At 42.3% G+C, this 72,089-nt stretch overlaps 2 protein-coding genes across 8 annotated transcripts in view; both read right to left on the bottom strand.

Moving 5' to 3' along the window:
* Positions 1–12,978, bottom strand: part of slc22a7a (solute carrier family 22 member 7a) — a 13,303-nt gene extending 325 nt beyond the window's left edge. Inside the window, exons 1-10 of the mRNA XM_029776608.1 lie at positions 12,333–12,978; positions 9,728–9,831; positions 9,062–9,216; positions 8,388–8,556; positions 6,302–6,425; positions 4,243–4,352; positions 3,456–3,670; positions 1,441–1,549; positions 211–414; positions 1–3 (exon numbers count right to left, since the gene is read on the bottom strand). The exon at positions 1–3 is cut by the window's left edge and continues 325 nt beyond it. Coding sequence (XP_029632468.1) covers positions 1–3; positions 211–414; positions 1,441–1,549; positions 3,456–3,670; positions 4,243–4,352; positions 6,302–6,425; positions 8,388–8,556; positions 9,062–9,216; positions 9,728–9,831; positions 12,333–12,707 — 1,568 coding nt within the window. The 5' untranslated portion in view covers positions 12,708–12,978. The remainder of the gene's footprint in view (positions 4–210; positions 415–1,440; positions 1,550–3,455; positions 3,671–4,242; positions 4,353–6,301; positions 6,426–8,387; positions 8,557–9,061; positions 9,217–9,727; positions 9,832–12,332) is intronic.
* Positions 12,979–19,711: 6,733 nt separating this feature from the next.
* Positions 19,712–69,169, bottom strand: ttbk1a (tau tubulin kinase 1a). 7 transcript variants are annotated; one of them, XM_029776601.1, is made up of 16 exons: positions 68,968–69,169; positions 63,709–63,867; positions 62,383–62,530; positions 59,657–59,730; positions 57,113–57,265; positions 56,412–56,516; positions 49,295–49,360; positions 48,919–49,011; positions 48,290–48,415; positions 47,725–47,879; positions 45,292–45,502; positions 44,725–44,906; positions 44,036–44,370; positions 43,508–43,671; positions 21,551–23,037; positions 19,712–21,224 (listed from the first exon to the last, which is right to left on the bottom strand). In XM_029776601.1, exons 2-16 carry the CDS (start codon positions 63,814–63,816, stop codon positions 20,768–20,770), a joined length of 3,864 nt encoding a protein of 1,287 aa, XP_029632461.1. In that variant the 5' UTR covers positions 63,817–63,867; positions 68,968–69,169; the 3' UTR covers positions 19,712–20,767. The 7 variants fall into 7 exon arrangements, with proteins under 7 accessions (XP_029632461.1, XP_029632463.1, XP_029632464.1 ...); XM_029776603.1 differs by having other exon boundaries at positions 57,113–57,256; XM_029776604.1 differs by having other exon boundaries at positions 57,113–57,253.
* Between the last annotated feature and the right edge of the window lie 2,920 nt (positions 69,170–72,089).

Below are 72,089 nucleotides of genomic sequence, written 5' to 3'. Positions count from 1 at the left end.
TGCCTACCAAGAAAAGGGAAAACAATTAGGCACCTGACTTCGTCATATTAACATCATTATTTTTACAGTAGCTAATAAATTGAGCAGCAATCGTTGCCAACTATCGTCTAGCAAGTTTGACAAGAATCTGTCACACTTTTCAATTGTTTAACCCAGCCTGTATTTATGGACTGAAAACGAGAGCTTTTTGTGCAGTGTGTTTGACAGTACCTTCCCTCTACGTCGAGGATGCTTTCCGGAAGACACACATTCAGGGTCTCGGGCAGCAGGAAGACCACACAGCCGCTGCCAATGGCGGTGGCGGCGAAGATAAGTGGGGGCGTGAACACCCAATAGTTCTCCAGCAGCATGACCATGGGGACCAGTGAGCCCCCCATTCGCCCCATGAATGAGGTGTAACCTAAACCACACTGTCTGTAGGAGGAGGGGAGTGCAAAAGTCGTGTTACCACAGTCTAACCTGGGGTCTCATTAAGAAAAGTTGCCTAGTTTCTTACTTAAATTTCACAGTCAACTCTTAAAATGTGAGGAAACAAATGTATCCATAGTGGACAATGTAGACTCTGTGAAGCAGAATTGGGAAACGCAGAAGATTAAGAATGACAAAAGTTTGAGAATGACCAATCTGTCTGATTGGAAAGAAAGTACCATAAATTCCGGACTATAAGCCGCAACTTTTTTCCCAGCTTTGAACCTCGCGGCTTAAACAATGACGCGGCTAATATATGGATTTTTCCCGCTTTTCTTTTTTTTTTCTCCAAAAAAACACATTCTGTGACGTGCTCAGTTTTTTGGCGGCATGAAGCTTTCATTAGACCAATGAAATTGCCGAACGGGTTAAGGTCAAACAACTTTTTTGTTTACTGTTTAGATTAAATCGAGCTCTCTCAAACTTCCCATCATTCTGATTACGGTAGTCATTTTGTCACCCTCATCATGGCAAAGACACGGACAAATGCATATGATGCAGCTTTCAAGTTGAAGGCGATTGATCTGGCTGTTGGAAAAGGAAATAGAGCTGCTGCACGGGAGCTTGGTCTTTATGAGTCGATGATAAGACGTTGGAAACAGCTGCGTGAGGAATTGACTCAGTGCAAAAAGACAACTAAAGCTTACTGCAAATTTTTTGTTACAAGCCGTGTTTCGTTAAAGCCTATTTATTTTTGTTACAAGCCGTGTTTCGTTAAAGCCCATTTATTTTTGTTACAAGCCGTGTTTCGTTAAAGCCTGTGTAAAGTTCATTTGTTTCAATGTACCGGTAGGCACCTGCGGCTTATAGACATGTGCGGCTTATTTATGTTCAAAATAATACATATTTTTAATTCAGTGGGTGCGGCTTATATTCAGGTGCGCTTAATAGCCCGGAAATTACGGTAAGGTGATTCAGTAGTAGTGTGCATATGCATGTAAGTTATTGCGCTAGTTTCACAGTCGCACTTACCTGAGAACGGTGGGATAGAGCTCTGCTGTGTAGAGAAAAGCTGTAGTGAAAGCAGCTTCTGAGAAACCCTTCCCCACCACAGCTATGCAAGTGCGAACCAGGGCATTTTCTGGATGAAGAAACAAGAAGGATAGGATAAGAACAGGGGCGTCATGATCCCAAAATTTGAGGGGCCACAAAGTATGTGAGAATGGTTGAGGGGTGTAAGTTGGGAGAATTTTGCATTTTTCAAACACCTGAAACAGCTTTTTCCAGCAATCATTATGCTTAATTCTATGTACAAAAATATGTATATTTTTCTATATATCTAAGCATACCTCTTTTTTAAAGAAACTAAATATGCTTCTCAGCATCTCTGAAAAAGTTGAGAGGCACACCGCGATGCGGTATGGAGCTTGATTTGGCCTAAGCATACCTCCGGAGGCTCCGCAAATTGCATCATATCCTCCATATGAAGCCTTCGACCACATTTACGGATCAAGCTTAAATTGGCTTTGACTTGATTGATAGCCTGAAATAACTTCTTGATAACTAGTTATGAGGGATGTCCATATAGTTTTGTATATAGTGTATCTGGGTTAGCTAAAGCCAACTTTACAAAATTGCTAGGTGGCTAGTAGTATTACATTTTAGTAAATTTTAATAAATCACTCACTCAAAATGTACCAAGTATAATCTATTAAACGTATAAATATTATTTACATATTAATGTTTAAAAAAATTATAAAAAATGTGACTAGGGGAACAACTATTCAGAGACTTTCAAAATGTAGATAACCTCTCTCAAAAACAATTATACAGAGCAGGCCTGACACAAAATGTAGAAATAGTAGCTTACTTTGACAACAATTCAGTGAATGCAACAAGTATTAGATAGAGAAGATACAAAACAGACAATTTTAAAAAGTACACAATTTCCCAATAAGATTTGTAGGACAAATTATTCATATTTCACACTGTCACGTTAGTGTTTGCATTTAGCCTACAAAATGACATGGAGTTTCTGGAAGCATGACCCCATCCTTTAAAGTAGCACAGAACAAGTAGAACGCACAAAGTAGGTTTCTACACATCTCCCACTCTTTGGCCTGCGTCCACTCCGGATGCACACCACTCCCTCTCTTGTGCCCTTCAAACTTCACCAGAGAGTGGCCTGCTTTCAAATTATGAGTAACAACTCTGTCCACACCCCTCTGTGCCACACTGTTGGCTCCCCCTTCCCTACCACTATAGCCATCACAAAGTGAATGCACAATGGGCATTTTAAACGCCTTCAGGGACCAGTGCCTGCAGTTTATGGGAAGGGGGCTTTGCAGGTTCCCTCATACAATGTATGCATTTATGATGGCAATGTTGAGCATCCCCCAAAACACATACTTCCACCATTTCTGCCTGTGCGTCCAACATTCTATTAGCTCTTCAGTTGGTCAAGATGGTCACCTCAGCCCACTTTCTTGTTGTAATCCATTAAAGCTCTGGAACAGATATGTTTATTCTGCCTGAACTTGGACACTAGTTTGAGGATGTCCTTCCCTGAGCTGTTTGTGGACAGAGAATCTCTTTTGACCCTCCACCGACACGCCATTACATTATCTGCAGACCATTTTACACTCTGACCTCTCTGGAGCTTTCCCTTCATAATGGCCTTGGGGAAGTTCTTATGATTGGGCCTTACTATGCCACAACAGTCAGTACGGTGGATGCCCATGAGTGCTCCCTATGGGCATGACGCCTCTGGATAAAAGTCCCAGGATAAGAGAAAAGCAACTGTGATATGCATATATCAAGTAGAAGAGCAACTGAGTTTTAAACCATTGCATTGATATTCAATGTCACTGTTTAGTATTTTGTGAGTTGTTTAAATATGGCAGAAATGCTTCAATACAGGACCTGAAACCCAAGATGAGTGTGCATAGGGTGTTTTTAATAACCTAATATGAGGGCCATGTTGATTTGTCACAAAAGCCTCAAACTACTGCATCATACAGGAAGAGGAAGTGAGGTCATAGCTCTACCTGTGGGGATAGCGGTATTGAGAGCTATCAGCGCTCCCGTGATGATGAGAGACCACGCCTGGCCATTTCTTCGGCCAATGCGATCCAAGGCGAAGTAGGTGCCCACTTTGGCTGGGACTTCAATTGCGCCGTAGACAAAATGAGTGAGGTACATGTTCAGACCAAACCCTGTAATCTTAAAGCTGATCCCATAGTATGCGAACGACACAGCAAACCTTTTGGGAGGTAAATATAGGTAAAAATATTACTTGCAGTTTCAGTGAGTGCTCTACATATATTATAATCAGTAACTGTGGAAACTTAAAATATGAGTAAGTGAAAGAAAGTATGCAAGGGAAACATTTTATGGGGCAGAATGTTTTAATAAAAACGTGTTGAAAGTGGAATCATGGAGATTGCAGCCCTAAACTGGACACAAACGTTCATGCATGCGCACACACACACACACACACACACACACACACACACACACACACACACACACACACACACACACACACACACACACACACACACACACACACACCTATTTCTCTTCACAGCAGTAAGTCCACTCTCGCCCTAGCTTAGGGGCAGGCAGACTCTCTATATGTCTCCAATCAAAGTTATGGGTGGAGTTGTGGAATCATAGACCTTTCAGGTCTAAATTGGAGACAATCACACTCATGCATAAACACACACACATTTCTTCCAAAAAACTCCACTCTCCCTAGCTTAGGGACAGGCAGCTTCTCTAATTGTCTGTCTCTCATCGAAAAGGTCAAGGGTGAACCATTTTTTCTCATACCAGAATATTCCTGAGCAAATAGTGATTTTCCTGAGCTTGGGTGTCTTGACCAGATCCAAGTAGGAATAGTCCTTATTGGCAACCTCAGAAACAGTTACCTTCCTCAAAGTCTAAGATAAGAACGAATTAGAATGTAAAGTTAAGAGGTTAATGTTCGGATTTATTTTATTAGTCAAGTTTCAGTAGAATCATTTTGGTCTGTAATGTTGATGACATTTTATTCTATAATGCTCAATAGGTAAAAAGCAGAGCTTTTCAAAACATATTTTAAAATACAATTGGACAAAATGTAAAACCTCCAAGAGAATTGTATTTTGTACAAAAGTTTTCATTCAAATGTTAGATGAATTTCAGTATTTATCCATTTGTTCTCAAACACATGTATTTTAAGACATGAAAAAATGATGGTGTTTCGTTTACATTTCATTCAATTATGTATTTACTGTGCCTTCAGAAAGTATTCATACTTATCCCACATTTTGTTGTGTAACAGCCTGAATTTAAAATTGATTATATTTATATTTTTTCTCACCCATCTACACACAATGCTCCATGATGACAAAGTGAAAATATGTTTTTATACATTTTAGAAAATGTATTGAAAATTAAATACAGAAATATCTAATTTACATAAGTATTCATACCCCGGAGTCAATACTTTGTAGAAGCACCTTTGGCAGTGATTACAGCTGGATTGAGAGCTTTCCACACCAGGATTGTGGATTGACATTTTTTATAAAAAAATGGTTTATTCAAGCTCTGTCAAGTTGGTTGCTGATCATTGCTAGACAACCATTTTCAGGTCTTGCCATATATTTTATAGTAGATATAAGTCAAAACTAACTCGGCCACTCAGAAACATTCACTGTCTTCTTGGTAAGCAACTCCAGTGAGATTTGGCCTTGTGTTTTCGGTTATTATCCAGCTGAAATGTGAATTCATCTCTCAGTGTCTGGTGGAAAACACACTGAACCAGGTTTTCCTCTAGGATTGTGTCTGTGCTTAGCTCTATTCCGTTTATTTTTTATCCTGAAAAACTCCCCAGTCCTCAACAATTACAAGCATACCAATAAGATGATGCAGCCACCACTATGCTTGAAAATATGGAGAGTGGTAGTCAGTAATGTGTTGTTTTGGATTTGCCCCAAACATGACACTTTCAGGACAAAAAGTTAATTACTTTGCCAGATTTTTTTCCAGCATTACTTTAGTGCCTTGTTGCAAACAAGATGCATGTTTTGGAATATTTTGTATTCTGTACAGGCTTCCTTCTTTACACTACAATGTTGATGATCCATCCTCAGTTTTCTCCTATCACAGCCATTAAACTCTGTGACTGTTTTAAAGTCCCCATTGGCCTCATATTGAAATCCCTTAGTGGTTTCCTTCCTCTCTGCTCAAGGGGATATTTAATGTCTGTTTTAAAAAAAAATGTTTTTACCCATCTACAACAGGTGTCCTTCTTTGTGATGCATTGGAAAACCTCCCTGATCTTTGTGGTTGAATCTGTGTTTCACTGCTAAACTGAGGGACCTTACAATTATTTGTATGTGTGGGGTACAGAGATGAGGTAATCATTCAAAAATAATGTTAAACACTTATTGCAAACAGAGTGTGTCCATGCAACTTATTATGTGACTTGTTAAGCACATTTTTACTCCTGAACTTGTTTAGGATTGCCATAACAAAAGGGTTGAATGTTGAAGGGTTGAAGCTCTCAAGAATTATGATATTTTAATATTAATATTTTTTAATTCAGGCTGTAACACAAAAAAATGTGGAAAAAGTCAAGGGGTGTGAATAGTTTCTGAAGGCAATGTATTTACATGTATTTTTTGATAGCACCCATGGCTGGGGTCAATTTAAATTCCAGGCATTTCAGGAAGTGTACTGAAATTTCAATTACAAATCCAATTCCCTTCAATGCTTTTCAATTAGAAAAATGTGGAATTGGAATTCAGAATTGATTGGAATTTAAATGGACCCCTACCCTGATAGCAGAACATTATTAAATTGAGAAGTAAGAGTCCCTAGTGGGCACCTGGGTTGGTTGACTCACCTCAATGTCTAGTTTTGCAGTGTAGCCATACTTCCCATTCATTTTTGCACACTGCACCAAATACTTCTTTGCCTCCTTCACTTTGCCATTGGCCAGTAGCCATCTGGCAGACTCTGGTATCCACCTAAATGAAGAAGAAGAAAAAATCTGGACATCATATTTGTCATTATCCACTGCTGTAACAGGATAATATCTTGGGCACAACATCTGAGATTCATACCATTAGCACATTGATTCATTAATAACCTTTAATAATAATAATACAACTTTAATCCTTCATCAATCACTGTACTGTTATTCATTTTGTTTCATTCGTAACTCTACATTAGATGTACTGCATAACGCTAACAGGTGGGAACACATCATGCGTGCATCTTCTTTTCCATTGGCAACTTTCAAATGTAGGTAGTTCTGTCCTTGAGCTGTTCTTGTCTATTGATGTTCTGTATTATGTTAAATTTGAGAAAATGTATAAAACTAAAACTGAAATATCACATTTACATAAGTATTCAGACCCTTTACTCAGTACTTTGTTGAAGCACCTGTGGCAGTGATTACAGCCTTAAGTCTTATTGGGTATGATGCTACAAGCTTGGCACACCTGTATTTGGGGAGTTTCTCCCATTCTTCTCTGCAGAACCTTTCAAGCTCTGTCAGGTTGGATGGGGAGCGTTGCTGCACAGCTATTTTCAGGTCTCTCCAGAGATGTTCGATCGGGTTTGGGTTCTGGCTGGGCCACTCAATGAGATTTAGAAACTTGACCCGACGCCACTCCTGCATTGTCCTGGCTGTGTGCTAAGGGTCGTTGTCCTGTTGGAAGGTGAACCTTCGCCCCAGTCTGAGGTCCTGAGCATTCTGGAGCAGGTTTTCGTCAAGGATCTCTCTGTACTTTGCTCCTTTCATCTTTCCCTCAACCTGACTGGTCTCCTAGTCCCTGCCGCTGAAAAATATCCCCACAGCATGATGCTGCCACCACCATGCTTCACCATAGGGATGATGCCAGGTTTCCTATAGACGTGACAAATAGTTAAATCTTGGTTTCATCAGACCAGAGAATTTTGTTTATGATTGTCTGAGAGTCCTTTAGGTGCCTTTTACATCTAGCCACTCTACATTGAAGGCCTGATTAGTGGAGTGTTGCAGAGATGGTTGTCCTTCTGGAAAGTTCTCTCATCTCCACAGAGGAACTCTGGAGCTCTGTCAGAGTGACCATCGGGTTCTTGGTCACCTCCCTGACCAAGGCCTTTCTCCCCCGATTGCTCTGTTTGGCCGGGCAGCCAGCTCTAGGAAGAGTCTTGGCGGTTCCAAACTTCTTCCATTTAAGAATGATGGAGGCCACTGTGTTCTTGGGGACCTTCAACCCTGCAGACATTTTTTGTACCCTTCCCCAGATCTGTGCCTCAACACAATCCTGTCTCAGAGCTCTACGGACAATTCCTTCGACCTCATGGCTTGGTTTTTGCTCTGACATGCACTGCCAACTGTGGGATCTTATATAGACAGGTGTGCCTTTCCAAATAATGTCCAATCAATTGAATTTACCACAGGTGGACTCCCAAGTTGTATAAACATATTTCAGTTTGTTGTTTGTAATACATTTGCAAAAATGTTTACAAATCTGTGTTCGCTTTGTCATTATGGGGTATTGTGTGTAGATTGATGAGAAAAAAATATTGAATCAATTTTAGAATAAGGCTGTAATGTAACAAAGTGTGGAACAGGGAAAGGGGGAAGAATACTTTTCGAATGCACTGTATGTCATGGCTATGATGTTATTGACTATGGGCTATTCAGGTCTTGCTCCAAAACCACTTCTATAGTATCACAGCAAAAATCTGTAAGACACTGTCCTTTCTTTTTTTAAATATTCTGTTTAATGGGATTTTGTGACATTTCAAGTGTAAAGATGGACAGATTACTCAATTAATTTCCTTCCCACATTTGTCAGAAATATACTGTCCTTTACAGGGTTGGACTTCATTCCATTTCAATTCAGGAAGTACACTGAAATTCGAGTTTACTTCCAGAATTGACTGAATTGAAATGGCATTGCCCCCAACCTGGAGTTTTTCTAGCCCCATCTTACCACCAGGAGATGATGGCCACGATGCAGGGGGACGTCACCACCAGCATGAGATATCTCCAGTCTCGTATGAAGTATGCCAGTAGGGCCAGGAGCATATTGCCCACACTCCAGCCCAGGCTGATGATGGTCCCTGTGAAGGTGCGATGCTTAATGTCCGTCCACTCTATACCTGGAGGGAAAAACACAACTGCAACTTACTACTGTGTACAGTAAATAGCATTTATGGGATAGGTAAAAAAAAAAATGTTGTCAGGGTAGTCCTTTAGGACTGAATTTGGGCCCATTGCTTTAAAACGACTGTCTGGGATCTGGGAGTCTGTTCAATGGCCATTTCAATTCTTGACGAAGCCTCAAACGGTCTTTCACTATCACAACCCAAAATATAAGGTCTTATACCTTTATTGTTCTCAAACAAGAATGTAAACAAACCATGTCTAGCTTTGTTTAAAACTATCATGTGGATGTCATGGACTGTAAGTCCTTGCATCTGGAGTGCTGTCTATACATTTGAGAGGGGTTACATTTCCCAGTGGATGTTCAGTCCTTGCATCCATAGCTCTGTCTATTAATTCGAGTGTGGCTGCATTGTTGTTGTTTGAACTGCAGAGTGCCCCTTTAATCAACACATATCATGTTATAGGAAACCCAGTGGGGGTTAAAGATCATGATAGTACTCAGGGCAAGAGTGGTAATGGTCATTCCCGTCAGTGCGACTCCACAGAGGGTCCTGGTCACGGCAAACATGACGTAAGAGACAGAGAAGGCGGACATGGTTCCGAACACGGCACTGGCCACGAAGGACACTAGGATCATGGGCTTCCGACCAAATCTGCAGCAGGAGAGAAAGGGGAAAGATTCAGAGGTTCCTTCAGCGGTCTTTACTGACTGAATGTCTGCCACAAAATACAGAAGTACAGCGCTTTCTCTCCCCAAAAATTGTTTTAACCACCAGCCCTAACCCTGACCTTAATCCAAACGTTAACCTGACTAACTTGGTCATCGATTCTGACGATATAGCAAATTCTGTCATTTGTAGCATCTAGTCAGTAAGGACATTCTCTTTTATTGTGACCATTAGTCTGCAGCTAATGTATGACTGTCTACTTCTATCGAGACCGAGTTAAGAAAGAAATGCCAATTTTCTTGTTGAGAAAAGACAACACAGTTTTGAAACACGGTCAAGCCTATGTTTTGTAAATTATGTTTGTATGCAAGATGCTGTGGTCAAGTGGTAACATGCATGTACTGTAAATGTTGAATTTGGGAACATTAATATTGTTAAATATTTGTCACAGTTATTACCATAGAACAATTAGATTGTAATAGGATAAATAACATACTTATCTGAGAGATATCCAAATATAACTGCACCGATTGTGACTCCAACAAAAAAGAAAGTAGCGACGGCCTGGTTTAATTTCTTATTGTCACACACCAAATCCCACTGTGAAAATAAATAAATAAACAGGTTCATAAATCAGAATTAACCCCCAGTTCCACCAGTTTTCCCACAAGCATCCCAAGGTGTCATAAAACAGCAAACAAGGCCTTTCACACTACAATGTGAGCCAGCACCGTTTGGTTTGGGTCAGCCAAGTAGGGTAAAGACATAGGCTGCAGTGTGACCGTATAACCGCCACGCTGGCAGTCACGAGTCATGGCCGCATAAAATTCTACGTGGCAGTTGAGTCACGGTAATCTCCTCTTATGCACTCTGGACATGCTTTGGTAGTACCCGACTCACCAATGACCATCAAGTCCTAATGGCCTTGTACTCAGCGCTCTGTTGTTCCTCTAACCACACTGACATCAATGCAAATGAAATAGAAAATCACATCAAACACTTATCAGCAAAACAGGATCATGCTTTTAAAACTCGCCTCAGTGTGATGATCAATTTAAAGAAAGAAGTTCAACAGTAGGTTGAACCTGAGTGTAAAACATGGTTGTTGTGGATGTTGTTTCAAAGTCTAACATAACGAAATGGACAGCACTTTCTAAGGTGATGATTCATTCAAAACACCCATACGAATATTAGAGCTTATGCAATCGCATAGGCTTATGAGCTCAAGCCCGAAGAAAAACCCCTGAATACATACAGTTGAAGTTGGAAGTTTACATACACCTTAGCCAAATACATATAAACTCAGTTTTTCACAATTCCTGATATTTAATCCTAGTAAAAATTCCCTATTTTAGGTTTTAGGTACACCTCCAATTGACTCAAATTATGTCAATTAGTCTATCAGAAGCTTCTAAGGCCATGACATAATTTTCTGGAATTTCCCAAGCTGTTTAAAGGCACAGTCAACTTAGTGTATGTAAACTTCTGACCCACTGGAATTGTGATACGGTGAATTATAAGTGAAATAATCTGTCTGTAAACAACAATTGTTGGAAAAATTACTTGTTTCATGTACAAAGTAATGTCCTAACCGACTTGCCAAAACCATAGTTTGTTAACAAGAAATTTGTGCAGTGGTTGAAAAACGAGTTTTAATGACTCCAACCTGAGTGTATATAAACTTCCGACTTCAACTGTTGCATATTACAGATGGCATAAAAACGTATTTACTAAAGAAGTATTTTTGGTCATTCCCAGCTGCACATGATGATGGAGCACACGATGACTGGGAGTGTGACAAAGTCATTGGTCACACGTTATTTGGATAGTCAACAACAGATCTGTTGATGCTCAATCTATCACCCTATCAACTGCATCTCTGCTGATATGCAACAGCTTGCTCACGTGAAGGCTTTGGTTAGGGCTACAATTTAGGATTAGGGTGAAGGGGGATACCTAGTCAGTTGTACAACTGAATGCGTTCAACTGAAATGTGTCTTCCGCATTTAACCCACCCCCTCTGAATCAGAGAGGTGCGGGGCGCTGCCTTAATCGACATCCACGTCATCGGCCCCCGGGGAAGGTTAGTGAATAGTTAGTTGAATAATTATTGTTGAGAGTTAATGGAACACCTATAACCTATATACAAACCATCCATTGCAACATTACAAACACTTCATTACCACAAACCACCACATCATCATACAATTCATTGAAGATGGGTAAAGCCATAACAAATGGAAACCAATGGAATGGATAAGAAGACCATTAAAAAATATATATTTTACCAGGTAAATTGACTGTGAACACATTCTCATTTACAGCAATGAGCTGGGGAATAGTTACAGGGGATGAATGAGCCAATTGTAAACTGGGGATGATTAGGTGGCCATGATGGTATGAGAGCCAGATAGGGAATTTAGCCAGGACACCAGGGTTAACATCCCTACTCTTACTAGAAGTGGCATGGGATCTTTTAGTGACCACAGAGAGTCAGGACACCCGTTTAACATCCCAGCCGAAAGACGGCACCCTACCATTGCCCTGGGGAATTGGGATATTTTTTTAGACCAGAGGAAAGGGTGCCTCCTACGGGGCTTCCAACACCACTTCCAGCAGCATCTGGTCTCCCATCCAGGGACTGACCAGGACCAACCCTGTGTAGCTTCAGAAACAAGCCAGGAGTGGGATGCAGGATGGTATGCTGCTGGCCTACTGTACACTGTGTTACATATGCTGTGGTTATGAATCTGATAGGCCATCTCTTGGTAAAATATGCATGTATAAAAAATTACAATGACAGTGCTATTTATAGCTGCACAAGCTAACCACCGTTCTATCAAATATTCAGTTGGAGTTACTGTAGTTATGGAAACAAATGATATTGGGGAAGTTTTACAGTTTGATCATTTTTTTCTTCTTCTGATTGACAGAAACCACAAACAGGTTAACAATTAACATGAACTGCATGTTCATGAAGCATACATTAGACATCTATAAGCACATTAACATGACATTACATCTACATAAGGCATCAAACCTTAAAATGTGTTCTGGAGGTAGGAGCTTAGACGGCTTGCTAGTGTTAATAATGACCTTACCTGGGTGGCAGTGGTGGATGTGAACTGGGAGCGGTCGTACACCCAGCCGTCCTGGCACGGCACCGACATGGACACATTGGTGTAGTTGGAGTGGCCAAGGTCAATGGTCACCAGAGTGGCAAAGGCCCTGCAGGAGCTGAAGGAGCCGTCGGCTTCACGAGGGACCCTGAGGGCCAACGTCATGGGATCGGCCAGGGTTTGGGATCCATCTCCAGGGATCCCGAGGGCGCAGTGGTGCGGAGGCACACCCGAGATGAAGTTGTGCAGGAGAAAGTGGAGGGGGAGGATGACCCTGGGCAAGCAGAGCAAGTGGAGCACCAGAAACTGAAACTTGGAGAAGCCACCTACTTCGTCCAGCACCTCCTCGAACCTCATCCCGAGAGCGTATGAGTATGCGTGTGTGTAAAGTCAGACAACACAGGCCTCCTTTTTCCTTCTTCCCTCTCTGTCTTCTCTCCCCCAGGAATAGGAGTCTCTCAATGTGGAGTTCCCAGCAGAGGGAGAGAGGGTCTTATTCCGTGTAAGTGTGCAAATTGAGGCATACCATAGGCCTTGCTTCTGATTCCCACACTGTCTGTGGATAATCCCAATATAGTACACTACTCATCGTAGTATTTCGTAGCGCTAGCTTCTGTCGTACGCCTGTTGAACTGTGAGACACACAAACACTCCTTTGTGTAAAATGGTATCCGTGAAATAGTACTCACAGGGATCCTCTTCACCAGAACTTCTCACCTGACCAACCCGCGAAAAAGCTGATCTAATACATTAGCTCTGGCAAGAGCTCCTTCCTGAAATCCTTCCGGAAATCCATCGTAATAGTGCTGGTTGTATAAGATGGGAACTAATGACCAGATAGAAGTAATAATGAAGATGATCCCTGTCTAACTCTTGAGCATATGTTGGCTTCCATCTATGATTTAGAAAATGTGATTTTATACTGAACAAATGCAACATAAATGCAACAATTTCAACGATTTTACTGAGTTACGGTTCATATAAGGAAATCAGTCAATTGAAATAAATTCATTAGGCCCTAATCTATGGATTTCACATGACTGGGCAGGGGCACCCATCCACGGGAGCCAGGCCCAGCCAATCAGAATGAGTTTTATTACAGACAAAAATCCTCCTCAGCTTCATCAGCTGTCTGGATGGCTGGTCTCAGACGATCCCGCAGGTGAAGAAGCCAGATGTGGAGGTCCTACACTTGGTTACACATGGTATGCGGTTGTGAGGCCGGTTGGACTTACTGCCAAATTCTCTAAAATGACTTTGGAAGCAGCTTATGGTAGAGAAATGTACATTCAATTCTCAGGCAACAGTTCTGGTGGACAATCCTGCAGTCAGCATATCAATTACACGCTCCTTCAAAACTTGAGACATCTGTGGCATTGTAACACAACTTAACATTTCAGAGTGGCCTTTAATTGTCCCCAGCATAAGGTGCACCTATGTAATGATTTTGCTGTTTAATCAGCTTCTTGATATGCCACACCTGTCAGGTGGATTGATTATCTTGGAAAAGGAGAAATGCTTACTAGCAGGGTGGTAAGCAAATATGTGCAAAACATTTGAGATGGGTGTAATGGTCATGTGGATTGTGAACTGTGAATATATTGTTTATTTAAGCAATAAGGCACGAGGGGGTGTGGTAATATGGCCAATATACCATGGCTAAGGGTGGTTCTTAAGCCCGACGCAACGGATACAGCCTTTAGCCATGGAATATTGGCCATATACCACCGACCACTGAAGTGCCTTATTGCTATTATAAACAGATTACCAACGTGATTAGGGCAGTAAAAATAAATGTTTTGTCATACCCGTGGTATACAGTCTGATATACCATGGCTTCCAGCCAACCAGCATTCAGGGCTCAAACCAACCAGTTTATAATATATGTAACGTTCGTCGTGAGGAATGGACCAAGGCGCAGCGGATTGAGTGCTCATAATGAACTTAATGTGAACACTTATTAACAAACAAAAACAACAAAACGATGAACGCCGAAAAAACAGTCTTGAAGGCAACATACAGCAAAACAAGAACAACCTCCCACAAACTACAACCACATACCTATTTATAGGACTCTCAATCAGAGGCAACTAGAAAACACCTGCCTCCAATTGAGAGTCCACACCCCAATTACCTACACATAGAAATAGACTAAACTAGATAGAACATATAAATACATAAACTTAGAACAGTGACCAAAAACCCCGGAACACATAAATCAACTACCCCTCTACATAGACACACACCCCGAACCACATAAACCAAATACCCCCTGCCACATCCTGACCAAACTACAATAACAAATAACCCCTATACTGGTCAGGACGTGACAATATATGATAATGTATGTGTGCACTTGTATTTTGTTTGACCAGATGAAGATCATCTTGATCAAAACATTGTCTTTTAAGGTGGTATTTAGGTGCATATTCAGTGTGCAGGCCTTTCTGTTCTTTTCATGTACTTCATGTACCAGCAACTGTTTTTTTCAGATTTGCCTATAACCACAAGCATTTCTAGATACTGTACGATGGCTTCCGCCATTACTCACACTAAGACTGAAACTCATCTAGATTGCTTCTTTTTTAAACTTTAACGTAAAATCTTGTTACGATCTCACTATTCACTCTCCTTGATCTTTATCATTCTTTGTTGTCTCCAAGCTCAGTCAGGGCTGCCGGAAAATGTGTGAGGCGACATTTGCCACAACACTTGTAACGATCGTCTGACAGAGGGGACCAAGATGCAGCGTGGTAAGTGCTCATATTAACTTTAATGACACTTTAAATAAAACAAGAAAACGAAAGCCAACAGTTCTGCCAGGTGAACAAACAAGACAGAAAAAACAACTACCCACAAAACCCCAAAGGAAAACAGGCTGCCTAAGTATGGCTCCCAATCAGCGACAACGATGTACAGCTGTCCCTGATTGAGAGCCATACCAGGCCAAAACAAAGAAATACAAAGCATAGAAAAAAGGACATAGAATGCCCACCCTAGTCACACCCTCTCTATGGCCAGGGCGTGACAACACTTTACACCACTTTTGATTTAGTTTAATAAAATATATTGACGCAAAGCATTAAAAAGAGGGGCAAATTGCTGTTTTTTAACCGATTTGCCTCATGATTTGTCAACTCAGGCAAAAATGATCTGTCCTTCACATGGGAGTGCTGCTGCAGGGTCTTTGCATGTCTTGACCAATCTGATTCACGGAAATCGTGGGCCGGGCACAACGCACAAAGCCACTTTCCTACAGTATTTATTTAGCAAGCGTGGGTGATTTGAGGAGTTAGTGAAGTAACTTTGGTCAACGCTGAGTTCATCTCGGGATAACTGGTCACTCGAAAGAGGCGCACACTTTTTAGTCAGATAAACTTCTATGGCAAGGAATCCTTCAGAATTGACCTGCTCCAGGGCCAGACTAACTCGTGGCTAACTCCACCACAGGAGGTTGTTGGCACCTTAATTGAGGAGGATGGGCACTTGGTAATGGCTGGAGTGAAAAGGTATCAACAGCATCAAACACACGATTTCCATGGGTTTTGTGCCATTCCATTCGCTCTGTTCCAGAAACTATTATGAGCCGTCCTCCCCTCAGCTGCCGCCACTGAACTCCACTTACCCTGAATGAAATGACCGTGCTGCGAGTTGAGGACCGATAGATACACACGGCGAGGCATGGCTTAACGTGACCACCCCTTGGGTGGATCTGCTTGGTTGGTCATTTTTAAACATACTTCCATGTAGTCGGGGGCTCCCAAGTGGCGCAGCGGTCTAAGGCCTCACTACAGACCCGGGTTCGATCCCAGGCTGGTGTCACAGCCGGCCGTGACCGGGAAACCCATGAGGCGGCACACAATTGGCTCAGCATTGTCTGGGTTAGAGGAGGGTTTGGCCGGCCGGGATTTCCTTGTCCCATTGTGCTCTAGCGACTCCTTGTGGTGGGCCGGGCGCCTGCAAGCTGACCCCGGTCGCAAGTTACACAGTGTTTCCTCCGACACATTGGTGCAGCTGGCTTCCGGGTTAAGCGAGCAGTGTGTCAACAAGCAGTGAGGCTTGGCAGTGTTGTGTTTCGGAGGGCGCATGGCTCTCGACCTTTACCTGTCCCGAGGCTATAGGGGAGTTGCAGCGATGGGGTCAAGACTGTAACTACCAAATGGATATCACGAAATTGGGGAGAAAAAGGGGTAAAAGTACAAAATAAAATAAAATATTTCTTCCATGTAGTGTTAATAAACAAACTACATCATACCTAAAAACAAGTTCATTCTAAGTGTAAAAATGTACAGTTGAAGTCGGAAGATTACATACTGTCACGTCCTTACCAGTAAAAGGGATTGTTTGTTATTGTAGTTTGGTCAGGGCGTGGCAGGGGGTGTTTGTTTAGTGTGTTTCAGGGTTTTTGGTTATGTTCTATGCTTTCTATTTCAATGTGGTTTTTCTAGTTTTTCTATTTCTATGTTAGTTTTGTCAATGACCTCTAATCAGAGGCAGCTGTTTGTTGTTATCTCTGATTGGAGGCCATATTTAGTTCTGTGTGTTTTCACTTGTGTTTGTGGGTGGTTGTTTCCGTGTATAGTCTGAGCACCTTACAGGACTGTTTTCGTCGTTTGTTTTTGTATGAGTTGTTTTTTCCTTCTAATAAAAAGAAGATGAGCAATATAACCGCTGCATATTGGTCCGATGATTTCTCCTCCTCAGACGACGAAGTTTATGACACATACACTTAGGTTGTAGTCATTAAAACCTGTTTGTCAACCACTCCACAAATTTCTTGTTAACAAACTACAGTTTTGGCAAGTCGGCTCGGACATCTACTTTGTGCATGACACAAGTCATTTTTCCAACAATTGTTAACAGACAGATTATTTCACTTACAATTCACTGTATCACAATTCCAGTGGGTCAGTTACACTAATACACTAAGTTGACTGTGCCTTTAAACAGCTTGGAAAATTCCAGAAAATGATGTCATGGCTTTAGAAGCTTCTGATAGGCTAATTGACATCATTTGAATCAATTGGAGGTGTACCTGTGGATGTATTTCAAGGCCTACCTTCAAACTCAGTGCCTCTTTGCTTGACATCATGGGAAAATCAAAAGAAATTAGCCAAGACCTCAGAAAAAAAATTGTAGATCTCCACAAGTGTGGTTCATCCTTGGGAGCAATTTCCAAACGCCTGAAGGTACCACGTTCATCTGTACAAACAATAGTATGCAAGTATAAACACCATGGGACCACGCAGCTGTCATACCGCTCAGGAAGGAGACACGTTCTGTCTCCTAGAGATGAAAGTACTTTGGTGCGAAAAGTGCAAATCAATCCCAAAACAACAACAAAGGATCTTGTGAAGAAGCTGGAGGAAACAGGTACAAAAGTATCTATATCCACAGTAAAACGAGTCCTATATCGTCATAACCTGAAAGGCCGCTCAGCAAGGAAGAAGCCACTGCTCCAAAACCGGCATAAAAAAGCCAGACTAAGGTTTGCAACTGCACATGGGAACAAAGATCGTACTTTTTGGAGAACTGTCCTCTGGTCTGATGAAACAAAAATAGAACTGTTTGGCCATAATGACCATCGTTATGTTTGGAGGAAAAAGGGGGAGAATTGCAAGTCGAAGAACACCATCCCAACCGTGAAGCACGGGGGTTTGCAGCATCATGTTGTGTTCATTCATTCAAGTCCTGTATTCCAGTATTTAGATATTCATTGACGTAAATCATCACATAACCTCTCTCTGCTCTCACTTGGTACGTTTACATACACTCAGATTAATATAATAGTTTGATTAATACCTTTACATGCTTTGCAAGATCAAGGATTTCCCTAATAATCCTGTTTACATGGAACCATCCAAAATCAGGCTACTTGATGGGACTTTGATGAATGCCGAAAAATGCCAATCAAATAACCACAGTGACCATGTTATTTTTGGGAAACCCGTTTGATTCTGAGTTCAGACGATTGCTCAGTTCAGACGATTGCTCAGTTTGGCCCGGTGGCCAGTTCTAGAAAGAGTCTTGGTGGTTCCAAACTTACAATTAGGAATGATGGAGGCCACTGTGTTCTTGGGGACCTTCAATGCTGCAGAAATGTTTTGGTACCCTTCCCCAGATCTGTGCCTTTTGTATGTGAAAACTATTTTTAAGATGCATACTTTCAGTTTTTCTGAACTCACTTCACTTGTGCTAAAGAGGGAGGCTTGCACTGCTGGTGCTAGCACACGTGCAGATCAAATACACCGCTGGAACGCCGATTAAGGTGTTTACATGTCCTAATCATTTGAAAGATTGCAAAATAAATCCAGGTGTTTTAATACGCGTATGCTTACTTCGATGATGACCTTACGCTGGTTAAGATAGACATGTCAACACCTTAATCGGCCTAATGTCATACTGTGGATGTAAACATACTCACTATTCTACCACGCCTTACCTCATATTCATTTTGGATTTAATCAGTTTTTATTGAACTTTTTACAATACGTCAACGTAACCTCAGGGAGACATCTCCCAGCCTCGTGGTAGGGAGGGAGAGGCATATGCCATCTCACATGCTTGCACTGAATAAGTGGGGGCGGGGAGAAAGGGAAAGGGAGGCCTTCCTTCTACTGGATATCTCTCAGGACTCATAGGTTCAGCTTTCAGTGCATATATAACAGAATTTAAAGGGCAACTCCAAGAGACCATTAGTCTCAGCACAGTACTACACTGCAATGCACTGCAATGAAACACTCCTATGCGCATAACTTGCATTATTTATGTAATCTATTGCCTCCTGTTGGGATGGATCAAAGATTAATGTAATAGCATTAATAGTATTCAAATGTGGGTTATGTACTTGCTCAGGAATATTCTGATATGGAAAAAAATAAACATTTTCACCCCTGGCCTTAACGATTGTAGACAGACAATTAGAGAAGCTGCCTGACCCTAAACTAAGGAGAGACTGGACTTAACACTGTGAGGAGAAATGTGTGTGTGTGTGTGTGTGCCTGTGTGAAATATTCAACAGCATGTCGTTTTTGTACACGTCTGTACTGTAACTTTACCTCTTGTAAATAAAATGACCTAAATATGTGAAAACACTTCAAAAATGTGTCGGAGTCAATTCACCCTGATAAGAAACCTTTCAGACCTATTCAGTTGCCCAGGACAGTTCAGTTCCAGTCCTGGAGGACCGAAACACTTCTGCTTTTTGTTTCAACCTGGTACTTTATTGCCCTCACCTGGTGTCACCTGGTGTTTACCTGGTGAATCAGTCTCTGATTAGAATAAGAGGATGAAAACAAGAAGCAGTCCTTTCTAGGGGCGATGGTTATATCTGACAGACAGTGTAGAAAGGAAACAGGAGCTAGTCAAGCCACATGACCATGATTTTACTTTAGCTCAGTGCCCTGCAAATGTAGGTCATTTACCCAATACAAACACAAAACATGGGTTCCAATGATCCACCATTCATTTCATTGTCAGAACATTAAAAGGCGGTATCTATCGCTCAAAGTTAACCTTATTTTTCTCATGCATAAAAAAACAGGCATATTTGCCAACATTGTTCAACAGCAGAGGAAAGGCAAAATATACAGGTTGTTTTCACAAGATAAAAAATAAAGATGTCTTTTTCAAGAAATTATCCTATTATATACACGTCTTCGGAATGTAAATATAATCAAACACCCCAAAAATAGAATGATATAACGCATGCCCATTGTCACACGCTAAGAAGGAGGCCAGCAATATTACTTCTGCAGTCGCTTAGTATCGGCAGTAATTTACCCCATTATCAAACCTTCCTCTTTTAACACATCTGACCAGCGTTGGGAATGATTTTGGCCTTTGCATTCTATCAGAATTGGTTATCGCGTCAGACCATTGGAAGATTGAGACTTTCGTACATTTCCTTAGCATTATTCAACTTATCAAAAGTGTTTGTGATATCTATACCATGCAATGTAAAGTGAGCCAGATATTGTCGATGATAACTTAGTACATCGGTGTGAGACGTTTCTGTGTTGAGAAAGATTGCAACTTGGCTGGCAAAGGGGTCATGACGACCGACTTTGTTCAAATACATTTCTTGCATATAGGATGCAAAATCCACAAACCTAAAGAAATGTTCAACCTAAGAAACAAAAGGAACATTTATACAATGCACCAGTGAACAGCGTACAGTTCTTTGACTGGAAGCTCATGAAGATTGTTCCGTATGGTTCCTCTTGTAAATGTTGTTGTCGTCATGGTCTAGTTAGTAGAGGTACATGATTTGGATCAGAGAAGGTAATTGAAAGATTAAAAAAAGATGGGAAACCGCGTCAGTCTTAATTTGGGGTCATCCTGGAGCTTTTTGAGGCATTGAGTCACTCTGAGGACAACAGAGAAGTGTATGCGTTTCATCCCAGTGAATCTGTTTACTATCTCGAGGTAGCCATCTTGTCCTCTCTGCTTTGTTTCGCTTTGGCAGGGCCTGTGGATTTGGCTCGGATTCTGGCAGGCATAGCGGTGAACGCCTGGGTAAAGCGGCCCTGTGAGTTGGCCTGTTTCATGGTGGTGGTAGTAGTATTAGCCCTGGGCTGGAGCGGAGGGGCAGTTGTGGGCCGGAGCGGAGGGGCAGTTGTGGGCCGGACAGAGAGGGACTGTCTAGTTGGACGGACACGTTGGGGGGAGGGGCTGTCTGTCCTGCAGTGGGAGGTGCTTAGGCTGCGTCGGGTCATGAAAACGCAGCGCAGTGGCATGCGGGGGCTGCCGCAGGGCTGGGCGGGGACAGGACATGGCCTCGGGCAGGAGGAGGAAGACGAGGAGCCAGTCTGCAGAGGTTTAGACCGCCTCTGGGTTGGGATAGTGCTCAGTCCTATCTTCTGAACTTGGAGCCTGAAATGAGAATAAGTGGAATAAGAGTTAATTCTTCCTCCCGGAAACATTTGATGAGTCATCATTTAAGTGTTTTTACAAAAATCATAACAAAACTTTAAAGAACATGACACCGTTCAACCAATGAAATTAAGTTTAGGTCATAAACGACAGAAATCAGACCGTCTTTGGCAATGGCTAAACTCTCGATATTTGGCACTGTAAAGAAGTGTTTTCATAAATTATAGTAAAACAATCAAGGGTCTTTTCATTTACTGTGGTAACCAATGAGCCATACAATGTTATAATGTTATGTTTGCAAACATGATGTTGTGAAGACTACTTACCCATTACCAAAGGTGGATGCATCTCTACAAATGCCCGATCCTGGCAACGCGAGAGGGGAGGCCACGGCGGCCACCAGCCGCCCCGAGGGCCTCTTGATGGGGGTGACGGGCCTGGGGATTCTGCTGCGCCACTCCGTATGGCTCTGGTCCCCCCCAGCCACTGCCCTGGCCTTCAGACATGAGCTCCTCCTGGCCAGGGACTCGTCTGAGGCGTGGGTGTCTTCCTCCGAGCCGGTGGTGGAGAGCGTCTCGGAGGCCCTCCCATCGCCAGAGGACAACGAGGAGGATGTCCCCGAGGGTAGCCTCATCCAGCGGCCCTGCTGCTTCTGCACCACCAGGCGTGCCAGGTCCAGTTGCCGGGCTCTCTTCCGTAGTCGTGCTCGGGCAGAGAGCGAGGCTGAACGCTCCGAGCCTGTGTCCTCTTCAGACAGTAGAACCGGGATGCGGCTTTTGATCCTCTGCCTGAGTGCGGTATACGGTAATCCAGCGTTGGACTCGGGAACACCTTCGGTAGACAATGCCCCCTTGTTGGGATCTGCAGAGAGAGTTTTGTGTTCCAGAATGGGCGACATGGCTTCTGGGACAGGCTCCAAGGACTTAACAAAAACCAGCGGTGGGCGGTCGTCTGGTTTGGTGCGAGTAACACCCTTCTCCAGGGTCACGTCTGGGATAGAATGGGCTTGGGACTCTCTGGAAAGACGCTGGGATTCCTCACCCTGTTCAACATGTACGGTCTGATCATGGGAGTCTCCTTCCCCTGGTGAGGTCTCCTGGGTAACGGCCGAGAGGTCGCTGCTCTCCTTTGCAGTCTGACCTCTGGAAGACATGACGTTAAAGTGGGAAGTCTCGGCGATGTGGACAAAGGTGCGCTCGACTTTGGTGAAGGGTGGAGATGCAGGGGCGATTGGGGTGGATGGCCTCAAGTCCGACCTCAGTGTGAAGGAGAGCTCTGGCTGGCTGCCTGCACCCACCAGAGGCATATCGTTCCTAGGGGTAGAGGCAGACGGCGTCCCGAAGTCAACCTCCAGCAGGACGTGTTCCCCCCCAGTGGATGGAGACTTCCGGGTATCCCCCGGCGAGAACAGAACCAGGGTCTTGGAGCCGTCCTCCAAGTCAGGGTCAGCATCTGCGGCCGAGGCGGGTTCCCGGGGGCCCCTGGGACCATCCTCGGCCATGAGGGTATCAGGGGCCCCATCCTGGCTCCGCTCTGTGCTTTTTTGGCTGGCCTCGCTGTTCGACTCACTCTTGGTCACGTCATCGTCCCGCGGGCCATGGGGCTCCTGGACCTCGTTCTCTGCCGGCAGAGCTGCTGTGAAGGTTCGCCGCTGAGGAAGGGTGCCAGTCAGCATGACGGTGAGGAAGTCGGCCCGCTTGACCTGGAGCTGGGGAAGGATGTGGAAATGCTCCTTCTCGTCCAGCTGGCCCTTGGTCCTGAAGTCTGGACAAGGCTGAGATAAGCCATTGTGCTCAGTCGGAGACATGATCACCTACAAAAAATGATATTAAATAATTACTTTTGCAATTGGAACAAGAGGCATGCTGGAAATATTGTCAAGGCAAAAAATATAAAACAATAAGTATTTTGGAAGATATGGCTCACGTCACATGATGTAAATGAGGACAAAATTGGGAAAACACCCAAGATTATGTAATGTGAACATATCTAATATAACTTCATAAAGAACGAAACGAGGGACAAAATTGTTTCCCCAAACGATTTAATGTTTTTTGGGTTATACACAGGCTTTTAAAGATTGTCTAGATTACATACATTGATAGAAAAGGCACAAAAATGCATTGAAGAGTATTCCCTTTTAGAGAGACACTCCAATATCTTGTGATTTTCAAGTGTTTCCCTTCATAAAGATTTGACATACAGTACTGTAGTATATACACACTAAAACCAACTATCTTGCATGCTACTACAGATTAACTGAGAACTCAGTAGGCAAACTGGTTAAAAGTATGTATTTTCAACCTGTTTTAAAGTTAAAAATACATCATTTCAACCAGTTTTGCCCACTGGGAATTGAACATTTATTGTATGTATGTATGTATGTACGCACGCACGCACGCACACATATACATACATACACAAGTTGTTGATTTACAAAGTTTAAAATACATGCTTTTTACCTGTAAATATTACAAGCAGACTGTACAATTGTATTGTGATACAAAAAATGCTTACACATGTATATACAGTATATCGTACATCTAAAAGACACTCACGGATCACGCTTGACAAATACTGCAGTTATACTCACTACTATTTATTTCTTTCACAATTATATCATACAGTACCTTCTACTATCTCATGAGCCCTCTGTTTCCAAATATGAAGATGAATGCTCACTCATTTACAACGATTTGACAAAAATCTCTCCTGTAGACTGAACAATGTTCTTGTCTTATATTTGACGAGGTTGAAGCACTTCTGACACCATGATATGTACCGTGCAGCAGAGCAGAAGCAAATGGCTCAGCTTCAAAATGTTAATGATCAATTCAGTGATACCCGTACCGTAGTTATTGATGAAAAAACAGGCCCTACCCGGCAGTAACCCAATGTATAATGTCAAGGCCCATCGGGCTCAGGTCGGGTAGCAGAGCTCTAGCCTACATCCCTGAACACAACAGGCGTATTTTATTCAATTTATTCATTTCCTGCACTAATGTGTTATCATTTACACACCCGACATTCATTTGTAACAGGCGTTTTTGTTGTTGAAATGTGTGCCGTTGCCTGGCTATTAAAAGGTACAGGCGGCTATTTGAGACAGCATTTAATTTAATTTTTACAGTACATCTTCATTTTCAGTAAATTTTCCTTAAGGAGATGCATAAAATATTCAAGTCATTTAACACTTAAGACTTATAGACTGAAAACACTTTCAAATTCTAGGCTATCGTTGACAAATATAACTCTGCAATTCAAGATAATAATTGTATACAAGACTACATTGTGCTTTTATTTTAACTCAACTTGTCACGCCCTGACCATAACGAGCCTTTTTATGCTCAATTTTGGTTAGGTCAGGGCGTGATTAGGGAGGGTGTTCTAGCCTAGGTTATTTATTTCTATGTTGGCCTGGTATGGTTCCCAATCAGAGGCAGCTGTTTATCGTTGTCTCTGATTGGGGATCATATTTAGGCAGCCATTTCCCCACTGTGTTTTGTGGGCTCTTGTCTTTGTGTAGTTGCTTGTGAGCACTCCAGACGTCACGGACCGGTCATTCTTAGTTTTTTTGTTGTGTGAGTTTCATTGATTAAACATGTGGAACTCTACGTATGCTGCGCCTTGGTCCGTCTCTCCACACGAACATGACACAACTTGAAAGGCTAAGGGTTAAGGGGCTTTCTGAGCATACAGTGTACTTTACAGTGCAGTGGCTTTGTGTAATGTTATGTGATATGTTAAACAGGCATCACATCTATGGCATTTTCAATCACTCTTAGTCCATGGCTAAAAGGGATTTCTGCCACAATAAACAGTTAAAAATATTTCACAAGACACTTTGCCCATGTCCTGTGGATTTCGCAGCAGATTTCTCAACTTATAATGCTATCCATTTACAATAGGTTGGACACCCAGCCTTGCGGAACAAGTCATTTTTCAGACTATAGGACAGGATATGCAGAACATATGGACGATATGCTCATGTATCAGTGACGTGAACCGAATATGTTTAACTTATCTGAGAAATTAAAATAAGGTGTGAAGCACATAGTTTCGTTAACTGAAAATGCAAGTCCCTCTTCGCTGCAACTTGAAATACATTTTTGATCCGTGAGTATACTCCGAGTCAATATTCACATAACAATAAGGAATTGCACGCGCACAAATTGGGGAAAACAAACATTCTTTCCAATTGACCTCCATTGTAAAAGAGCCAACTTCATCATATATTTTTTTGTTATACAGAAATAACAAAACATGCCAAAAAGCTGCTGTGTTGTTCAATGTAACCAGGTAAAAAAATCCAGATCTATGGTTCGCAATGCTCCCACGTAGGGAAAGAGAGCCTGCGAGAAGAGCTATTTGGCATGGGAAATGTGGAGAGCCAGTGTCCAAGTATGCTACACATAGCTGTGTGTATGGAAGACATTTCCTCACAGGTAAGACAGTTAACTTGTTAAGTATAGTCTGTTTGTAACGCCACTCACTACTTGTACCTGTATAGTCCGTTTGTTTGTGTTGTTGGTCTTGGCTATCTTAATGTTGCGGTTGATAGCTACCTAGCACTCACGTGGCTGCTAACACCGTCATGAAAAGGGTCATGAGGGAAGACCTACAATATAAAGTTTTTCTAAGCAGTGGAAATGCAGGCAATGTTGAAAAGTCATCTTTAGACATATTGTACTTTTCTTAAATGTAGTTTTGTAATTGACTAAAACAAGCAGACAAGAAAAGTGCGTTTGAAAAAGGTCACGTTTTTGCTGTGAGCCAATGGGGTAACCTAGGTAATCACAGGTTGTTTCCCCACAGGCGAGTGGGGCCGGTACGTTCTATCTAATACCGACTGGGACTATCCCTTTACCTGTGGTAATATACAGAACTCACCGAAAAATCACTGGGTTGTTCCACCAATTGGGTGCCGTTTGAGTAGTGTAACTTGGCCAAACAAAACTTTTGATTTCACCTAATTTATAAATGGGTTGACGTGTTTTGCTCGACACCCTCAGGTTTCCAACACAAAACACCAGAAAATTGCCAAAATGAGCAGAACCAGCTCACCTGCTTTCACACTATGATTTGACTTCTAGAATTAAGAATGAATAGTTTCACCATATCAAAATGAGAGTTCGGTTAACAGGGTTGACCTTAAAATGAGGGACAGATGTAAATTAATCACATGAAATATATAATAATCTTTCAGAAATGACTTTGTCAAAGCAACAACGTAACTATAGCATTACAATGATGAAGACTGGATTTTTTTGGGTTAAGTTGGTTAAAATCTTCCTAAACTCTGAAGAACTTGAGGAGGGACCTTTCAAAATTTTGGCACTTTAGCATGTCTTTTGGCACGTTAGCAAGTCTTTATTCATATTATAAAAACAGATTTATTGACTTGTTCATGTTGGCTATATTAAATGGTACTTCATTGAATATAACAGGCTTTTAGAATTCAATATTGGTGCACAATTATTAATATTATTTTATTTTACCCCCAATTGGTAGTTACAGTCTTGTCCCATCGCTGCAACTCCACTACGGACTTGGGAGAGGCGAAGGTCAAGAGCCATGCGTCCTCCGAAACAAGACCTTGCCAAGCCACACTGCTCGCTTAACCCGGAAGCCTTCTGCACCAATGTGTGGGAGGAAACACAGTCCAGCTGGCGACCAGGGTCAGCTTGCAGGCATCTGGCCCGCCACAAGGAGTTGCTAGAGCGCGATGGGACAAGGAAATCACGGCCGGCCAAACCCTCCCCTAACCCGGACGGCTGCCTCATCTGTCTCCCGGTCACAGACGGCTGTGACATAGCCTGGGATCGAACCCGGGTCTCTAGTGATGCCTAAAGCACTGCGACGCAGTGCCTTAGGCCACTGCGCCACTCGGGAGGCCCATTGGTGTACAATTTCTACTTAAAATACTAAAGGGACGCAAAAGGCATTCATTTCATAGAATGACCGTACTATACATTTATAGCCAGAGATTTGATATTATTATATATCATGCAAATAATGTTAGAAGTATGAAAGCAGTCTTGTACAATACAATTTCTCTGCAAGTACATTTCAAAATTGCCTGCGTTATTTTCAGAGTTCAGTGACAACATTCGACATCCTGTTTTGATTGGGAGTATTATGGCGAGATTTGTTTTACCGAGAACGGACAAAAAAGTACAAAAACAATATATTTTTTAATATCATTGCCAATAATGTCAAGGAACAATTTGCATGTGTGCAAAATTAAGTTTGGAGTTAGCAGCTAATCCACTCTCAGTACATTCACTGAGTAGTGCTCGTTACATGGTGCTATACACAAAACGACAAGCATGATTTGCTGAAAATCGTCTAACCAAGCAGTGAGAAATGAACTGATGGAACAGTTATCTTTTCTAAATCAGAGACAGAGGCGACATTCAGAGAGGGATGCTTGCTTGCTTCTTAGTGCTGTTAAGTAAATGCAAACGTCTTAAATGCAAAGCTTGGCAAAAGTAAAAATGCTGCATATTTCTGTAAGCGTAGCCCTTTAGCGCATTCACAAAAGCAAACATAAAAGAAAACATAAGATCCTACTCATTGAGAAGACCAAATAAGAAGGCTGTATGTGGTTATGCCATTTCAGAAATACAGTAGTATCGTTCCTCTTCACAATGGTTTCAGCAAAACAGGGAACACAAAGCCAAGAGATACATGGTTATTACAAGATATCAGTAAAATAACAGCATAAAACCTTCATTCAAATGTTGAAAAGACATCCAAAAAACATTGGCGTGTAACAAAAATCAGCTTACAGTGCAGCGTGAAGCCTGTGATGTCACGGGTCAAGTATTTCTAAGCTGAGGTGCAATTCTATACAATTCATTTCTATACTGTACATTTTTCCACTTGGCTACATCTACAGTGCATGTCCTTTACATTAGAACTGCTACCCACTTAAGTGTCTGAAACCTCATTGGTTGGGGATGGATAGAGTGGCAATGAGTGTGGAAATAACCAATCCTCCTCCTTTCCTCAACCTTCTTTCTTCAAAATGGCGTAACATTTTTTCCCCCAAGCACCCTTATTTATTGCGTTTCTCATCTTTTGCATCAATATTTTCTACCTGGGCCCAACAGTAAGCAAGTTCTCCTGTTAAGTCCTTTATAAAGTGCAATAGTGAGGTACAGTACTCAAGGGACAACAATGGAGAAAGTGCCATGTTGATGACTTATCTACACAAACATACTGTCACATACAACAGTCGATCCTCATACAGTATGTAGCTCACTTCACTGCAAAAATTACACACCAAAACCCACAGAATTCCAATGGCATTTTTGGCTAACTTTGGCTACTTGAATGAATGGTTTATGCTATTCTGCAGGAAGATAGATAATGCAAAGCTCCCCCAGTGCAATCCAAACCCTGGAATTATCTATCTATAACAATGATAGAGTTGAAGTGCTGAGCCAATGCAATGGCAGAGATGTCATTCTATGGAGCTTAAACTGTAAGTGCCTGAAATACTTTGGAACCAGATTTCAATTCATAAAACGCAGCTGTTTGCATAGTACACCCTAACCACTGGTCCAGGGTCTACCCTCCTTATGGTTAAGGATAGGATTTAGGGTTGGGTGATCCTATCCTAGATATGTGGTTAGAGGCAACTTCTATCTCAAGCAGGAAATCCAGTCTCTCTGGGTAGAACTTAAAACGTGCAAGTTTTCCTCCGCCAACATTCACACATAGCAGCTTTGCTACAGATTCCAAATAGTGATGTGATTTCATGACCAAAGTGATGTGATTTCACGATTTCATGACCAAACGAACTTCAGACAACTGTGAAATAACTACTAGGGTGAGCTGAAGCTGGAAGCAACGTCAGTACAAGAAATGTTCGTTGGGAGCTTAATGAAATGGGTTCCATGGCCGAGCAGCCACACACAAGCCTAAGATCACCATGCACAATGCCAAGCGTCGGCTGGAGTGGTGTAAAGCTCACCGCCATTGGACTCTGGAGCAGTGGAAACGCGTTCTCTGGAGTGATGAATCACACTTCACCATCTGGCAGCCCGACGGACGAATCTGGATTTGGCCAGGAGAATTTTCATGGTTTGGGCTAAGCCAAAAAATCTTAACGCTACAGTATACAATGAATGACATTCTAGACGATTCTGTGCTTCCAACTTTGTGGCAACAGTTTGGGGAATGCCTGTGCATGACAATGCCGTGCACAAAGCGAGGTCTTTACAGAAATGGTTTTTCGAGATCGGTGTGGAAGAACTTGACTGGCCTGCACAGAGCCCTGACATCAAACCCATCACCTTTGGGATGAATTGGAATGCCGACGAGCCAGGCCTAATCGCCCAACTTCAGTGCCCGACCTCACTAATGCTCATGTGGCTGCATGGAAGCAAGTCCCCGCAGCAATGTTCCAACATCTAGTGGAGGCTGTTGTAGCAGCAAAGGGGGTACCAACTACATATTAATGCACATGATTTTGGAATGCGATGTTCGACGAGCAGGTGTCCACATACTTTTTAATGGGGCGGCAGGGTAGCCTAGTGGTTAGAGCGTTGGACTAGTAACTGAAAGGTTGCAAGTTTGAATCCCCGAGCTGACAAGGTACAAATCTGTCGTTCTGCCCCTGAACAAGGCAGTTAACCCACTGTTCCTTGGCCGTCATTGAAAATAAGAATTTGTTCTTAACTGACTTGCCTAGTTAAATAAAGGTAAAATAAAATTAAATGCTATGTCACATAACTGAATTAAGAACAGTTATATGTAACTAGGTTTCATCATACCCGTCGAATCATGTTACTGTGGCTACAGTAAGTTGTCATAAACTGCCATGACATGTTATAACATGATTTGGACACTAGTACAGCAAGTGTTATTACATTTTCAATACCTCAAGCCAAAGAGAACCATATAGAATTACACTAAAGTTATATGTATGGGACAACTGATACTGCCTATAATTTCTATAGTTCAAGATGCCATTGTAGTCATAGTAGCCATAATGGAAATACAGTACAGATGTAGGATCTTCATTTTAGTCAGTTTGCTATAGCATGAATATAATCCTGCAGCAACAGGACATGGAAATTATTATGTGTATTATAGTGAATGAACATTTTTGTAGGGGTTGATACATTTTTTGTTAGAGCATTCAAGTCTGAAATTTCAAAGCCTTTTTAAAACTCAGACATAAGTTTATATTCTCAGCAACAAATGAGTGATCAAATTAAGATCGTACATCTGTACAGTACATTGAAGTCAACCACGATAACGCTTGTCATAAAACATGACACAGAATATTAGAGAACAGGAGTTTTCCTTTTGCAAAACCCCACACTTCATACCCTCACCCTTCAGAGGCCTGACTAATCCATTGCTCAAGCATTTCAACGCATAGAAAGCATGGAGATGCAAGCAACCGACACACATAAAACACCTCTAGAAAGTACACCAAAAGCAAGATAAGACCTATAGAAAAGCGCCCTGTGTGATAAACATACAGATGCTGAAGGATTTCTGTTTACACTCCACAAGAACTAGCCTGGTCCCCGTTCTGTTTGTACTGTCTTGCCAACTGTATGGTCATTGTTATGGACGTTGTTATGGACGACATGGATAATATAGAGCTGGAGGGATTTTCAATGCACAAGCAGAACAGAGAAGCTACGTCTGGTAAGACGAGGGGTGGGGGTGTGTGTCTTTTTGTCAATAACAGCTGGTGAGCGATGTCTAATATTAAAGAAGTCTCGAGGTATTGTATTGCATTGCTCGCCTGAGGTAGAGTACCTTATGATAAGCTGTAGACCACACTATCTACCAAGAGAGTTCTCATCTATATTATTCGTAGCCGTCTATTTACCACCACAGACAGATGCTGGCACTAAGACCACACTCAACCAACACTATAAGGCCATAAGCAAACAAGAAAATGCTCACCCAGAAGCGGCACTCCTAGTGGACTTTAATGCAGGCTAACTTAAATCAGTTTTACTAAATTTTTACAAGCATGTCATGTCCAACCAGAGGAAAAACAACTCTAGACCACCAAGGAACTCTAACTCAGGCGTGGTTAGAGCGTTGGGCCTAGTGGTTAGAGCATTGGGCCAGTAACCAAAAGGTTGGTGGATCGAATCCCCGAGCTGACAAGACAAAATTCTGTGGTTCTGCCCCTGAACAAGGCAGTTAACCCACTGTTCCTAGTCTGTCATTGTAAATAAGAATTTACAAGCAAAAACTATAGCAGGAAGTACCAGTGACTTGCTCAAGATGGAAGTGGTCAGATGATGTGGATGCTACGCTAGAGGACTGTTTTGCTAGCACAGACTGGAATATGTTCCGGATTGAGGAGTATACCACCTCAGTCATCGGTTTCATCAATAAGTGCATCGACGACGTATTCCCCACAGTGACCGTACGTACATATCCCAACCAGAAGCCATGGATTACAGGCAACATCCGCATCAAGCTAAAGGCTAGAGCTGTCGCTTTCAAGGAGCGGGACACTAATTCGGTTGCCTATTAGAAATCACTCTATTCCCTCAGACGAACCATCAAACAAGCAAAGCGTCAATACAGGATTAAGACTGAATCCTACTACACCGGCTCTGACGCTCGTCAGATGTGGTAGGGCTTGAAAACTATTATGGACTACAAAGGGAAACCCAGACGCGAGCTGCTCAGTGATGCGAGCCTACCAGACAGCTAAATGCCTTTTATGCTCGCTTCAAGGCAAGCAACACTGAAGCATGCACGAGAGCACCAGCTGTTCTGGATGACTTTGTAATAACGCTCTCGGTTGCCGATGTGAGCAAGACCTTTAAACAGGTCAACATTCACAAAGCCGCGGGGCCAGATGGATTAATAGGACGTGTACTCAAAGCATGTGTGGACCAACTGGCAAGTGTCTTCACTGACATTTTCAGCCTCTCCCTGACTGAGTCTGATACCTACATGTTTCAAGCAGACCACCATAGTCCCTGTGCCCAAGGGGGCAAAGGTAACCTGCCTAAATGATTACCGCCCCATAGCACTCACATCGGTAGCCATGAAGTGCTTTGAAAGGCTGGTCATGGCTCACATCAATAGCATCCTCCCGGATACCCTAGACCCACTCCAATTTGCATACCACCCCAACAGATCCACAGATGACACAATCTCAATTGCACTCCCCACTGCCCTTTCCCACCTGGACAAAAGGAACACCTAGGTGAGAATGCTATTCATTGACTACAGCTCAGCGTTCAACGCCATAGTGCCTACGAACCTCATCACTAAGCTAAGGACCCTGGGACTAAACACCTCCCTCTGCAACTGGATCCTGGACTTTGACGGGCCGCCCCCAGGTGGTAAGGGTAGGAAACAACACGTCTACCACGCTGATCCTCAACACTGGGGCCCCTCAGGGGTGTGTACTTAGTCCCCTCCTATACTCCCTGTTCACCCACGACTGTATGGCCAAACACGACTTCAACACCATCATTAAGTTTGCTGACAACACAACAGTGGTAGGCCTGATCACCGACAACGATGAGACAGCCTATAGGGAGGAGGTCAGAGAACTGGCAGCTTTGTGCCAGGACAACAACCTCTTCCTCAATGTGAGCAAGACAAGGAGCTGATCATGGACTACAGGAAAAGGCGGGCCGAACAGGCCCCCATTAGCATCAACGGGGCTGTAATGGAGCGGGTCGAGAGTTCCAAGTTCCTTGGTGTCCACATCACCAATGAACTATCATGGTCCAAACACACCAAGACAGTCGTGAAGAGGGCACGACATAACCTTTTCCCCCTCAGGAGACTGAAAAGATTTGGCATGGGTCCCCAGATCCTCAAAAAGTTCTACAGATGCACCATCGAGAGCATCATGACCAGTTGCATCACTGCTTGGTGTGGCAGCTGCTCGGCATCTGACCGTAAGGCGCTGCAGAGGGTGGTGCGTACGGCTCTGTACTTTACTGTGGCCAAGCTTCCTGCAATCCAGGACCTATATGATAGGCGGTGTCAGAGGAAAGCCCATAAAATTGACAGACACTCCAGTCACCCAAGTCATAGACTGTTTTCTCTGCTAACGCACAGCAAACGATACCGGACCGCCAAGTCTTGGACCAAAAGGGTCCTTAACAGCTTCTACCCCCAAGCCATAAGACTGCTGAACAATTAATCAAATGGCCACTGGACTGTTACATTGACCCCCTCCCCCCAATTTGTTTTGTACACTGCTGCTGCTCGCTGTTTGTTGTCTGTGCATAGTCACTTCACCCCTACCTTCATGTACAAATTACCTCTAACCTGTACCCCGCACACTGACTCTGTACCGGTATCCCCTGTATATAGCCTCATTATTGTTATGTTATTGTGTTACTTTTTATTTAATTTTTTACTTTAGTTGATTTGGTAAATATTTTCTTAACTCTTCTTGAACTGCACTGTTGGTTAAGGGCTTGTAAGTAAGCATTTCACGGTAAGGTCTACACTCGGCGCATGTGACAAATAAAGTTTGATTTGACAATGACCATAAGTGTTTGCAAGACGGCACAAACAGATCTGGGACCAAGCTACACAAGATCAGCGTGAAGACTGCAGAGCACGGATAGTAGCACCCGAGCATCTCATGCCGTCTATGGGGAATAATTGAACTCGAATGCTCTGTCACAAGACCCTCATAACAGTGTCAGGAGCATGACATGACTTACGCCTTGGGATAAACAAGGATAACTTATGACTCTACATTGTTATGACACTGTTGATAAAGTAGCTGGCCTAGCATGTACCTAAGTCAGTTGGTTACGACTGCTTAAAGTCAGCTATCACTAGAGACCGTAACTGCTTATGACATCTATATGTCATTATCATGACAGTGCACATAGGTCTTATGAGGAAATATTATTTAAGGAAAGTGTGGTAACACAACTTGTAGCTTGCAGGTATAAAGCTTTATTACTTGTTATACGCATGTATGAGCCTTTATAATGACTTACATTGCATTATAACCTCATCATAATGCATTATACCCGCACGGGCAATCTGCGATTGGTACATCCATTTTAATAGATACCCATTGATTCTTAAAGAATATAACTTAGAAATGCCTCATGAGCTTAGTTCAACTGTCGTACCCCATCAGAAGCCAAAATATAAGCTTGGTTCACTCCGTTGATTGTAAACAATGTAATTGTTAAACAGCATCAAAACATGGCTAAAACTGTACATTTGATATCTTGGATCTTCATTCCTTACATCTATAGCTCTGTCTATGAATTCGAGAATAGTTCTTCATCCCCATCCCTCAGCTGTTTACCAAAACAGTGGTCGCCTTGTTATTGTTTGAACTACAGATTGCCCCTTTAAGTAGCGTTACCGAAAGCATGACTGTATCCCTTTAGGTACGCATCGCCGACATGACCTGCAATTCGACGACAATCCCTCAAGCCTTCAGCATGAATGGAAAAAGAACAATGCAATGAAGTTGAGCAGCCTCTTAACAGTCCCGGTTTTGTGACTCCTCCTCCTCACAGCACCATTAAAGGATGAAGAAACCTCAAGTTTACACTTCCACCACTTTTTACTCAAATTGTGTACATTTTTGTGGCATGTGCAACTGACTTTGCAAGGAGCAGACTGTTAAGAGTTTATTGCGTGAAAAATATTTTGCCGTCAGCACTTTTCTCCTCTTCATAGTCACCTTTTTAAAGTTAGTTACATTAAAGTGAGTTGTTTGTGTTTTAGTTCAGCATGTTTGCGTGTCTGAAAGACAATGTGTGTACGTGTGTGCAAGCGTGCATGTGTTTGTGTTCTAACCAACCCGCCAAAATATGGCTCTTTGGGTTACAAACTGCGTGTGTGTACATGAGTATGTCCCTCTGTATGTACACAATGGGTGTGTACGAGTATACGTTAATGCATTTTGGCATGCAGTGCCCTTCCCTCAGCTCGCGTTCTTGTTCATGAGCTTGGCAAGCAATTGCTGGATTTGCGTGCGCGACACGTTCAGGACCGAGTGCCTGCTCCGCGGGCTGCCCGGGCTCTGCAGGGGAGCATGGCGCCGGTGGGCGGAAGCGTTCATGTGGGCGGGGCTGCTCTCGGCCGAGCGGCTCCGCTGGATGAAGGACCCCCCGGGGTGCGGGTACTGCTCCGTCTCCAGCGTGGAGGATGAGAAGACGTAGGAGGCCAGCCTCCGGAGCTGATTGGGCCTCGGGTGGTGCCTGTCATCCTCCAGCTGCAGAAGAGACCAATCAGAAAACAGAAGGAGGGGCATTAGGATGGAAGGGGGGAGGAACAACCAGGTCATGCTAACAGACTATAGACTAGTATCGGACCACGTCCCAACACTCCTGAAACGGCTTCATTTCCTTGTCTTCTTACCCTTCCTCACCAGTGATCTAAAAAGATTAGATAGTTTAGAGTTATAGGCTTGGGCTCTCAACTATCCAGTACCTTTCAGGTCAGCTGATAAAAGAAGGAGACAAGGAAAGGGATCCATATAGAGTATTGGAACATAGCTTGTCATACATCTCTCCTTCCCTGTGTGCATGCTGTAAGGGTTCTCTGATGTAGTCCAGAGAGAGGAAGACTATGGTTGTAGCTAGGGTTGCCATTACAGCAGAGGCATTACAGTATGTTAAAAGGACAGAAGACAGTATTCTACAAAACTCTTAAGTGGGTTGCCAGATTGGAAGCAAATGAGAGTAGGTTTCCGTCTCTCTCATAATCAAGTCACAGTGGACACATTCCCCAACAATGCCGTTAAAAACACACAAGTACTGCACATGTTCCTCTAGTATGTCAACACATTGAACCTGGGAAAATGCCTGGACACCATCAAATTTACACTCAATTTTGCTAAAAGACGTTAGTCGAAAAATCACCATTGGAAAATGCTAAATGAATAACACAAAATATAGATGGTCTCATCAAGCACACGAAACACAAACACAGGATGAAGAAAACGGGGATAAATATGGCTCAACAAAAAAAGGAGTTCGGAACAGAAACTAATTAAGAAAAAAACAACAAAGTAAGGACTATCCTAAACTGTGCTTACCCCAAAACACCACTTTATTTCTTCGCTTGTTGTTCCCATGGCACCCTCGCTTTTCTCCTTGGGTGAGTGCAACTTGGCATACTGTACTTTTAATTGATAGGTTGCGCAAATACATCAGTTATGTCAAGGAAGAGGTCACAGCGCAAATAAAACGAGGGTCCTTGATCATGTTTGCGATAGCGAGGCCTGCCGTACTAGGCTCTTGCGGTGAAATCACAAATAAGGCTGGTAAAATGTTATTGGTGAGGTAAGTAAATCAACATTTTTGTTTTCTTTTACAGTAATCCATGACAAGGAAATACAACTGACACAGGGAATGGGTGGTTTTGAAGGCCCCTTGTGTATGTAGGTATTTATTCGTACCACTCCTGAGCAAAACATGTTCTTTAACATATTTCATGGACATACCGTAACAGTCAGAAAAAGTCACGCAAACTTACAAAAGGTTAAATAGACATAAAATGTCATGTTGTTAAAATGGTACGCAGACCTGCATAACACAAGAGTCCTTCAGGTTTCTAATTGATGCAGTGCTAACAGACCCTAGTGGTACATGGATGCTGGGTAATGTGTATTAATAAAACAATCTGTAAGATTTCTTGTTCAAAAGGTTTTTAGGCACGGCAACAAGGTCAACAATATTAAATTGTAATCTAAGCCAGTGGGAAAAACTGGTCGATGTCAGGTTGTGTTCTGATTATAAATGTTTTTAGACATATTTTTAACGTATTTTTAAATAATTGAAATCATCTGACCAGATAACAACCAAATGATGGTGCTTTTCCCAGGGCCAGATTACTGAACAGGCATGCAGGGCACTTGCCCTGGGGCCCCCGAACTCCAGGGAAAAAAATATGAACACGTCGGTCGGGGGCCCCTTGGAAATGTTCTCTCAGTCTCATGGCAAAATGTATAGAATAGCATGAAATGTGTTACAAAACTGCAAATGTTTGTCTGCCCCATGGCAAAATGTGTAGAATTGCAGGAAAGCTATGAAAATCAGGTCTTAGCTAGTTGATGTATTTTTATTCAAATTGAAGAGATTGTAATCTGATGTTGGTTCAACAACATTTTGCCATGGGGTTGTTGATGTCGTCATGATAAAGATGCCTTTATCTGGTTGTAATCTGATGATCTGACTTCGCTTCAACCAGAAAACCAGATTTAAACAAAAGGAAACCTTACAAAAGGTGACTTTAATTAAGGATGTTGTGTGAAGTTTTGGATTTGTACACAAAATAGTTTGAGTGTGTGTATTTTGTTCAATAAAAATAATAAAAACAACTTTGATTTCAGATTTCAAAGAACAAGGATTTGCTCCAAAATTAAGTATCTCCAAAATTAAAATAAAATATTTGAAAAGGCATTATTCCACAGTGCATTTAAACTCCATTTAAATTCCACTCAATTGAGGCAATGAGTGATAACTGAGTCGTTCCATGAAATGAGTCCCTTTTGGGTAGTGTAATTTGGTGAACGTTTCATTTCACCTCATTTTAACATTCTGCCATGACAAACATATGTTCAACTTAATAAAAAAAGAGGTCTATAGTAAGTGCATATTAACTGCCAAATAAAGTAACAGGGAAGCTTGTTGTGTGCAACAGGGAGGGGCAATTGGGTGGGGTTTTTGGACCGACTGATGACATCACCGGGTGGTACAAGTTAATAGTCCAATAACAAAGAGAGTTTGCCCTACTCTCTGCCAATAACAGCTAGTTTTCAGGTTAAATTAGGCTCCTTCAAATTAGGTCCCTCTCTCAAACCACTTCCAGACAGTCCTAGCAAAATTCTTGCATGAGAAATTTAATTTAGCTAAGGAGCTATTTTGGTTTCTTTTTGGCCACTTTAATTGAAAACAATCACAGTAAGGTACTTAATTGTTACCCAGAAATTATTTTATATTCAGATGAAAATGGCTGCATTGGACCTTTAAGAAAGATACATTTAACTAGGCAGTCAGTTAAGAATAAATTGGTGGGGGTTAAACAGACGGATTTTGATTTGAATATTTGTATAATGTTAATTAGATTGACACTAGGGTGGGTCAATCGGCCCTAGGGGATGGGTACTTTTTAATATAATAGGCTTTTAAAATCCAATATTGGTGCACAATATCTACTTGAAATATCAAAGGTACACAAAAGGGACTCATTTTGTGGAACGACCCAACTACACTATTGTTTCAATTAATCAATCTGAACTAACTGGATTTAAAACCACATCCGAGTGACTACTGACTGACATTCTTGTTAGCCATGTTCTTTTTTTGTCTGTTGTCCTTTAACAATGAGCGCCATTGTTTCATTCATATGGAGCTGTATCACATTTTCCGTTCAAACCTTTCAAATGATCTGGGAGTTATTTCTCACCCTAACCTCATAGATAAATACATTACATGACCAAATGTATGTGGACACCTGTTCGTCGAACATGTCATTCCAAAATCATGGGTATTAACATGGATTTGGTCCCCCCTTTGCTACTGTAACAGCCTCCACTCTTCTGGGAAGGCATTCCACTAGATGTTGGAATATTGCTGCAGGGACTTGCTTCCATTCAGCCACAAGATCATTAGTGACGTCGGGCACTGATGTTAGGCGATTAGGCCTGGCTCGTTCCAATTCATCCCAAAGGTGTTCGATGGGGTTGAGGACAGGGCTCTGTCCAGGCCAGTCAAGTTCTTCCACACCGATCTCAACAAACCATTTCTGCATGGACATTGCTTTGTGCATGGGGGCATTGTCATGCTGAAACAGGAAAGGGCCTTCCCCCAACTGTTGCCACAAAGTTGAAGCACAGAATCGTCTAGAAAGTCATTGTATGCTTTAGCGTTAAGATTTCCCTTCACTGGAACAAAGGGGCCTAACCCGAACCATGAAAAACAGCCCCAGACCATTATTCCTCCTCCACCAACCTTTACATTTGGCACTATGCATTACGGCAGGTAGCTCCTGGCATCCAGCAAACCCAGATTCAGCCGTCGGACTGCCAGATGGTGAAGCGTGATTTGTCACTCCAGAGAACGTGTTTCCACTGCTCCAGAGTCCAATGGCGGCTAGCTTCCCACCACTCCAGCCGACGCTTAGCATTGCACATGGGTGATCTTAGGCTTGTGTGCGGCTGCTCAGCCACGGAAGCCCATTTCATGAAGCTCCTTACGAACAGTTCTTGTGCTGACGTTGCTTCCAGAGGCAGTTTGGAACTCGGTAGGGAGTGTTGCAACCGAGGACAGATGATTTTTACACGCTTCAGCACTCAGTGGTCCCGTTCTGTGAGCTTGTGTGGCCTACCACTGCACAGCTGAGCCGTTGTTGATCCTAGACGTTTCCACTTCACAATAACAACACTTAGTTGACCGGGGCAGCTCTAGCAGGGCAGAAATTTGACGAACTGACTTGCTGGAAAGGTGGCATCCTATGACGGTGCCACGTTGAAAGCCACTGAGCTCTTCAGTAAGGCCGTTCTACTACCAACGTTTGTCTATGGAGATTGCATGGCTGTGTGTTCGATTTTATACACCTGTCAGCAACGGGTGTGGCTGATATAACCGAATCCACCAATTTGAAGGGGTGTCCACATACTTTTCTATGTAGAGTGTACATACTCTGCTCTGAGTTAGGATGTTTTGAGCACAGGGATGTGTTGTGGCACCCTCTAGTGTTGGGCGCAGGGGAATAAAAAATAAATAAACAGTGTTACTGTACTTACACTATGTGTATGGGCCTCCCATTAGACATACACAGTAGCACATAGTAAGCAATGTATGCTTAAAGCATTTATGAATCTCTTTAAAATGCTCATGGATGTGTATTTGGTTCATACCTAAATGCCTGTTTCTTGACACATATTTGTGTAGAAAACTGTATTTCAGAGTTGAAAGTGTAACTAACATTTCCTTGTTTTTCCATGAACACATACATGAAATGAGTTGCTAAATGAATAGGAAATATAGTCAAGACGTTGACAAGGTTATAAATAATGACTTTTATTTGAAATAACAGTGTCCTTCAAACTTTGCTTTCGTCAAAGAATCCTCCATTTGCAGCAATTACAGCCTTGCAGACCTTTGGCATTCTAGTTGTCAATTTGTTGAGGTAATCTGAAGATATTCCAGCCCATGCTTCCTGAAGCACCTCCCACAAGTTGGATTGGCTTGATGGGCACTTCTTACGTACCTACGGTTAAGCTGCTCCCACAACAGCTCAATAGTGTTAGAAGATCCGGTGACTGTGCTGGCCACTCCATTATAGACAGAATACCAGCTGACTGCTTCTTCCCTAAATAGTTATTGCATAGTTTGGAGCTGTGCTTTGGGTCATTGTCCTGTTGTAGGAGGAAATTATCTGCAATTAAGCGACGTCCAAAGGGGATGGCATGGCATTGCAACATTAAGTGATAGCCTTCCTTCTTCAAGATCCCTTTTACCCTGTACAAACCTCCCACTTTACCACCACCAAAGCACCCCCAGACCATCACACTGTCTCCACCATGCTTGACAGATGGCGTCAAGCACTCCTCCAGCATCTTTTCACTTTTTCTGCGTCTCACGAATGTTCTTCTTTGTAATCTGAACACCTCAAACTTCGTCTGTCCATAACACTTTTTTCCAATCTTTCTCTTTCCAGTGTCTGTGTTCTTTTGCCCATCTTAATCTTTTCTTTTTATTGGCCAGTCTGAGATATGGCTTTTTCTTTGCAACTCTACCTAGAAGGCCAGCATCCCGGAGTCGCCTCTTCAATGTTGATGTTGAGACTGGTGTTTTGCGGGTACTATTTAATGAAGCTGCCAGTTGAGGACTTGTGAGGCGTCTGTTTCTCAAACTAGCTACTCTAATGTACTTGTCCTCTTGCTCAGTTGTGTACCGGGGCCTCCCACTCCTCTTTATATTCTGGTTAGAGGCAGTTTGAGCTGTTCTGTGAAGGGAGTAGTACACAGCGTTGTACGAGATCTTCAGTTTCTTAGCAATTTCTTGCATGAAATAGCCTTCATTTCTCAGAACAAGAATGGACTGACGAGTTTCAGAAGAAAGTTATTTATTTCTTGCCATTTTGAGCCTGTAATCGAACCCACAAATGCTGATGCTCCAGATACTCAACTAGTCTAAAGAAGGCCAGTTTTATTGCTTCTTTAACCGGAGCAAATCAGACTTTGTCACGTGCGCCGAATACAACAAGTGTAGACTTTACTTTGAAATGCTTACTTACAAGCCCTTAACCAACAGTGCAGTTCAAGAAGAAGAAAATATTTACCACAATATTTTCCACAACAGTTTTCACTAACATAATTGCAAAAGGGTTTTCTAATCACTAGCCTTTTAAAATGATAAACTTGGATTGGCTAACACAACGTGCCATTGGAACACAGGAGTGATGGTTGCTGATAATGGGCCTGTGTATGCCTTTGTAGATATTCCATTAAAGAAATCTGCCGTTTCCAGCTACAATAGTAATTTACAACATTAGCAATGTCTACACTGTATTTCTGATTTCTGATGTTATTTTAATGGACAAAAAATGTGTTTTTCTTTCAAAAACAAGGATATTTCTATGTGACCCCAAACTTTTGAATGGTAGTGTACATAGCAATAATATTAGAGCCACATTCGGATGTAAGACATTTGTACATTATTGCTCGCTCTCTCTAACTTAACTCTCTCTAACATACAGCTAGCTATCTGTCAGGTTTTCTTTCAAAAACAATAACATTTCTAAGTGACTCCAAACTTTTGAACGGTAGTGTACATCACTGTTGGGCAAAATAGTATGATTGCACATTTTTATATGGAGAATGACATTCTCACCTAAAAGACCCCTAAAGAACCCGAAACACTAATGGAAGCTACAGGCTGAGACACATTGGTTTTAACAATGAGGAAACATTTTGTCAACTTCAACTGTTCTCCAAGAATTTGCTGAATTTCCTCTATAATTCATTCAGCTAAAAGACTTGAACATTCCCCATATTTTCTTTTGTGCATCTTTTTATGTATGAGGTAACAGTCAGCTTAAACACATGTTTCCCTAGCCTGATGGGAAGACCCACGGTTTAAACCTTTTCATTTAACATTTTCAACCAAAAGGTTTTCATGTCAGGACAGTGTACATCTAACTTTCTAACACTGACGTCAAGAACATGTTCAGTGTGAAGAAAACGTTTTGAAACTAGGTTGCACCACCTGAACATGTCCAAATGTTTTTTTTTCTGTTACAAAAACCTTTTGCTTGGTTGTGCCATACTGAATATGACCCAGCTATCTGGATGTTTGTTACATTATTCTCATCAGAATGACAAAGTGTCATCATGTATGCGTATATCTTCTTTCATCAGACAGTGTGTCATAACGAGGGCATCAAGTGCAGTGCAATGCTGACAAATGTCATCCCGAATACAGGGACGTACTGGGAACAGGAATCTGCCCGTGGTATGGACTAGCCTATCTGGCATTTGCCGGAACTGCACTGTGAGAATATGCTCTTGTGGACTCATTGAGAAAACTATTGAGAAAATATTGTAGAAATACATTCGCCGGGGGGGGACTGTCAAAACAACCCTACTCATGCCACCATCTCACCCAAAAAGCATAAAATGTTCAATAATTATAATATGTAAGGCTATATCTGATCTGATGCTGGAATATGCAGTTAGCAAAGCCACGTCTCCCATTCATACCTTAAGCATTACAAAAACAATGGTTAAAACCAAAAGTCATGGGCAAAACCAAACTCATGGAAAGGAACAATTTGTGCCTACTGACATAGAAGAATTCACTTTTTCTCTCTTTACACTGGCAGGATATGTCACACCAATGACAGTGTGAATGACACTAAAATGGCTGAGGGAATAATGGTCGCCCCCCGCCAAGGTATTCAGCTCCCACTGGCTTGCAAAATTCTAGGGTTGCAAAATTCCCTGGTTTTCTAGAAAGATGCCTGAAATTAGAAGGAATCTTCCAACTGAGATTTCTGGAAAAACAGGTAATTTTGGCAAAGTTATCGGAATTTTGCAACCCTAGGCTAAGCACTGCATGTTAATTGACATCCCGAACAGAGGGGGCACCGAAGAGCTAATCTTTACATCATCTGGATAGATCAACAACAACACCCACCGCTTAGGTGGGTCTCATCCATATCATCTGAAGATCAATCGCATTGTACAGCAGGCGACCCAGCTCTGAGCCAACTCCCATGAACATGCAAGGAGAGAAGCCTCCCTCCACCGATAGGTCGGCCCGGTCTCTTACCGGTCTTTGTGGTCCAATAGGACGGCCTGACGGGAGTGAATGACACGGCGACATGGCGGGGCTTCCCCCACTTCGTCTGGAGGCTTCCTCCTCGGTGAGTGTGAGCATGCCCCGGCTGCTGTTAGTCGTGTGGGTCGTCTTGGGTCGCACCACCATCTCCGCCCCTAAAACAAAGGATTGGTTAGGAATCTAGTACCCTTTTCACACTATCATGCCAACCCGAACCAAACTGTAATGGGATGAATATTTCATTTTCACATTGTGCTTTTCAGCACGGTTCTGCTGTGGTGGATGCATAACCAGCTCAATACAAATGGTTTGGTTCGGCTCAGTAGCGGGAAAAGCGTTTGCCGGATTAAGTCAAACGTCAAACAATATTTGAACGTGAGAGGAGAGATGAGCATCATCGTCAACACAACACAACGTGTACAGAATAGAACAGAATACAACAGAACTGAATAGAATGGAACAGAATTGAACTGACTGAAATAGCAGATCATTGAATGTACATAAAACCTCCAGGCCCACCTCCTCCCCGCAACCTCCTCCTCTCCTCTCCCTCCTCCAGTGGCCTCAGCTCCTCAGGCTCCTCATCGGTGGTGCCCGACGTGGTGGGCTGGAAGTCCCTCAGCTCCGTCTCCTTGTCGATGATCACCCACTCCTTGCTATCAAAGTCTTCTTCCTCTGCCAGCGGCACCGATCTGATAAAGGCATTACTGTGGGCTTCCTGGTCCACGGACGCCACCGAGCCCTCGCCGTGCCGCCCGCGCTGCAGGCCGCAGTCCACAGACAGCATCATGGCCGGCTGGGACGAGTACACGTGGCGCGAGGGCGATCCCAGGATGTCCATGCGGGACCTGATACTGTGGCACACAGATGTGTACACATACATTCACACAGGTACAAGCACGAGGACGTACAAGGGCACATAGACACACAAGCAGGCAGAAACGAATGCACACACACAAAACCCACACATTAAGTATTGAATGAAGTATTAAAGTGGAGGGCTATAATAGATAGGCTTATAGCAGTTTCACAGACCCTAACCCAAAGGACTTTCCAAGAACACCTAAGAGACTTTAATGTAGCTAGGTACAATATTAAATGTATTTGAGTACAATGTACTTCCTGGTTAACTACATTACTTAAATACTACTATACTAAAAGCTAGTACAGGTCTGGAACTAATACTAGAGCTGGTTTGTTGTGGTCACCTTTGGCCGTATCCGTCGACGCCCCTCCCATCAGCGGCCGACATGCGGTCTGACTCGGGGCTGTTGATGCGGCGATACCGGAGCGAGCGCATCTGGCCACTGGGGGACTCGGGGGCCCCTCCTGCCCGGCACGGAGACATGGGACAGGCCCCTCTGCTGGGTTCATCCCCCTCCTGGGCCCCCTGCAGACACAGAGGGGAAAGGAGAGACAGGAGGTCACGGTGACGTATGCTAAACAGTAATTCATTCTAAAATGTGTCTATTACCACTGCTAGGAGTTTAAAGGGTAGGCCTTCGTCTGTCTGGTGTACACATTTTCTGACTGGATGTCCATCTCTGCCTGTGCATCTCTCTGTCCGTCTATCATCCTCTACCCAGCCAACCATCAATCCATCCCATATTTTTCATTAATCAAAAATGCTAAAAATACTGTATCAACAAACAGTATAAGCTATGCTAAAACATCTACATCGATGCCATCCTACCATCTACGGGCCATTGTGGTGAGACCAGGCCATACAGTAAAATGTTGTGGTCTCCTTCCCCTCATTCCTCCCCCTTACTCACCTTGCCCAGGCTGATCCTGAGTTTGTTGCGGTTGAAGTCGGTGTCCTCCCATCCCTCGCCCTTAGCGGGCGTCTGGCCACCGCCACCCTGGCGGCTCCCACCGGTGGGCAGGGCCGGAGGGGCGTTCTCCTGGTCGCTGAGGTGCTCGTCCTGGAGCACGTTCTCCGTGTTCTCCCTCTGGAGGTCTACGGGCACCGGGGTGTTGAGGGCTCTGGAGGAGAAGATGGGTGGGAGTGGGGAGATGGGTTCAGGTTTAATCAGTTGATTAAGAGCAGTGGTGGCCCAATGATGTATACAATGTATGTACTAATGTATATGAATGTATATAATAAACACATGTATATAACACCTATATGTGAATATGTCCACTGGCTGTGCAGGTTTTTGTTCCAGCCCTACTCTATTCCAAATTTTAAAAAATAATAATATTTCCTGAATTAAGCATGCACTTAATTAATGCACTTTGTACAGGCAACCCTCAAAGTTCAGTAAACATCTATTTACATATCTATTTATTCAGTGAAACATTAATTGTAAACTGGTATATCAAATGCCTTTTACAGCCTAGTTTAGAATTCAATATCATGCATTTCAAAGGGTTTGGATGAGCAGTGTGGCAGTAGCCTCGAGGCATGACAGCAATACTGATGGACACAAAACCTATTATCTCTCTCTGTTCACACTGAGACTCTATGCCAAATGGCACCCTATTCCCTACTTAGTGCACTACTTTTGACCAGAGGCCTATGGGCCCTGATCAAAGGGCACTACATAGGGAATAGGGTGCCATTTAGGATAGAGTCTCAGTGTGTGATGACGACTAAAAGACTAATGATGTCTCCAGAGATAAGGATGTCGTGTTCGCAGGGAAGTCATGCAGCTGTGTGTAGTGTGTGTGTGTCTGAACGTGTGTGTGTGTGTGTCTAGGCGGGCTGAACAGTAAAGAGCTTCAAACAAGACAGTCATCTGAGAGAGTGAGAGAGAGAGAACTTCAAAAGGATATATTTGGGTGAGTGAGTCAAACAATAGCTCCCATGAAAGATGTATAAAAGACAGATTAAAAATAGAGCACTGTGACTGTATCACGTTGTGGAACATTCAGGATCTATATAGGATCTGTATTGATACTGTAAATGTCAAGTGTCAAATACAGACAACTGGTGAAAAATACTCTAGGATTAAAGGAAGACGCAGAAATATGACATCATCATACACAATGGGGAAACTTTCTGCTTACAAAAATCAACAACTACAAAATGTGAATCTGCCAAGATGGCCTCTATTGGCTCTTCCCACGTGGGCACGCCTCAAGGGAGGGCATTTCAGCTGGCACATTTACATTGATGTGAACACTGAAATGTTGATTAACGGGCACTGTCTCTGTTAACACTAGAATACTAAAGCAGTAATTGTGACTGCTCATTCATATCATATTTGTATTACTCTGCCATTTGTAAAACCATGGGTTCATCCCACTCCTTGACATTTCCTAAATAAGTCCATATAACACACTGCCGTTGTTAGAACGTCAACATCACAAACAGAACTGGAGTTATAACCCGTTTTAGGAAGGCATCTCGTTTTGTGAAAGGTTTTCCACCGTTATCCCCCCCTTCTCCCGACAGTGGAAGGTTCCGTGCCCAGTTGGTAATCACCCAGATAATTGTCTCAAAATTGACCCGAAACTAATTTCACACTTATACCAACAGATTAAATATATTAAGTCAAGTATGATGGGGGAGAAAGGGGGAGAATGGGTGAGTTGATGAGCGAAGGGAAGCGAACGATGCATAATTATGTAATTACCAATTGTGAATGAAGAACAGGGCGGGAAATTCTATTGTATTGGTATATTCTAATTCTAATCTGAAAATGGTATAGTATGTGCTCTATATCAGTCCACCAAATCCAAGCAGTTTTATCCGTCTACTCTGACCTATTTGGAGTACACAGTGAGAGTGTGCGTAATATACAATGGCAAGAAGATAAAGACGAATGGATGCACATGCTGTGTTAGCACTGCTACTAGATCTGAATGAAAATGACTCAGATGGTGGGAGGAAAAAAATGTATCATGACATCTCTGATTGTTCTTCAGATTCTGAGCCTCAGCATGAACCTACACCTCCGAGGCCTAAGCGCAAAAAAAGCCAGAATGATGCTCACTCAGCAGGTGCCCGCGCCACCATTAAATAAATATTATTCAAATTTTACCTTCATCATTTTTGCGATATCATATATGAAATTGATTAATTACACTGTCACAGTGTTGCAGTCAGAGTCACTGCTCATTAGCTTGAAGGGGGTTCCCTTGAGGCCCAGTGGTTCCACCGTTAAATAAAATGCAAGTAGAAAGTCACCCTGCAGTGTATGATCATGTAATATTGTGGACTCTCCTTTTAATCCTAATGGTAAATATATCAGGGTCCTTACCCCACCATGGCGACGGTGGGCCGTGTGTTGTGTTGTGGTTGGTTGGAGGCGCTTGTTGACTGTGCGGAGTCCGTTCCTCCTTTCTCCCAATCAAACGGCTCATTTTCCATGATGATGCGCTCCTTCATGCTGTTCTCAAACACCGACATCAGCAGCTGGGAAATAAAGGAAATGTGACTTGGGTTGCATCCCAAATGGCACCCTAATCTTTAAAATACACCCTATTCCCTTGACCAGACCAGCAGTCGGCCAATAGAAAACAACTCCAAATGAGACTCTGGTTGTGTCCAAATGGCACCCTATTTCCTTTACACTGTAGTGTACCTCTCTGGTCAAAGTAGTGCAGTAAATAAGAAATAAGGTGTAATTTTAGATGCAATTTTGTTACTGGAAATAGCACAGGGAGTACTAGGAAGCATTGATGAAGTCAACATATCAGTTTGTGTGAGCATACAAAAAAGTCCCAGCAATAGAGGCCAGTCAACAACAACAAAAAGAGACGTTTGTGGGAGTATTTCGAAACACTTTCAAAGTACTTTCCTTATTCTCTATACTGCGATGGTACCTGATAATCCGGCTTGGTGTAGTAGTCAAGGCCCAATACATGGTCGAGGAAGATATGAAACTCTGAAGGCATGTGTTTCAGCAGCATCCTATGGTCATATCGCTCTTTTATCTGCCCAACTTGCTCCTGCGTAAAACAGAAAAAAAAGAAGATTTGTTTTACTTTATTTTATATATTTGCTTGTCATTCAGTGGCTGAAAACAAACCAGTACCCCTCCATTTGCCCATTGCGCCATATGCACAAGTGTCCGAAAGCTGATGGAGTGAAAATGATCAAGGGTGTAGATTAGACCATCCTATATGCAAATTAGACCATCCTATATGCCACTTCGACAGAGCCAACACACACTGGGATATTTGGAGTTTGCACAATTTCATACAATGAATCGAGAAGCGTACCAAATGATATGCCACATGCATTTATTTCTGATTTCGAGGCGCTACTCATATTACAAATGAAATACCTAGAAAAACGGACTAAATGAAATGTCACTAACATTGTCAAGAGTTGAAAGAAAAGAAGATCCAAAAAGGCTTGTGTTTTGTTCATCTTGCTTATTTGATTATTTGACTTTAACGATTCGCTAGAAATACAGTGGGTCTGTCGTGGACGAGTGAAGTGACTCTACCTTGTCCTTGATTTTCCGCCATGGTAGCTGCCCCACTGCAAATTCCACCAACATGTAAAATAAAGACCATAGGTCATCATGTCGGCCCATTTCCTGGGGAGAGAAAAAGTAGAGTAGAGATTACGAATGATATCTTCCTCCATGCTATATCGTTTTAATTAGTACAGTATACCCTTAATAGTGCCAAACCTAAGGTTGCCCCATAGAGATCCTATTAAATTATTAGAGTGGGTATGTATTGTAATTCCTTATTCTATAGTTGCCTGCCACCATTTTATAGTACAACAACACAATAAGCAAGTTAATTTCAATGAGCAAATTTGGCAGAATACATTTTCCAGCATATCATTTCGACAACATAAACAATGTTGTTTACTTTGTTTTTATGTGCATTGACTGAGGCATATCGGACAGTTCCTCGAAAACCTGCGACAGTCCTCGGCTGAAAGGAAACAAAAGGGAACAGTATTAGTGACGGACCAATATCAAGATGCACATACTTCAACGTCTTGGAAAAATAACAATTCTGACACATCTTCCTTCTAGGTTTCTCTCTACTGCTCACGCTCCAAAATGTGATTGGTTTTAAAAACGAACTATTCCGATCTAACAAACACTAAAACGCATATTTTTGTTGGTGTTGACTTAAATGGGAAGTAAATAGTAAGGAAAACAAATGGAACAAAATAAATTACCGGTAACAATTTACGTTTACACTACACTAGCATTCATCTCACATCCGTTAGCGCCAAATAACCAGGACACACCAGCTACATAGAGGATACATGCAACACAAGTCATCTTAAGACCCAAAAGCACGTCATCGAACATGCTAAATTTGACCTTGCAAATTCGATCGGACATATAGGTAACATCAATGCTTTTGTTGCCGCCATTCAGTGCCGTAGAGGAGCTATGGATATTTACTGTAAACACAGCGAATCTAAATTGTATAAATAAAATAAAAACGAAATAATAAAGTAGCCAGAAACATAAGTGAGGGGTCACACCAGGCATCTGAACACTAATCCTACTAAAAGCTCATGAATTAATGTCTGTGTGTGTTTGGCTCAGTAAGCCACTTGGGTAAAACCATTATGGTATTATACTGTAGTTGAGCTAAATTTCATTTTAATCCAGTCAATATCAATAAGCAATATTCAATGAACTTGTATTGAAATAATTCAATAACTCCTTTTATTCTTTCAAACTTTTTCCTAAATGTCGATTCATCTCCCGAACTGACAATCTGAAAACTGTCAAATAGAATTGCGCCTCTCTAGCTTATTTTAGAAACTCAATCTCTTGTGAGTTTGGCTTGGGATGGCAGTATCAGGGGTGCGGCACATGCTGTTCGTTCTCACATTACCCTCGTAGTTTGCTGGTGCCGTGACCTTAGCTCCGGGGGGAGCAAACTGAACGCTCACGGTCGAGTCCCACGGTCATTTATCGAACACTGAGTACTGAGCCCTCGGAGGTAGACAGTGGGGCTGTATCCAGAATGGCACTATTTGGGACGCATCCTAGGTTTAGATTTGACAGTGAGGGATGCCCCATTATTGTCAACAATAACACCAACGGTGCTCTCGGCTGGTTATTACAGAGAGAAGGCTGCCTGTATGCCGTTTCCCTCTGTCCTAAACAAGCAATTAACTAAATGCTTCTTCGGCGACAAGGAGAAGCTGCTTCAGACTGAATTAGAGTGTGCAGCTCGCTGTGTGTAAGAACCTTAAGGGAAATTCTGAGCCTCTACCTTGTGACCTTGAGAAACTTCCACATTGCTCTAACTTACGCTTAGATCTTCCTTGTCGACAGCGTATGCATCAGAATCAGGGCCCTACTCTGACACATAGCTAAAACCTGAAAGAAACAACATCTAAGTGTAAGTTAGAAAGAGTTCAAGTTAGCGAGAGAGCGAGCAATAATGTACAAATGTCTTACATCCGAATGAGGCTCTAATATTATTGCTATGTAGACAGATCCATTTACAGCTGTTGCTATATAAAATAGCTGCCAGCAGCAATAACGGGGTCCTAGCAATAGAAACAGTAACCATTGATATGAGTATAACAGAAAGGTCGAAAGTGGGTGTCCTTACTGTGACCCCTCTGCTATGAGGAGAACAGAAAGCTTGGTGACCACACTCACGTCACTCTGTCACCATGCACGTGACAGCCATGGCGGAGCAAGGATCTGATGGAGAAACGGGTTGGAGCATGCACTTCAAAATCAAATGTCCAAAAGGAACTGTAAAACACAAAACAAAGGCAAGCACTGAAACAAAATGAATGAATAAATGTAAGGAAATGTAAAATAAATAGGCACACATCACATAGGAAAACAGTGACATTCACGAGGTCCAAATTACACATGGTAACGGCAGTAACTTGTCAAACATTTTCTATTGGCTTTTATGTAATAGAGACAGAACTATATATACACTTAATGAGTTGATAGTAAGTAATGTCCTTGCTGACCACCAATGGCCACAATTCTGGCTGAAATATTTAAATAATGTATGAAATTTTGTATCAACTTCCTGTAACAATCCCATTCTGGCTTACAACATCACACATTCAGAAAACATATCAGTTTGATTTGTGGGAACTGCTGGTAAGTGGGGACCTTACTTTTTTCACGTTTCAAAACACTGCATCCCATTTTATCACCTACTGTAGGTATGCAAGTGGATTGAGTGTTATCCTATCCAAGAGGCAATAATGTTCATGAAACAGCCTTAATTATACCTATATAATGTAATATAAGGCATATAGGGCCGGTTTCCCAGACACAGATTAGGCCTAGTCTTGAACTATGAAGCACTTTTAATAGCGAATGCGTTTTAGTTTAGAAATAGACTTAATCTGTTTACACATAAAACTCCCTGAAAAGTGACCTAATCCTGCAGCATTATATACTCAAGATAGAAAACCAGCTTCAATAGAATAAAAATGTGTTAAAACCATACATTTTGGCAGCTGATATGTACAGTCATTTGTAGTTTGACGGATGCCTCAAGACAAAGCTAACTCTGCAAGCATTTTTTCCCAGCAGTACCTTATATATTTATATGTCAATGTATGAATATGAAAACGCCCCATGAGTTTACAAAACCCATCAACATTTAACACGCCCCTAAACCTGCTACTCAGTTACCGCATAAAGGACAGAGACGTGTTATAGAAAATGAATTAGCATGCTAAAATCTCTACGTAAAGAATTATTTTCCACTTCTCAGCAGCAGTCATGGAAAACAAGATTTCTGAGAAACACATGACGCGTGCCACGAGAGGAAAAATAGCTCCGCTATTTATTACCCACAATGATTTATTCAGTTATCAGGGAAGGAAAGTGAGGGAAGATCCCTCTTCATTGCGGAGAGAACACTACAGTATGTAGCAGCTGGTAGGTCATTCACTGCACAAGCACTGGATGCTAAAGGCTTCATGCTAACAAATATGCTTTGTGGCAAATGGCTGACGGCTATGTGCTAACAAATATGCTTTGTGGCTTCTGGCTGGGGGCTAACGGCTATGTGCTAACAAATATGCTTTATGGCTAAGGGGCTGACAAAGTGGCAAGGTGAAGGTCATTTGGACTGGAGAGGCCCCTGACACTTCCTTCCCTGGAGATCTGGCTGCCTCAGGGTAGGAGAGAGGCATACACTGCTATTTGCCAGGGACTGGGGGAAGAGGGAGATGAAGAGAGAAGGGAGATGGAATGAGGAGGAGGGAGAGAGAGGGAGGGAAGCAGGGGTAAAGAACGAGAGACAGACATGGAAGCAGGGGGAGTTAAATAAAGCAAGATGGAGAGACAAACAGGGAGGGTGAGAGGTAGACAGAAAGAGGGAGAGGCAAATGGGAGAGAAAAAAGGATAACGCAGAGAGAGAAAGAGAGGGAGCCAGAGCCTCGCATTCATCACAAATCAATGAGCTGAAGCTGACTCAGCTGTACTGGCTAGAAGAAAAAAAATCAGAGAGCAAGAGAAGGGGAAAAGGAGAAGGGGAGCGGGGGATGGGGGGTAAAGGGGGGAGAGATGCCTCGGGGCATCGCCCACTGACGCATGCATGCAAATTAAATATTCATCTCACGCTGCTGCACTCACAGAGCTCCGAACACAGGGGGGAGGGGGGGGGGGGGGGGGGCGCTGCATGAGGACACAGAGTGGTAGAGGCAGAGATATGAGGGGGGGGGGGGGGGGGGGAGTGGCAGAGAGAAATAGAGATCAGATAGTGACTGAGTCAAAGAGATGAGAGTAGGAAAGCAGAGGGAAGGGAGAGCGGTGGCTAAGAGATGGGAGGCAAAAGGAGGGGAGAGAAATGGAAAGAGTGGATGGAAAGGGAGAGGAGCCGAAAGAGAAATGGAGTGGATGACAGAAATGTAGAAGGGGCAAGAGGGGAAAGGAGAGAAGATAGAAGTTACCTGAGAGAGTCTAGTGAAAAGGAGGGGAGAGGAGAGGAGGAAGAAAAGAGACATAAAGGGGAAGAAGAGTCCAGTGGAGAGGAGGATGAATGCATAAGCAATTGATGAGAGGGGAAAAAAGGAGAGGAGGTGAAAGTGCTAGAAGAGATTAAGAGAGATAAAAGCAGACAGGGAGAATTTGGGAGAGGAGGAAATGACGGGATGGAAGTGAAGAAGAAGAGGGAAGATCAAAGGGGAGAAGAAGAGGAGAGATTGAAAATGCAGTCAATAAGAGGGGATGGGAGAGGATGAATGGGACGCATTTGCTTGTGAGAATGTGTTTGTGAGAGAGTGAGGTAGAGAGAGAAAGACTGAAAAAAAGAGAGAGAAAAAAGAGCTTGAGTGGTGAGAGTGAGTGAAGGAAAAGGGAGAGAGAGTGAGGTAGAGAGAGAGAGTGAGTGAAGGAAAAGGGAGAGAGAGTGAGGTAGAGAGAGAGAGTGAGTGAAGGAAAAGGGAGAGAGAGTGAGGTAGAGAGAGAGAGTGAGTGAAGGAAAAGGGAGAGAGAGTGAGGTAGAGAGAGAGAGTGAGTGAAGGAAAAGGGAGAGAGGGTGAGGTAGAGAGAGAGTGAGTGAAGGAAAAGGGAGAGAGAGTGAGGTAGAGAGAGAGAGTGAGTGAAGGAAAAGGGAGAGAGAGTGAGGTAGAGAGAGAGAGAGAGAGAGAGTGAAGGAAAAGGGAGAGAGAGTGAGGTAGAGAGAGGGAGAGTGAGTGAAGGAAAAGGGAGAGAGGGTGAGGTAGAGAGAGAGAGAGTGAGTGAAGGAAAAGGGAGAGAGGGTGAGGTAGAGAGAGAGAGTGAGTGAAGGAAAAGGGAGAGAGGGTGAGGTAGAGAGAGAGAGTGAGTGAAGGAAAAGGGAGAGAGGGTGAGGTAGAGAGAGAGAGAGAGTGAGTGAGTGAAGGAAAAGGGAGAGAGAGTGAGGTAGAGAGAGAGAGTGCCGGTCGGAGAAAGGGGGAGGTTAGTCCTTCTTCGGCTTAGTTCCGGTCGCATATCCCCTAAGACTGTGATTAACATGTAAACTAGCTACAAAAGACAGGGATTACTGTGTAAGATGTGAATGACAAATGAACTGAACATTTCAACTCAATTTGAAAATGATGGAGAGGCTTTAAGACTATGATATTGTAAATAAAAAAAGTTTTCTAGGTCACTTTAAAAGGCTGATAAAAATGAACAAAGCCTGCAGGAAATCTCATACAAAAAAAATAAAATTGTCTGCTAAGTGGCATATCTTACAGTATATATTATATATTAGCCAAACCATGGACTGGGCACAAATATAACCAATATGATCCATCCATTTTTAAGATGTCACTTTGAAGGTGTCACTGTACTATCATTAACTAACACAACATAACCGATGTCATAAGCAGTCACTGGCTAATGCATTTTAACTGTCATCTGTTTGATCTTGTACATTACCGACAGGTTTTCCAGACCCAGATTAAACCTATTCCTGGATATCAAAGCACTTTCAATGGTGATTCTCCATTGAGCATATATTTTAGTCCGGTAATAGGTTAAATCTGGGTCCGGCAAACCGGCCCTAAGCTCTCAAAAAAAAGGCGATACCGCCAGGCATATTGGACAGCTACCCATGTAAACAAGGAAGAGTAGAACAAGGATTCAGATATTGTACAATGAATGAGCTAACTTTTGCATGAATTGTACTGCAATGCACCAAACCCAGGGTCTCAACGTAAACAAAACAGTACCAACGATGATAATATCGTCCAGTGATCCTCAAACTTCTGCATTGTGACCCACAACCTAGTCAAGGTTCTTGTTCATTATGGCACAGACCCAACGGAAAACTTTTAAAACGTTTTGTAGCACAAACTGAAAATGTGTGTTTGTTATTGGACAAATCCATGTAATCCTTCCCTGTTTCAGTCTGTTATCTTCTGTTTGCTGCCTGATGAGTACGACCCAGTCCTGAGCTAGGAGCTAAGAGGATCTTAAAGTTCAGACACACCGGTAGGATTGTCAAACTTTTGCCTGCCGACAGCATCGGCAGTCGATCTCTTTTGTGTTCACATCATTTAGCTAGCTAGTTAAGGACACTGCACTAACTCAGCAGCTAACACCGGCAGCTGTTTTATGGAAACTAGCTAATCCGTTGGGATTTAATTACAATGTCAGTACTAGCTACAGTGGTTAGCTAGCTTGGAGGAAGTAATTAGTGTGGTGTGCATTGCGTCTGTGCACTTAGCTAACGACCATCCCATAGCCTACATTGTATACGAAGTGTGACTGTCTCGTCCGTGGATGTACAAAGAAAATTCCCCAAAAAATTCTCATGCTCTCGGATTGGCTCAAAGTCAAGTTGTTCGCCACTGACGAGCGTTGCGATTAGTAGGTTCGTCGGCACGCAGCAGCTACCACTTTAGTTCTAGCAAGAGAAGGAACGGCCTCCCACTGTGATAAGTACCTATCGGCAGTCTTTCGGCAGTGAGATTCTCAGTGTTCCATGCTTTAGGGTGGGTCATGTGATGTCATTGATCCTGACCCACCATTTAGGAAACACTGGGCGCGTTCCAGGTCTTGCTCATTTCTGTCGCGCTGCACATCGCAGAAAATTGATATATCGTACTCCCATTTCATAATGAGTCTCAGAGTAGGATGCTAAGGAAGAATCACGTTTGCCTTTTAGATCATAAATACATGTACAGGGGGACATGATCCTAGATCTGCACTCCTACTCTGAGATGGTTTATAAATGATAGGCCCAGATGTTGGAATCTCAGACCTGCTAATCTGTGCAGCCTCACCATTGCAAAAAAGATGACCTGGAACTTACCCACGAGCTGGACATTATTCTAATAACATCGCAATAACGTTGAACTGGGCGGCAGGTAGCCTAGCGGTTAGAGCGTTGGGCCAGTAAAGGTTGCTGGTTCGAATCCCCAAGCCGACAAGGCTCTGTCGATGTGCCCTTGAGCAAGGCACTTAATGGATAAGAACGTCTGCTAAATGACTCAAATGTAAACTAACATTTCGTAGGACAAACCAAAGCAAAGGAACAAAAGAGGAGACTTACAGGGCGGACTTCTCCAGTGGTATTGGTGTACTGCCGCGCGAGGCCAAAGTCTAGCATGTAACACTTCCTCAAGGTCGAAGGCAGCCTTCCCATGGCGAAGTTTGACTGCAGAGAAAATACATGATTATTCAGTGCATTACAGATATGGTCGTGTGGCTCAGTCGGTAAGAGCGTGGGGCTACTGTAGCAACACCAAGGAACCACCACTGTGCCATTAGAGCTAGCCAGGAGGGGTGCTTGTTCTTAAGGGGGGGGGCATTGTTTGACGAAACATCGGCTATAGGACCATCTAAGAAGCCACGTATTGCCGTTGTGCCCTTGAGCAAAGCACTTAACCACTAACCTGCTCCAGGGGTGCTGTTCTGCTGCTCACCCAATGCTGCCTGTGTGTGTGTGTATGTGGTGTCTGGGATTGCGAATGAAACGAACCGATGGCAAAAAGACATTTCCGTTTTGATGGACAATACAGGTGCAGTCTTTTTTCCATGCGTCACAGCACAGCATGCCACAGCATTATGGAAGGTTATCAGGGCCAACTCTAAAATGCTATGGTTAAATGGTAAATTAGAATGCAAAAATTACACATATTTGCATTTAAGCATTGTATTTTAGAATTAGCACTGATAACCCGTCATAAAGCTGTGGCATGCTGTGCCATGACACGTGCAACAAAAACAAGTCTGCATCTGTATGATACGTACCGGTTTGATATCTCGATGCAGGAAGCCGACAGAGTGGATGGCCTCTATAGACTCCAGGATCTGTTTCCCCAGGCGGAGCGTGGTGCTCATGGTGAAAGTCCCCCGAGGCTGGCTCCTCCTCAGGTCCGCCAAATTGCGTCCCTGCTCCACCCCCCAAAACAAAACAACGCTCTGGGGTGAAGTTACCTCTAGGTACAGATCTAGGGTCAGCTTCCCTCCCCCAATCCTAACCTTAACCTTTGGTGGGGAAAATACAAATCTGACCCAAAATCAGCATTTAGGGGCAACTTCACCCTACTCCAGAAAACCAACCATATGTAAACAAACAGGTTTTGTGCGAAAGAACACATATAATTTCTTATCGGTACGGGACACCCAATCGCCTAGGTGCAATCATAGAATTCCATATAGAATCCTTATTCATTTCATATATGATGTCTGTGGGCCTAGTAACCTAGGCCTAGTAAAGACTTGTCATATCACTTAACATGCAATACCTATTAACATAGTGCTTGCGTTTCAAGTTTGCGGAAGCTAATTTTCACCATAAACATGCACCTTTATAATAAAGCATTCCATGGATCCTCGCATTTGCAGACTTACGTAAGATAGCCTACGATTCCTAATGTGATGATTCGATTGGACAGTCATAATTTAGGCTAATAATATAACTCAATCACTGTTCGCAGAAAAGACTGTTCAATGCAGCGCCTAGTGGCGCTGAGTAGGCCTAGGTTACAAATACAAGATTGTCATTTGAAATATTGCAATATGCTTGGCTGGGTCTCCCTGCTTTTCACTGACAGTCACAACCCAACAATCATCTATTTGCCGCGCGAGCTGCCCAAATTGCGGGTCCTTCCTACTGTAGACTACGCAACTGAAAACAATCCACAGCTTTCTTTAAAAGAAGCAAATGGTCCTCTGTGGCCAAATCATGCTTTCTGGTGTAGTAGCCTATTTTGAATGATTTCATTTATTTCTGTATAGTGGGGAGTAAGCTAATTAGGCTATATAATTTTGGCAATTTAATTACATTTACTTTAGGGAAAGATTCCCCGTAGCCTTATGGACACACCGCCTATCGCTTTTAATGCAGGCATAAACACAACCAGTCATGATGTTTTCCTCTGATTGTCAAACAATCACTTAACAAAGGCGCTGCTGTAGGCTACGTTCGTCCACTGACAAAATCATTTCAGGATCCAAACCCCACTGTGCATTGTGCACTCGCAATTTGATGAATGCAACGAGACATCAGTTACAAAACACCTACTGTACATGTATTGTAATAACATTCAGCGATTGTCATTAGGCCTACACTTGTAGCCTGAACTAATTTGTCCACTGTTGTCCGCGCGCGACTCTGTCTCGGCCACTCATCTCCGCCTTGGCAAAATATAAGTCGAACCACAACACAATTTGGAGTGTATACCACCCGGTTTCAAGTTCATTTTCATGCGGCTGACATGCAGTAATGTTAAATAATGGTGTAATAGTTTATAGTTTTTTGGCATTTTGTGTTAATTGTGATAGGCTCACGTCTCATTTTGCAGTGACGCAGTACCGGACCGTACCAGCTTACTTTCAAACCTGATTAAGGCATGCAATGTTTTAAACCATTTTGCAACGGAAAACAAAAATGAACGTTTCGTATTGGACCAGTTAGTCCAGGTAGTCAGTCCCTGTTTCAGTATGTTTCAGTATGTTTCAATATGTTTCAATATGTTTCAATATGTTTCAGTATGTTTCAATATGTTTCAGATTGTTTCAATATGTTTCAGATTGTTTCAATATGTTTCAGTATGTGTCAATATGTTTCAGTATGTGTCAGTATGTTTCAGTATGTTTCAGTATGTGTCAGTATGTGTCAGTATGTTTCAATATGTTTCAGTATGTTTCAGTATGTGTCAATATGTTTCAGTATGTTTTCTTCCATTTCATGCCTTATGAGTACGACCCTGAGTTTCAATTTAACTTAAATAAAATGTGATACTTCTTAAATGAATTCATTCGAACCTGGGCATTGGCTTGGCTAAGTCATCACAGCATATCAAGTCAGTTCTGTACAGCACATAGTTTTCTTTTTCATTCAAAGCTGATTGCAGCCTTGTCAATAAGTCATACAGTACCAAAAGTTTGGTCATGATGGATTTTTACACCCAAGTAACATAACAGCTTTATAGGCTGTGTCTCAATCGACAATGGATTGGGTTAAGACACAGCTATAGACTTTCCATAAGATACTTTCGTGTTATAGAAGGCTGACAATGCTATGTTGGATCATGTCACATATGACATTTGCATTATTGTCCTTCATCAGTATGTTCTTTGTCAGCCTCTAACCAGCCGCTGCTTACGAATCATTTATTCAGTTAATATGGCCTATTTGCAGACTTCACATTTCACAATACCTTATGCAGGCTTTATAAATTGCACTTCTTTTGAAAAACGTGTTTTTGTTGAATTGTGGTCAGATTCTCACAGAATGATATTTTGGGGATGGTGGTCAATCTTTAAAAAAAGCAAAGGTCAGCTTCTTACCTGAAGTTGCATGACCACGTAGTTGAATTTGTCATTTCTCCCACAGCCAATAAATTTGCACACATGGTTTTTACCTAAAAAAAAAAGGCGTATTTTAAGAATCGTAGTTCAAAGATGCAGATGTCAAAATATTCCATTTTACTTCAACTTGATGACTGGATTGGTTTTCATTGGTTACACCAGGGAGATGGGAGTGGTGACAGGACCTAGGTAAGATCCATTTTAAATTCCCATATCCATCAATGCAAATACAGCAGAACCACTCATGTTGACACTCAATGGCTGAAGAAAGGATAAAGCAATCTTTTCTTTCCAGGTTTTCTTCCGGCAACATCTGTCTCAGGACTGTTCTTTTCAGAACGTCATTCTTTCTCTTGGACATGGCCTTGTGTTAAATATTCTATAAAAGATCAAATATTGCCAGTCAAATAAAACTGGACAAATGAATGATCTGGCCAGTCCATGTTTCCTGGTCTTCCTTTTCTTCACAGTTAATCCCAATTAAGGATGATCAGTTGGGCATAAATCATTGTTATTCATCATGCATCATTAATCTTTTGATGTTAATGTGACTAACAGTTAGTACCGAACATTTAGGAATCTCAGACTTTAAAAAAAATTCTGAGGGAACTTCATTTGATCTCATTGTTTGGGTTGTTTTGATATTCCTTAAAAAGGTATAGTCTATAATATGACATCATCATACGCCAAAGGGTGTCGTCCTGCTTCCAGTCCTGCTTCCAACAACAACCGTATTTGCACCTCATGATATGGGAATGCTGGGAAGGGCCAACAGTAGCAGTCTAAGCTGATTTGAATTTGTTTGTTGTTTCGCCCCGCTACGTTTGATGATGTCACATTGCAGAGTGTTCCTTTAATATGTACATAAAAATACCAACATACACACAGACACACAGACACACAGACACACAGACACACACACACACACACACACACACACACACACACACACACACACACACACACACACACACACAAACATTAGCTTCTTCAAAGACATAGTACATGTTGCAAACCAATCATGCGTCGCTTTGGGCGACAGACACACACACTGTGACTGACGTGTGACAGCTTTCGAGGTTACTTTTTGTCCCCTCATATTGTGACGATGACTCGTAGCCAAAGTGAGTCACTTGTCACCCTGGCACATTGACGTGCATACACCAGGAGGAGAGAGTTGCTCTCATTCTATGTGCCACGTGATCACCATCACGTTTAACACGTTACTGCTGCCCCACCCAGCATGCAAAAACATGCTGTGAGTCACAACAGTTAATATACATAAAAACATATAGAGGGCCCGTTATGGCAGAATTAAAGGCACGGTCTAAGCCAAAAGATTTGTTCTAATTTGTTCACTGTTTTGGATATACTGCCGGGACCATGCAATCAAGCATCAATAAAGTACTGTTAGGATGCATGTTTGGCTTTAAGGGCACAATTGTAAGATATCTGATTGTTGGGACCTCTACTTCCTACCGATGTGCGTATTAACCAAAAACAAGCAGCACTATATTGCTTATTTTCCAGGCACATTTTGAAGGGCCTTTTTTTTATCATGAGTGGAGTATTTTTCACTACAGCTACTACTACATAATGGCCTTGTAGACATTTTACCTACACTGAACTTCAAGGAGATCAAAGGCCCCTTAATCAATAACAACATGAGTAATGATGTGGAGTGGTTTACTTGGTTACCTACTGATTCATTAGGCCTAAGCTATTCTTAGCCACTCTTCCGTGAAGCTACTATGGGTGTGGTACGCGAGAGAGACATCTGTTCCCACATTTGCTTGAACCTCGAGCAAAAGATTCAAGGGCCATAATGCAAGCAGCACACAAATTCAAAAAGCGAAACAGATATGCTTAAATAGTGCATCGGTGACCCACTAAATAAGGACAGGAAGTGAAGGGTCCATTAAACTAGCTTAATGCAGGGCAGACAGAGCCATTGTAGCTCTCCCCTAGCCACTTGGACAAAAGCTCTATTCAAAGTCCACAGCCACCTAGTCACAATAGTCTGGCAGCCCATTATTACATATTTACTAAACTAATCTAATTGGCTTTTTATGGAGTTGCCGACGTCTGTCACAGTAGACTGCATGGCTCTGCGGCTTTTAACGCTGTAGGACGCTTAAGGGTGGTCATGACAATGTGAGAGGAAATTCGGCGTCCTTTTGTGTCACTCTCTGACAGGATGTCTCAAAGGACATCCAAAGCAGTAACACCTTGCCTGGTTCTACTGTCCTGAAACCTACGTTGTGCTGTCATGAGGAGAGATGGTTACGCTTTTAACTAGACTGTCATGAGTATGACATAGCAGATTTTATAACCAATCATAAGTGCAGTCTTACGCAGTATTGATGTAACACCTATTTATCTTACACAGGAAAGACAAATGTTCTTACTTGACTATGTACTGTAGCTGACTGAAGCGTTATTTGTCTGTCATGACTACAACACAAAGTATGTTGTCACATGGTGTCAGAGGTGGGATCTGGGTTCAAGTCAAGTGACATCGACAAAGAATGCCATACTGTGAGAATGACAAGTCAATGAAGAACGGCTGAGCAGCACAGACACCTTCATACTCATTCACTAAGCAGAATGGTAAACACAAAATGGCTGCCGCAGTGGCACTGCCAGGCTCATTGTTATAAAAACTCGCAGAAAGGCCCAAAATGGCCGCCGCAGTGGGCCCTTACCCTGCAGTTTCTTCAGGACTGCCACCTCCATCTTCAGGACCTGTTTGGGCTGCTGGGCCGACTCCACCTTCAACGCCACGTTCTCCCGCGTCAATAGGTCCAGCGCTTCGTAGATCTCCCCAAAACCTCCTCCTCCGATTTTCTTCAGCTAGAAAGGTGTCAAGGATAAAAAGTGTATTAAATAACATTCTTCTTGCGCTGTTCGAATGCTGGCTTTAAATCAATGAAATAAATGTACTGTACTAATCAAATTGAAGTTCAACTTGACAAACCCTTTTGCATGAAGAACACCAGTTTTGATGGAAGAGTAGGTTAGCCTGATCCTAGAACTGTTTGTGCTGTCTTGCCAACTCCTATGGTCATTGTCATTGTTTGGCATGACAACAACCAAAATATGTTGGCAAGACAGCACAAACTGATCTGGGACCAGGAGATAGAGAGGTGTGTCTTATTGGTCGAACAGTAATCGAGTAAATTCATTTTTGCTGAGAGATTAGATAGTTGCCCTCCTTCGTCCCATCCCTCCTTCTCCAGCCCCACTTCCTCAACTCCTCTATTGCCTTTTTATTTCTTTCACCAAGTACTTAAGTGATATGAACAACCCTATTATAATTTATGGCTTGATCATGACAGCCAAGTGCCGAAGACAAATATTTACCAGCCATCTGCAAACACCCTCTACTTTCTTCCTCAGCTCTTTGGCTGACAGGGTCGTCCAAGTGATCACCATCAGAAGCACAGTAACTTTGGCTGTTGCGCTATCACTTTGTTAATTCAGTGGGACAAATGTGTTGAACTGCGTATAGGATATCATTAAAGGGCCAGAAGTAACCCCCCAAAAGTTTGTCAGATACCATTAAAGGGACATTTCACCGCAAAATAAGTGTGTCCAATGATTTAACACCCCAAAAGCAGTATTGAGTCAATTTGACATTCTGTTCTGTAGCTCCTGAAGTAGAGTTTAATTCATTGGACAATCTTGTGGTCCCAAATGAATAGGAACGACAGGGAATAGATACTGCTGTGTATTAGTTAGTTACAATCTTTCCCATTCAGGCTGGATGGAGGCCTGCAGAATTCTGTAATTTGCTTGCTTTAAAGGTATGAAAAAACCTGACAAACTGATTTTGGATTTATCTGCTCAACTTCAACTTTCGAGTACACAATCCCTTTAATTCTGGTGAGACACGGAGAACCTTGGTGATGGGGAGTCAGATCTGTGTGTGTGAAGGTAACCTTGTACTTAGCCCCTTAGGGAAACACTGATATAGAGCGACTATACACCAAGACAAAACCACGACTAGATCTACTATGCAGCGTACTCACCACTTTCCATCGGTCCTTGACCATGCAGTTAGGGGGCAGTATGTCCGCCGTCTCCCCAGCCCCATTCATGTTGGCGTGGTCCTGGAGGGCTGGCACTAGGCACTGCATCTGCCAGCCCGACAGAACGCGAGCAGCTCCCAACTTAAATGAGCCATTTATCTGGAAAAGGATATTCAATAGGACATAAGTCAGTCTTATTCCCTGTCTTTTAACACAATACCCAAGAGCAGGCATCACACAGCGCACTCAAAGCAAAAGGCATACGTCAGGGTTGTCTTACAAAGCCATTCGTTTTGTTAGCTCGGGCCAAAGTGGAGGAGAAAACAAAATGGTATTTGCAGTTGTCCGTGCAAATACCCTGGTCAAACAGAAAGCTTGCTGGTATTGACGGTTGTAGTTGGACATCTAGATTGTCTTGAAAGAATAAGGGGGACAGACAGTACATACTCTGCATTTCTTACCTCAAGTGAACAATGGAAAATAAGGCCTTAGGTATATTGTATGTTGGAGGTACATCAACTACAGCGACTATATCTGTCCATGGATACGAAATGTCCTTCATATCTGAATAACATCAGGCCCAGTAAGGAGATGCACTTTCCTTAGGGTGTGGCCAAATCAAATTTCAAATGACTTTTGGCACTTGAAGCACAGTACATCACACTCTGCTTGAGCGCTGAGTTAAGAGTTTTGAACAAAAGCTTGATTATGTAACAATATATGCCAATAGTATACCTATAATATATGTAATTTGTATGTGATACATGGTTTTAGTGACCTACTATAAAGTGGGATCATAACCATTCTCAGTCTTGAACACTGCTGTACAACAACAAATTGATAATATATCTATGAAATGAATAGTAATGGAAATATTATTTGGCCTCAAATTTTCTGGTTGTAAACTCATTTTTGGGGGGTTAAGAAGACGTCATATACCTAGTTTACGACCAACTGGTCTCTGTTACAATCAGGTAAAGACGTCCTCTTCGTGACGAGATCAAGGCGTCACCAGATAACAACCAGATTTGGTTGCTAAAAAGACTTCTGCAAAACTTCCTTATACAACCTGACCATGACGTCATTGTAACCAATTTTGCCTGATGAGATAGACACTTCTTAAATTTGACTTTATAAAACAAAATCTGTTTTTACATTGTAATATCTGGTCAGTCGCTGTTAGCCCTCTAAACTATTACAGACAGAATACGTATTGGGTTCGAACCGATATCAATCCAATTGTATTTTCTAGATGCTTATGATTATTCTGGGTAAACAACATCTGGATAAGAGTGATGAATGTAAGTAGGTTAGTACCAAAACCATGCTATTCTGCATGCAGGGCCATGGACCATTTAGTTATGCATGCACAGCTCAGCTCCACTTGGGGGGGGGGGGGGTACTTAGTCATGCCTAGGCTGAGGCCAGTAGAGAGACTGTGTGCATTATCTAGCAGATTAGTCAGCTGTGAAAAAGAGTGACAAAATGCACTAGGAACACATACAATAGGTTTAGACAGAGCGTGTGAGCCCACGAGGGTGGTATTGCCAGTGCTTATGGCTTTAAAGCAAGGTTTGTCAATGCACCTGGGTCGGTTGCCAACATTTGCATTGCTACGGCGGGAAGTTTGTGAATGGATGCTGTGTCGCTGAACATCAACGTGCCAATAACTGGTGGTTATTTCAAGCACTCCCATAGCACAGCAAGAATACAGGCCAGTAACACTGCAAATGTAGCAACACCTGGGTCATGTTCAGTAGGCAAATGTTGTGGAACCTTGCAGATAGAAATGTCATGAATAGAGCTTACGCGACTCCTTATTCTACATGTCAGAGGTGCATGTTCGTTCTACGTAACATTTTATATCTGAATGTCCCATAAACATTGCACCCTGCTAAAAGCGGCCCTAGTGCTCTCCTCAGACTTGCTCTAAAACCCACAAGAGCAGGCAATATTGTAAGGAGTTCAAGTGAAGGTAGGACCAGGCAGAAGTACTGAATTGAACCAGCAAGCATTCAGAGTTCTAGAACGGGGCGGAAAGGTGTTCAGGGAGCATTTCCTCACTTAGCGTCCTCTACACAACCTCCATATTAACTTCCACACACTACAGCCATGGAATTGGAATTCATATTTTACTTTAACCTTAAATCATTAAAGGGATAGTTCACCCAATTTACAAATCATATTGGTGTCCTTGTCCAGAGACTACTTTAAAGGGTAAGGAAATGAATGTCATTTTGTCATTTGAGTGAACTATGCCTTTAAGCTTATTTTATACTTTCATAAGTATGACTGACTAATAATTGATCAATCAAGATAATTTGCTGATCAGCAGTTATAGTGACTGCTCATCATGATGCCACCCTATAAGATCATATAAAGTAGGCTTCAGGTTGTGTGGTTTAAGATAATATATAATGCTCTGTCTAACTATTATAATATTATGGCCATCTTGTCAGGTGTTATGACAGATTCTGCTTATGTAGGGAAACACTGCAAGCCTGTTCCCCCCTTTGGGTGTAGTCCAATAATAATCTTGAAAAAGGAAAATCGTATAAGCATCATCATAGTCTCATTTTCACTGGGCTGTGATAGCAAAACATAAGGGCAGTGCATCAGTGAGAATAGTGAGAGACTTGATAGACTCCTATCAATTATAACACACAACTAAATGTGTATTTGCTGTCCTACACTATCAATAGTGTGAGGGGATCTACTTTGCGAAAAGCCAAGGGTTTGCTTTCAAGTTTCCCAGAACTATGAAGCGAAATCATGAAATTTCCTTGAAATCCGCGAAGGAAGCCGCGGCAGCCATTTTGTGTTCAAACTGGTGGGTAAAAGTGCAGCCACATTTCCAAGGGAACTTTGAAGAACACATTAACCTCTCACCATATTTACAACCTCTTCAAAAACCTTACGTCTGAGAAAAAAATCCTGACCTTGGCCAATTTAGTCGATGCCAAAACCCTCCTTTGTTAGCCTACAAGCCAAAACAAAATACAAATACAAAGAGGTTTGTTACGACTGCCTCCACAACCAAAGCAATGATGTTTAGAGATGTTTATATATGAAAATAATATTTATGAGAATGCCAGTTGTAATTTGAATGAGTAGACAATGATGACAAATAATACTATGACAGACAACAATACACACAAACAATACAATGCAATAATTTAGCATAACATCCATATAAGACGATGATTAGAACTACGAGACATACTGTATATAGCAATGGACAGTTGAAAATTAAAAGAAAAACATTTAAAAAAAATATTACAATCTATTAATTACTTCACAGGTGCCAGATCTATATTTGGCAGTATAAATGTTGTAAATAGGTCCTGATCCAAGCCACGGTTGAACCTGTATTATTACATGTAACACTGGCAAGTAAAAAGTTGGAACAATTACACAAATCTGATATCTCATCCTAAAGTCATTTATAATAGCCTAACAATTAGACAAATGTTTAGCCTTACTCTTAAACACAAACCGTAATAGTATTATGTTCCTATTGAGTTTAATTGATACTTCTTGATGGGTTATAAGCAAATGAACACTACACTGGGTGTGTGCTATAACTCTGTAGACCTATCTGCTACTAAGGCAACTGACTGTTCAACATTCACAAATAACAGGCAAAGAGAGAGTTTGAGTTAGTCAATAACCAATACCAACAAAGGGCCAGGTTAAGTAGTGTACATGCAGTATATATTTTTTTTAACCTAACTGACGGTTTAAATATGGTTACATAAATAGCTATAGCCCTATCACACAATAAATAAACCTAACTTTTTGTTCAATTTCTGGACAACATTTCTGTCAATTTTGGGCACCCCTTATGGCTCAAGAACAGCCCCAGAGACAAAAGTCATATATAGCCTCTTTAATAAAGCACCCAGCAAGTTCCATTCATGCCCGTTAGGCCTTGGCCTACTGATATCCACATTAGGTGAAAGTTATTAGCCAAACGGAGATGTCATGAAGAATATTACCTGGCGCAGAGACGGCACGTCTCCGTCTTTTTGGAATCTTCATTTGGGATTTTAAGGTGGGAGAAGACTTCCTCTGACAAACAGTACTGCTACAGCTATACACTCAATAATAGCATCATTTCCCCATGTATGACAAAATCCATTGCGAGAACTTTTCAAAGGTCCATATAAACATCTACTCCGATATCCGACGCTAAAATGAACCGTACTCCTATGCATTTAGCAGGCAATTATCCCAAGCGAAACCTCCAATAAATTCAATCAAGCATTTGATTTTCTTCAATTGTGTATTGGCCTAACACTACAAAAAAATATTTGCATTTTTCTAAACTAGAATAATATCCTATTTCTTCGACACAAATGTGTCAGGCAAGCGGATTCCTATGATTACAAACTGCAGTGTACAGGTGTAGGCTTTGCATGAATGCACAATTCAAATACATTGTCGACGACTAAAATCCAGGTAAGCAAGTGGGTCCAATTCCGAAAAACTAGTCCGATACAATGCTTTGTCTTAATACTTGATGTCTCGGTTTAAAATACGGTTATATGCTCTCCAACGCCACGGCTCTCGGTCCATCCCACTCCACAGTTTTTGTCCGCACTGCAGCGTAGACTCATGCTTGACAAGAGACCCACCTATTACTACCGCCTTTATGGCGACAGGGGGCGCACGACACCCCATAAAGATTATGCAAGAACTCACAAAGCTTGTCCCACCTTACAAATATTCTACCCCAATAACAGTCCGTTTCTTCTCCTCCCGTGTAATGGACAGAGAGTTGGCAGTTGGACGTCAGCCGTTCTAATTTTACAATAATATTGCATCTTTTAATGGAATTGTTTGATAAAGGTAGACCTACCATTAGGAAAAATAATACCGAATGCAATTTAGCATAAATGAGAGCAAAAACACGGGACTACAATTCCCAACGTGAACCAATCACTGGAAAAGGCCAGCCCTGGACCTTATATCATACTAAAATACGCACAATAATAGATATAGGTCTATAATAGCCGATTGGCATTAATGGATTGGGAGGATCAAAATGTATTGCTATATTTTAAATACATTCCACGGCCATTAGTACATTCTACTGCAATTCAAATCCAAATTCCACATTCATATTCATTAAGACAACTATAATTCCTTAATTCAGCCACCTGGGCCTTCCGTGTACAAACATACAGCGATATTTACATAACCCTTCAAAACTGGGCAATGGAAATAGCAATAGGATAGTAAAGCGTTTCTTCTTACCTAATTCTCTTCAGCCGTGATGACATGAAAACCTCGAAGACTTTGAAGAGGCGCATTGTTTCGCCTCAACGGTCAAAACCATTTCAGGACGTTCGCCCCACGTACCACCATTTCTACGGCAGCATCCTCCCTGCTTACATTCGCGTCCCCAGCATCAGCATCATTTAGCAACCACAACGCTCGTCCTCTGTGCTTTCCTCAGAGCGTTGTGTATAGGCTACACAGCACATACCGCCACCTACTGGAGCGGAGAAGAACATTTGAGACCTGGACGCACAATTAGGCTTATAATTATGTTTTGAAAAAATGTACATGGTGACTTAAAAGTTAGGGAGGATGACGGATGAAAATGATTTTGAACAAAACGTTTAAGGGGGATTGTTTTTATTTGTGTATTTCTATAAATAGCCCTATCTATATAATTTGGGGAGTTCTCAAAGTAATTTTGAGGAGGACCTTTCTCCCACAGATATTTCAGTATAGGCTTGACTTGAGTATAGAGCAGCCTAAAATAGTATTACAGTAGTATTAGCAAGTGGCAGGGCTGTCCAAGGTACCGCTCAACCAACCTGCACATAGGCTGTGCTGCTGCAGAGCCTTTTGTAGGCTGCACACTCTTGCTTTCAGTGCTTGTGAGTGCAGTTTATGTCAAGTAAATGGAAAAGGAAAACTGTTCAGGGCTTCAGGTTCTCACTATTTGGAGACTTAATGTTAATGTGCAAAGTGCAAGAATGGAGGAGTGTGTGTACCTGACAATTCAATAGGCTTTATTAGTATGGAAAGATCGAGCACTTACATTGTCAAAGCAAACATACAGGAAAATATCAAGATGATCCAATAATAATAATAATAATAATAAATACCTGTCTTCAACAAAGGCCCTCTTCATCTCAGTGATTTAACGGGGTGTCATCATGAAATGCTGCAAAGTGTTTTTTTAGCTTAGTTTGAAGAGGGGCTATCATTGAGATGGTTGGGATCTCCTTTTCACACGTGATGGTAGTTGCAACTTTGAGAGGTGCTGACTTGGTATAGGCTCTGAGATTAAATAGGCAAACATGTCACGCTCCTATAGCACAGCAATACGGCAACCTGCCCATATTATCAAATATTTGACTCAAGCTACCGGTCTATTTACTGTGTTAGCAGAATGTTTTAATATTTTTGCAGTAACTTATGCTGTATCTGGGAAAGGACTGTGTCAGTTTCTGAAGAGTAAACACTGGCAAATTCTTGTAGACCTGTCAGCAGAACGTTTGAATTCAACAGTGTTTTGCATTAAACTTTTCTCCCAACCTAAATATAATGGACTGTCCACGAATTCTGAAACATTGTCTTGGGCAGGCTACAAAAAAAAAGAAATGACAGTACTTACAGTAGCATATAAAGGAGTACTTCAATGTAAAAGATCAACTGTTCAACTGTTAAATTCAACTGTATATTATAAACTGCACTGCCTATGCAATTGCAACTTGAAATACACTATTTACTGGGTTACTAGGTACAATTCATTGAGATATGGACATACACTGAACAAAAATATAAATGCAACATGGAACAATTTCAAAGATTTTACTGAGTTACAGTTCATATAAAGAAATCAGGCAATTTAAATGAATTCATTAGGCCCTAATCTATTGGTCTGTTGGTTACAGATACCTTAAAAAAGGTGGTGTGGATCAGAAAACCAGTCAGTATCTGATGTGGCCACCTTTTGCCTCATGCAGCGCTACACATCTCCTTTGAGTTGTGGATATTGGCGGGAACTGGAACACGCTGCCGTACACGTTGATCCAGAGCATCCCAAACATACTCAATGGGTGAAATGTCTGGTGAGTATGCATGCCATGGAAGAACTGGGGAATTTTCAGCTTCCAGGAATTGTGTACAAGTCCGTCAGCATTATCATGCTGAAACATGTGGTGATGGCGGCGGATGAATGGCACGACAATGGGCTTCAGGATCTTGTCACGGTATCTCTGTACATTCAAATTGCCATCGATAAAATGCAATTGTGTTCATTGTCCGTAGCTTATGCCTGCCCATACCATAACCCCACTGCCACCATGGGGCACTCTGTTGACAATGTTGATATCAGAAAACCGCTCGCTCACACAACACTATATACGTGGTCTTCGGTTGTGAAGCTGGTTGGATGTACTGCCAAATGATCTAAAACGATGTTGGAGGCGGCTTATGGTAGTCGGCATGGCAGTCAGCATGCCAATTTCATGCTCCCTCAAAAGTTGAGACATCTGTGGCATTGTGTTGTGTGACAAAACTGCACATTTTAGAGTGGCCTTTATTGTCCCCATCACAAGGTGCACCTGTGTAATGATCATGCTGTTTAATCAGCTTCTTGATATGCCACACCTGTCAGGTGGATGGATTATCTTGGCAAAGGAGAAATGCTTACTAACAGGGATGTAAAGAAATTTGTGCCCAACATTTGAGGGAAATAAGCTTTTTGTGCATATGGGACATTTCTGGGATATTTTATTTCAGCTCATGAAACATGGAATATGTTATGTTTTTATTTTTGTTCAGTGTAGTAATTTGTTGTATGAACCCATCATGGCCAGAAAAGGTGAGACATTTATTCTATAATGGTTATGAAAATAAAATAAATATGTCTGTATTTTAGATTCGGAAAAGGAAACACTAACATCAAAAGGCTAAATTCTTGTATGTCTTCCTGTTTACATTTTTTTTATGAATAAGCTTTTCATCATATCCTTCATTTGCAAAAATAAAATTAGGCTACTTGCCAGCTTGCAAAACAATATTTAAACCACTAGCAGAGATGTGTGTATCCACGGTCTAAAGTTTGCGGGGAGGTGACCACATTCTTAAGTCAGGTTACATTTTTATAAATGCCAATTTTTGCGTGAAAACTGGCGCACGCACATTTTGGGGTATATTTTGTACGTACGCACAATTTATACATGAGGTCCCAAGGCAGGTTCTTTGTTGGTGGTCCAACTTCACGCATGACTCCTTCAGTAAACCACCAATATTTTTGCCTGTGTGTGACTCGTTGTAGTGTAGACTCTGGTTTGTAACACATGACCCTTCATCTCCCACTCTCGAGATACAGTTGAAGTCGGAAGTTTACATACACT

This window comes from Salmo trutta, chromosome 14 (genome assembly GCF_901001165.1).
Source record: "Salmo trutta chromosome 14, fSalTru1.1, whole genome shotgun sequence".
NCBI classification, from domain to species: domain Eukaryota; kingdom Metazoa; phylum Chordata; class Actinopteri; order Salmoniformes; family Salmonidae; genus Salmo; species Salmo trutta.
The sequence above is the reverse complement of the archived record's forward strand: the minus strand, read 5'-3'. Positions and strand labels throughout refer to the sequence as shown.

Coding starts and splice junctions, on each gene's coding strand:
- ttbk1a (XM_029776601.1), bottom strand. CDS start 63,816: ATGCAGTGCCTAGTGCCAGCCCTCCAGGACCACGCCAACATGAATGGG. Junction 57,266..59,656: donor ACGTGGTCATGCAACTTCAG/GTAAGAAGCTGA, acceptor GTTTTGTTTTGG/GGGGTGGAGCAGGGACGCAA. Junction 47,880..48,289: donor ACACCAAGCCGGATTATCAG/GTACCATCGCAG, acceptor TTTATTTCCCAG/CTGCTGATGTCGGTGTTTGA.